The 72,089-nt window shown below is 37.4% G+C and overlaps 2 protein-coding genes across 3 annotated transcripts; one reads left to right on the forward strand and one right to left on the reverse strand.

Moving 5' to 3' along the window:
* Window positions 1–2,437: 2,437 nt before the first annotated feature.
* Window positions 2,438–19,822, reverse strand: SLC4A1AP (solute carrier family 4 member 1 adaptor protein). Its single transcript, XM_014057827.2, has 14 exons — window positions 19,235–19,822; window positions 17,227–17,413; window positions 14,966–15,088; window positions 13,689–13,749; window positions 13,120–13,259; window positions 11,764–11,924; window positions 11,608–11,677; window positions 9,421–9,610; window positions 8,827–8,938; window positions 8,344–8,542; window positions 6,787–6,876; window positions 5,748–5,803; window positions 3,704–3,773; window positions 2,438–2,745 (listed from the first exon to the last, which is right to left on the reverse strand). Exons 1-14 carry the CDS (start codon window positions 19,796–19,798, stop codon window positions 2,696–2,698), a joined length of 2,073 nt encoding a protein of 690 aa, XP_013913302.2. The 5' UTR covers window positions 19,799–19,822; the 3' UTR covers window positions 2,438–2,695.
* Window positions 19,823–19,863: 41 nt separating this feature from the next.
* SUPT7L (SPT7 like, STAGA complex subunit gamma) lies at window positions 19,864–34,804 on the forward strand. Of its 2 annotated transcripts, none has more exons than XM_014057828.2 (5): window positions 19,864–20,332; window positions 24,250–24,917; window positions 27,745–28,069; window positions 30,171–30,408; window positions 33,415–34,804. In XM_014057828.2, exons 2-5 carry the CDS (start codon window positions 24,505–24,507, stop codon window positions 33,678–33,680), a joined length of 1,242 nt encoding a protein of 413 aa, XP_013913303.1. In that variant the 5' UTR covers window positions 19,864–20,332; window positions 24,250–24,504; the 3' UTR covers window positions 33,681–34,804. The 2 variants fall into 2 exon arrangements, with proteins under 2 accessions (XP_013913303.1, XP_013913305.1); XM_014057830.2 differs by having other exon boundaries at window positions 19,864–20,105.
* The last annotated feature ends 37,285 nt before the right edge of the window (window positions 34,805–72,089 follow it).

Consider the following 72,089-nt stretch of genomic DNA (forward strand, 5'->3'; position numbering starts at 1 on the left):
CTTTGGAAGGCGCGGATTTGGCCTCCGCGCTTATGTTGGCGCGGATAAGGGCTTCGCGGTTTTGTTGGTGAACCGTCTGGATGAATCTGAGGCTTGGCCCTAGTGCCCCATTCAGCTGGCTTGTATTTCCATCTTAATGTATGAAGCTGCTGTGTAAAATTGTACAGAGTCAAACTATAAGCAATCAGGAATTTCCTCTTTTCATTTAATTCTTGTGGTAACACAGAAAGTCTGGCCACAATTACGGTTTGTGGAGGCAAGTTTATGTCACACAAGACTAAAGGAGAACATAGAGTAGTTTTCTGTAATGTGGAACAAAGAACAGGAGACAGAATTATCTAGAATAACCTCACAGCTTCCACCCATGTGCAGGCCTTAATAAATCTTTCTGTGCCTTTGGCATGAGAAAAAAACAGAGGGGAAGAATAGAGTGCTCACTTGGATTAAAAAAAAAGGATTTCCTATCATTTGTATTTAATATATAGGAACAATTCTGGAAGGATATATTTGGCATGTTTTTAGGTTGTAAAAATCTAGATGGTCACTAGATGGCAACAGATGGACTTCAGTATCTCTAAGTCATTTTGCTGCCACCTATGGCAGCATAAATGCCATATTTTGCAGCTTAGACGTAGTATGGCGGATAGTTTTTTTTTAAAGCCAATTTTGAGAGTACTCACAGCTTAATAACCCTCCCCCCCCAAAAGTAGTCACAAACATGAGGCAGAAGTAAAATTAACTGTTGGAGAAATTTAAATTACAGCAATGGCTTAAAAAATCCTATAATTATATAATATACTATTTCTGTTCTGGAATTAGTAATCCTTGCTCATACAAATTAATGAACCCAAAATAGATGACTTAGAGGAATGAAAAGCTGTTGCTGAAGATGGTAGCTTATCTCCAAACAAGGCAAAATATTTGATAAACCAGGGATCACAAACTATTTTGGACATTTGAAATTTCAGGAGCCCTAATAAATGCCAGATTTCATGAGGCTTATTTATTTTCAAACTGCTACTATAGTGGACAAAAATGGTCCTAAACTTCCCACTTAGTAGAGGGAAAACTTTTATTTATTTTGCTTTCAGATGAAGACACACTTTTGAAATAGCTGCTTGTTTTATTTCCTCCAAGATATTTCCTATATCCGAAGTTTCACTTTGTAGGAAATGGGCAGAGCTCCTCAAAGCATGAGCTACCACTAGCCACATTTCTTTTCTGGTAATTTGAGAGGAATGAAGCATTTCTCAAATAATATTACTTTATCTGTACTTTATTTTGTTGCATGCTTATTTCCATTTTTAAAAAAATTAAAATTATTGGGACTCTGATTCCAATATGAAGACCTTAGAAACACTGGAGATCTTAGAAATAAACCTCAGTCTGGGCTATATATTTCAAAAAACTGGGTTTTTGCCTAAATGTAAAATAAATATCTCTTAAAATCTTTCAGTTATAAGAGAAATGGTTATTAGTATGTGAATATTACAGATATCCGAAGATATCTGGACCAAAATGGAAGTAGATTCTTATGCCTTAGATAAAGAACCCAAAATATGGAGGTTTACCGTACTTCATAAAGTCTGTCTCAGGCCCATACTTATGAACTCAGAACTCCTTTCAGTCTATGAATTAGGCAATTGTCATATTCCTACTTGCCAGTAAATCCATTAAAGTAGAGCTTCAAAACTACAGGCTTTATTTTACCATCAAAAGAAAGTTGAAACTAGTAAACATTTTCCAATGCTTCCCCCTCTCCTCTCCTGAATTGGTTCCATTCTCATAATTAATGTTTACATAGTAGATAAGACTACTGTATGCCTCTGGATTGTTTTTTTCCCTTTTAAATGCAATTTCTATTCTTTTCTCATATGGAATATGATGCAACCTAAGTGTAGAAATTGTGAAGTAAAACCTGGTCTAGACCAAAGATAATTGCCTTTTTCCTGGCTTATCCAAAAAGTTTCAGATATACTATTCAGTACTAATTCATAGTACTTCCATATCTTAGCCATGACTCTCTCAACTATCCAGTGTTAGATATTTAACATTATTTCAGGAACTGCCAAAGATTAACACACTTTCCCACCCACATTAATACTAATTTACAACTGACCAAGATATGAATGTGTTAGTATTTCACCTTGTAGAGGGAAAAACAACAACAAAGAACCTTCACAGAAAAGACTGCAACAGAAAGGAAGGATAAAAATTAGCTTAAGTTTCAGCAGCTCCACCTGGAGAGGGCCATCGGCAATTATATTTTGTGGAAATATATACTTGTACATGGACAGGCAGAAAACATTTTGGTAATCAACCCAAGCCTTAAAGTATTGAAGTAGCCCTTAGCACACATATTGACTAAACAAAAATCTAAAACTAATTCCTTTACCCCTTTTACATCAAGAAATAATGTTAAAGAAATAAAAACAAGTATTTTAAAAAAGTTTTTATAAAACCAACATTGCTATATCTATGTTACCTGTAAATTCTTAATTATCACCACTATATATACATTATGATGCACATTATACACACATTCACTTCTAGGGGAAAAACATCCTTAAATAAGGATCAGGAATCATTAAACAGTGTTTAAAGAAAATGAACAAAAATTGTTGCTTGTCATTTCAATGGCATATTGTACCAGTTATCAGTTGCTGTGCCATACGTCTTTACTTTTCAGCGTAATTTAGTAGCCGTATTTAGCATTCAGATGAGTTCTGCCGTCACCACTTTGACCTGCTCAACAGAGAAAATAATATTTTAACATTTAACATATTTTTTTTGCTATAATGCTTTTAAAATAATTTGCATTACTGTTGTTTCAATGATTTTACCTCAATGGTTTTTTTAAATGTGTTCAATTTTTTTAAATTTTTATATAGTTTTAACTTTAAATCCTGTAAATATTTTCTTAATGAGTAGGATAAAATGTTTTAAACATATTAGCAAATTCGTTGATTAGAAATTGATAGGTTAGAAACACAAAAGGTATATGCAGAATTTGCAGGCTATTTGCCATTTGAGAAATGGAGCTAGGAAACCTAATAAATATGTGTATGTATGTATACTTCTTACAACACTGTGTGATTTTATTACTGAAAAAACAAATTACTCAGAAATTTTGGATGTTGCCCACTAAAGGACTATTCTATCTCCTACAAAGATAGGCAAGGCTGTTGCCATTATTTCAACTCTAGCTTTCAATACAGCTAGAACCAGAAGCACATTGGGAAGATAATTAATACTGTCAAAGATACTTTCGAATCTGAACAGCATCATTCCTGCAAAAACTTCACATAGAGGGAAGCAGTTTCGATTCTCTACCAAAATCCACTTCTGGCTATTATATTTAGAGATGGAACACTGATTTTGTCTGTACTTGCTTAGCATTTATATAACTCCATTTTGAAGGACAAATAGGAATCTATAGCATATCCCCACCCCCAGCACCATTCTGATTGTATCTTGTTTACTCTGTACTTCAAATAAGTTAGGTTTTTTTTATAATGTATATATGTGTGTCTTTGAGTCTACAGTTTTCTTGCCAAGATTTCAGAATTGGTTTGCCATTGCCTGATTGGCACAAGGTTAGCCATTAAAATGGGACTAGAACACCTGTCCCTAAGTTTTCTTTGTTCATATATAAACTATATTTTGTCAGCAACTCATGTTCCACAATTACTCTGTCCTTTACCTTCAGGTGGTACCCATACACAGTAATCTGGATCATCTTCTGGATAGTTTGAGGATAATGACTGTTGAATCTGTAGGACAGAAAGTAATTTGCTTTTTGTAAACGTATTCCAGTATGTTCAACTTTCTTTGCATTGTGGGCACGCTAGTCCAGAATCACATAAATACATTTTAAAAAATGAATGGGAGGCAAAATTTAAATTTAGCACTTATTAAACAAATCAATAGAACAAATCTGTCAAATGTTAAATTTTGCTAATTATTAGTTTTGCATAATTTAAATTCTTGTTACAGAATAACACACCAACGTATAATGATTCCCATCTCTTTGCAAAGCAGTTGATCCCAAGATTTAAAATAAACAAAAACAAAGCCACCTCAAAGCACTCTGTCCTGTGTATAGAGATGTATTCAAGTCTTAAATATTTGGCAGTGGCAAAATAAAACAGAGGTAGTGGAATGTTGCTGGCAGGCTGTGCAAACAGTTGGATGGGGTGGGGGGAGAACAATAGAACACAACTTTTATATTTTCTGTTATCTACAGCAGTGTTTCTCAACCTCAAAAATTTTAAGAGGTTGGACTTCAACTCCCAGAATTCCCTAGCCAGCTGTGAGAGTTGAAGTCTACATATTTTAAATGCTGAGATTGAGAATGAGTGAGCCCAAAGCAAAAATGTAAACTGGAGTATCAAAGTCATATATCTGGCCAACCATCACATACCTAGAATTCATTTCCAATTATGATTTGTGGGCAAAGTACTGTTTTGTCAGACTGTACTCTGAGGCTTGCTTTATACTGTATGAGATGGATTTTTGTACCAAATGAAGAAAGAACTAAACAACATATAGGGGTTTTTTTTTAGTTGGACTTAAATTGAGGAAAATGCTAACAATTGTTTAAATAATTGTTTCTACTGGAAGATTCCAGGAAAAGAATACAAAAATTTTCTCAAGACATTTTAAATAAGGTAATTTGCAGACAGGCCCCCAAACATTGCATTGTTATATCTGATGCTATGCTAGAGAATAGTTTTATTTTTAAGTCTATTTTTGCTTTGTGAAGGAGAAAAAAAGTGCAGTATCTCCTGACTTATGCAGTACCGGCTAACATTCAGTTAAGTACTATGGCAGATTGGTAGAGCAAGATTGACAGCAGGTGGTAAAACAGCTGCACATAATTTCTCATCGTTAGCTCTACTGCACTACCAAGAATGATTAGATATTTTAATCATTGCTGGTTTAATGGAAACCAAGTATTTGAATTATAATCCTTTAATGTAAACTGTTGTAATGTTTGAGAGGATAGCTACTATTCCCAAAATATCAAGAAGTATCTCCTTCTGATAAATATAAAAGTTGTCCCTCCAAAAGCAATATGCAATAGGATCAGGCTGAGACAAAGAGACAATTGTGCTCTAGTTCCCTTAACAAGCAATTCTTCTAATTCATAAGGGAGTCTCTCCCTTCCATTCAAAATCTCTTCCCCCAAACATGGAAAGAGTATTCAGCATCTGATATCCATAACTATAATCATGATTATCTGGATTGCACTGCCTCAGACCAAACTAGTGTGCGATCTGGGACTCACAGATCTTGCTCAAGGAGCAGTGACAACTGAGAGTTTATGAGAGCTTTTACCCAGCCTTGGATTATGCACTGGTTGTGCACTGGATTGAAGTTATACCTAGTGACTTCTAGACTGGGCTACTACCATGTGTTCTACAAGAACCTCCATTTGAAGAGCTTTCAGCAGCTGCAGCTGATGTAGAATGAGTAGTGGTTAGTGGTGTCTATTTTGTGGTACATGGAATACCACTGCTCCGTGATTTGCACTGGCTACCATTGTGCTTCCAGTTCCAATTCAAAATGCTGGGAGCCTTCTGGTTACGTTGATTGCTGTTGTTTTTTGTGATTTTCAACTACTGTGATTTTTATATTTTGTATTTTTTTTAATGCTGTAAGTTGTCCATGGTAATTTATTCAAGATAGACCACTATATAAATCTATGTAACAAACAAACAAAAAGTTTTGTCCTTCCAACTCACCTTAGGTTTACTGCTATCTTTCTGATTCTTTGGTTTTTCTGCTGGCATCTCAGATGCTAGTAAAGTAAACAGTTGGAAAAATGAAGTTTATGATAGCAGTTCTTAATTCTTTGGTTAGTTTCAAAATAAACAAATCCTTTCTTTAAGAACAACACATAGGGAGTTGTGAAAATAAAGCACTGTGTCTCATCTGACAAAACAGTGCAGATATCTCAGAAATGTTTATATCAGTAGGACTGTCATACTTCCTTTGTAATATATCTAAGGTGAAGTATTATTAACATTTCTAATTTCTAATATTTTGTCTGAAATATATTTTCCTTAGTTTCTTCTTTCTTAAATTTATTTTGTTTCAATTACTGTTATACAAGTATTTTTAAAAATTGAATTATCACTGATAATTATTTTTCTGTTACGTTCCATCAATCTACTTAAAAAAAAAAAAAAAGATAAAAGTAGTTCTTCACCTGTTTGTGTATTCCACTCCTACTGGAAATAATCCAACACTAAAGCACCATTTACGATTGTTTTTTCTCTTCATTCTTCTGAAAAGTCTCGAGTTTCTAAATTAATTCTTTTACAAGAACTGAGCTTTTATAGAGATAAGCTGAGCATTCAAAGTCCAAGATCTCTCTGGATTTGCAGGGGGAATAAAAAAGTTTCAGCAAGGCTCAGCATGACTGGTTTGAGGCTCCTGAATTTTTCTCACAGCCCCTCAGGTGACAGGTTCGAGTGGCTGAGATTGATATGCATCAGAGATCTGGAGAGGTTGAAAGTTCAGCCCGGGCCCAGTGGCTGGAAGCTATCCACTTTATTTTCATTCTAAATTTTGCAGTGCAATATTGAATGCAAAATATTGTTTAAAACACTTTTCTTCATTTTGAACTAGAAAAAAAGTGGTCTTCCTAAGAGCCAAGAACTATTTTCGTCACAGGTAGTGAAATATAATCTGTTTCAGTATTAAAGAAATTGTCATTTTGTCCTAGCATTCATAACCCACAGATTATTCAGAAACAAAGAGCTGGATAAAACAGCTTACCTTCTAGTTTTACCTGCAATTCATTCACTGGGGAATTATGAGCTAATGAGCTTGTATGCTTGCTTGAAGACTCAGACTGAGACTTAAGTCCTATAAAAACAGAAATGGACCCCAGAAATTTAATTAATTAGGAATAGAAATAGTAACTTCTACACTTTTTCATTCTTTAAAAATAGAGTTTTATCAAACTAGAGCAGTTTTTCCATTACACACAGCAATGATATTGCAAAATAAAGCAAGAGATAAGAGCAATTCATTAATATCCAGACAAATAAAAACAGGAAGCCTTAAAATATGAAAAAGAAATCAGATTGTATAAAGATAAAATATGATTTTTTTTTTAAAAAAAAATGGGAATATCAAATAAGAATGAACATTGCCTTATTGTGTATGTGTGCACAATATATGTACTGCATGTTTTGATTATGATGAAGTAACCACCATGTTGCTTCTTCTGATATCCCCTCTCTCTGAATACTGCCAAACAAAGTGCATAAAAAAGCTAATGCATAACTCAGGCTGTTGCAGACGCTGCATCCTAGACTGTCTGGTCAAAGCTGTGCTAGTTTTGAAAAAGATACTTTGCAACTGAGACCAACTCATAATATCAGTTCTTTCCTTTCAGGCTCCAAAAATTGTGTGGCCTCAAATAATGTAGATACAATAGTCTTCTTATACCAATCTGCCTGGTTATTAATTGGAACAGACATTGTTCCTGGTTCTGTATGAGAAAATTAATCATTAAACTTCCTCAAGAGCAAGGATGGTTTCTTTTTAATTGCCTTATAACAGAAAGCTTGCCTAAGACCAGTGTTACAACCTTTTTGGTGATAGGTTGAACTTCTAATTTTGCAGGCCTTTTCTTGATTTTTTATATTAGTTGTTTTTACTACTGACTGTTTTAAGATTTCCCCCTATACCACTATTGGGTAATGCTTTTGTATTACATTTATAATCATGCTATTTTGTAACCACATTGGGTTGATGATACAGAATATAAAGTTTAAAATTAAAAATTTAAAAATATTCTGGGCAATATGAAAATTATGCACATTTCACATAGCCCACTGCATTGTAGTGGTCAATAAGGATTCCGGACTTTGCTGAAAAGGGGCTTAGATAATGGAAATGTTGGCTAATGCATAAGGAAGATAGCAGCCCGGTGAGATGTGCCCCTATTGCCTCAATGGGGCCAGGCAGGCTGCACTCACTTCACAATGTAGTCGCTCTCAACAATAGTTTCAGTGCTGCCACCTGTGCAATGGGTGTCACTAACTTTGTCTTTATGCCTCCCTCCGACTGTTTCCACAGAAGAGAGAAGCAGATGGACCTCATGTGTTTTGGTGCTCAACCTCTCCTCCCATTTGCCTGGACATCCTTTCTACTCTATTAGTACATTAAACTGAACATTTACTGTGTTAAGTAAATACAATTGCTAGTAAAATGACTAAATCTTCACATTCACTTTATTAAGTTCCAACTAATTAAAATATGTGCAAGTTGAATGAATTTAAAAAAAAAACCAGTACAATTAATCATCATTTAGGAATTCCATACTTTGGTTGCTGGGTGAATAAGAACTGGAGAGGGGATTCCCTTCTTCAACCATTTCCATCTTTGTGTTCTGTGAGCTTTGATTTACACTGCTGTTCACATCATCTTCCTCCTCTTCCTCTTCTTCTTCCTCTTCTTCTGGCCTCTCATCTTTCATCTTTAACAGGTTTACCGGTATATCTGGACGTTTCATGGGCAGCTTCTATATTGTAAACAGAAATTACAGTAAAGATTGTTTTTCACTGACATTGAAAAATAAGGAAAATTGGAAAAGGTACTTTAAAAGCTGATCTTATACATATGTCTAGGAATAAGAAGTTAATGATCTAATGTTTATTTCAGAAAATATATAGTTCCTATGATAAACATGTGAGATACAAATTCTGAAATCCTATGGCAGCTTTTCCTAATACTGTATACTTGGAAAAGTTCTACAATGTAAAATTAAAACCCACTGCCTTTTATTCTTCTCACTTACTTACTTACCCCTACAGTCCCTGTTTTTAGTCTGAATTTGCTTCCGCCTTTCATGGCACCAAATAGGGGTAATGTTAGCTTTTTGGGCTTATTTTGAGATTCCAGTTCTTGATTCTGAAACCTAAAATGAAATATATCAAAAAAATTAACAACAGATATTGAAGAACAAAGTTTACTCATACAGATAACCTACAAACAGAGTCCTACGCAACTCTACTTGGGCTGGTTTCATGCAGTACAGATTTATATGACTGATGGGAACCCGATGCAGCCAATCAAGGCCAGTTCACACAACAGTGCATTTCTTATCTCAAGCATGAACTTGTGTCTCTTGCAATTGCTCAGAGGTTATTATACATTACAGTGGTGCCCACACATTCTACAATTAATTCAAACCATAATTTAAATTGAAGTCAGAATATTTTAAGTTCGAATATAACCTGTATTCCATTACAATTGCACTTAATAGTTAAAGTACAGTATATTATATATTTCACTTTATTTTATTTTATTGATTAGCCCTTGGGCCATATCAAAGATTTATATATTTATTTAAAATAAAAGGATAAGTCAAAGTGATTAGTGCTGTGCAATCAAACTCACTGGGACTTCAGTTGTGGCATGGATGCAGGGGTAACTATCTTAATTAATCCTTTCAATCGCTGCTGTTCCTTCCTCAGTTCAAAGGTTCTCAAATGAAGTTTTTTACGTGTCACACTGTCTACGGAACACCCTGACTTGATTTCTGTCATGAATTCATCCAGTGAATCCTGAGTTGCTGAATGGGACTGTGCTATGGGAAATTATATATTAAAACACGTACGTGAAATACAGATTCAAATATAGTTGTAAATACATAAATAATACAGAGAATATCTGCAAAAAGCATACAGTGTTTCAATGTATTTTGGTATCCAATTATTCTTATAACAGTTTTAGTGGCAATATTCTCCCTTCTCCTTCCCATTTAAAGATTAAAACAATATTGATTAATTTAATGAAATTACTATTTTTTAAACAAAGGAAATTCTAAAACCAACCTGTCCTGTGTAAAAGCAAATGTTTTATGCTTTGTAAAGTCACAGTTTCATGTTAAACTTTAAATCTAATGCAAGTAAGCATCTTAGTTTGTACTTGCTAAGATAATGGCTAGATATATCTCCATTTTAATTCACATAAAAACAAGACATATTTGATTCCCAGGAACTGATTTCTCAATCTCACTGTCATATTATTGTATCTTCTTTCAAAAGAAATATACTGTAATTCTATTTCTAATACCCTGTTTCCCTGAAAATAAGCCCTCCTCCGAAAATAAGCCCTCCCCAAAATATTGCAACACAGTAGCAGCCATGAAGTGATCACACTTGCTGCCTCCTGCAACTCAAAAATAATAAGATCTCCCCGAAAATAAGGCCAAATGCTTATTTTGGGGAATCAAAAGAAAATAAGACCCTGTCTTATTTTCAGGGAAACCCAGTATGGATTTTAAAATATAACTTGAATCTGTAAAATATGAATACATAGTTATATATAAAAGCAAACAATGTTACCTTCAATAATGTTGATATTGTCCCCTATATACTATTCTACTTAAATTTTTAGAAAACTGTTACAAAAATCTAAGAATTCGCACACCAGTAAGAGAACCTTCCTCTCAGAAAGTAAGAGAATATTTGCCCTGATTCAGAGATTGTAATTTCCTTTGAAAACAAGATTATTCCAAATATTCAATGCTCATACTATCTACAGGCTGTGGAAGTCTGGATGAGGACAAACAGCCTTCAGGTCAATCCAAGTAGCAGTGAAAGAATGTAGATTTAGTCAGGGAAATCTATCATCATTAGTTTTGCTAATTTGTGCTAATTCAGACAGAAGCAATGGGAAATTTGTGAACTGTCTTAAACTCCAGTTGCTGTTGAAAGAATAGATGGCAGCTATGGCTAAGGCAGCCTTTACACAAATTTATTTTATGCTACAACTGTACCTCTTCTGGATCAGAGGATCCTTTTATAATTACTTATGCTATAGTTACCCCTATTGACTGGACTATTCTGGGGTTGCCTTTGAAGACTGCATGGCAGGGCGAGTATGCGTTGTATTTCCTCTTCCTTCTTATACATATTTCAGTCAATTAAAAAGGTGTCAGCCTGAGTCACAAAGTTATCTGATATTTTAACCTTAAAAAGTGCCTCAGCCTTTTTGCTTAGATGATGGATCCTAGATAATGATCAGCTTCCTTATTCTCTACAATCTAGCTCTATTTATCTTCATTAATGAAACAATCTCACCATGTGAGATCCATGAAGCATGCTTTGTCAAAACACTTGACACATGCAACATGTCTCCCTTTATCTTGTGAGCCTTTAGAAAAGTCCCAGAGATAAAAAAAATGACATTATGAAATCAATCATCTTTTTTATCTGGTTAATTATCTTTTTCTCTGGTCACTGCTGAGTCAGTTAAGTCCACGAAAATAAACTTATACTATTAAAAGCTGGTGGCAATAAAAAAATATTTCAATGTTTGTATGTTAATTAATCATATTCTACAATTTGACCCTGCCTGATGCATAAATATATTATTGAAGGAATGATTTCAAAACAATTTTATTTTTATTTATTTAGAAAGTTATTTGTTGCCCATCTCGTTTCAAACTGACTCAGGGCAGCTTACAATGTAAAAGTAATACTTTTAATGATCCATTTGTGTAAGACAGCCTGCAATCATATATACAATGATATGTTCCTATGAGATTTTCCCAATTTTAATGGAAACTTATAGCCTTACTTGTCCTTGAAGATTTTAGCTTCTCTGCTATCTCAGAGAGCTCTCTTTCACCTGCATGTAGTTTTGCAACCTATAAATAGATAAGATACCCATGGTAAGTCAGACGTCAGTACTGATTTGTTTTATCTTTCTTTTCAAAACTTAATTTGCTCTTACCAATGAATCATATGTTTCTGGCTTTTCATCTATCTTTCCAGCTTTCTTCATTCTGTTGAGTCGTTTCTGTTCAATAACTCCTGTCCGATCAAGGAATATGTCATCATCACTATCGTAGAAGTCTTCTTCTTCCCAATTCTTTGCTTTTCTTTTCCGGGACACTAAGGGAAAAGTGTTTATATTTTTATTTACTTATAAAATTTCTATATTGCCTATCTCACCTGCATGACTCTGGATTGTTTACAAATAACCCACAGATAAATTTGCAAATAAAATACTGACAAAAGAAATAAAATACAAGCAAAGGGAGGCCAATAATCCACAAATATGATTTCACACATTTTTTTAAAAACGTGTCTCATATAAGATCACATATTTGTGATGAAAATAATAAATATAAGCAGTATATTATGATTGAACGACTGTAATGTTGTAACATGCCAAAAGATGGCAGAACAGATATACTTGAAGCTCTAACATAGTGATTCCTGAACTTTTTGTCATCACACCTTTTAGTGTAAACTTAATGTACATACCTCCCCTAAATATCCAAGCAAAATGTATAGAAATGAACTATGAAAACAATACAATAAAACTTTGGAGTTAGGAAGATTGTAACATTGTACAACTAAAAAGTTTTTCACACCTTCCCTGAACTCTGTCTATAAATTATCAAGGGACCTACACCTCAGTTTGGGAAACAACGTTCCAACATGTTGTTTGCAATCTGTTCTCCCACTTCAGTGGGCTGTAAGTTGGTATGAGAAAAGGCTGTATTGCTATTGTTTGTGAAATGGAAGCTTGCAGTCAGTACTTGCCACTATGCATTGATTACTTTCTGGCTGCAGAAGGAATCCTTCCAACTGAAATTCACTACAGAACATATGTTTAGGGCTAAGATTGTGTTAATAATATGAGTCACCAAGAGGAAAACACCTGTCAGGACCTGGCTGAAGAAACAAAGCTTTAAGAAGCTTGTCCTTTGCCGGCAAATGTGGTTAATATATGAAGAAGTAAAATATTTACAGGTAATATTTAAGGATTATTTTCCTTTATTACAATATACATATTTAAACTGCAGTTATTTATGCAGAAGGCTTATTTTTCGATCAACCCTTGTTTAGAGCTCCTTATCAAATGGTGAGGTAAAAAAACCTTTTAAAGAGTAACTACATTCAGACTGATGATTTTATGTCTGCAAGAAAACAATAAAGCTCAAAGAACACCAAGGACTCCACATTAAACTACATTTAGCCAAAGCACAAGTAAAATAGGCATACATTTACAAAAGTTCTTGATAACAATATTGCTTCATTAAGATTTCTGCTGAGAAAAAAATCTGGCCACATAACTTACCTGCCTCTTGTCGCAACACACCCCTAGCATCCAATATTCTGCAGGCTTCCAATGCACACTGGATCATTGCTTCTTTTTTCTTCCCTGAATGAATAGCTTCTGCTACGAGCTGTTTCCCTGAGGCATCATCTATAGGCAGCCTATCCAAATTAATGGGGTGAAATTATAAAGCAAAATCAACAGTTCAGTCAATTCCTCTGATTTGTTTTTTTAAATCAAACATTTTAAAATTGGCTTAAGCAAAGTGTTTTCCTGTTATTTTAAAGGCAAGGTATTTAGTTATTTCAAATTAGTTTTCCATTCCAGGTATAATAGTAAAAATCACAATGTCATAGATGTAATAGGTAAATGAGGAAGAAAAAAAGACAATGCCTCCCAACAACTAACCAACACCAGCCAGAAAACAAACAGACAAACAAAATAAATGATTAACCCCCATACCTGCAAAAGGTATAAATAAATCCATTTTAGATATCAATCCATATCTGGAAATAAGTGACATAAAATATTTTGCAGCCTGTCTAATTGAATGAATATACACAAAATTGTTGCATAACATACATACATACTTCACCCTACAAAGCCAGGTGCCTGTTCCGTGAGAATCAAATTCATATTCCAATTCTTCACCTAGATAAAGAGGGAAAGGGGAATCAAATTATTGGTTTTAAAGGATAGCTTTTTAATATTTATATTAATCAATATTTTATTACTGTTGTAAACTTGTTAATTTAGTTACATGGATTAAACCAAATTGGAACTTCCAAATTGACTGATCCAAATCATTTGAAGTCTTTTAATAGTTAGCTGCTTGTTAGATGTCACTAGCTCTGCATACAATTTCATCTGAAATTAATTGCTATGTTTAATTTGGATTCATTTATCAATTACTACATCCAACACTATATGTGTGTCAAGTAGTGCTGGATGTGACATTATTTGGCAAATGACCCAAAACATGATCTACCATAAGTAGCAATGATATATTTTTAGTAAGTAGAAATGCAGCTTTGGGGAGCTCCATGTGCTTTCACAAAAAGTGTTCCTTGTTTCAATCTTGCTCTTAGATGTTAGTGTATCTTCATACAACTTGTTAGTCAATCAGCTGCATCATTTCTTGAAAACCACAAACTTGGTTACTATTAAATGTCCTAACAACAATCTAATTATAAAACTGCAATATATTTCATAATTACTTCTAAAAAGAAGTTAATAATAGCAAGAACACATAGGTGTGACCAAGCTGTTGTTTAACTCCATTGTTAAACACTGGAAACAATCTATTTGTCAGGTTAGTTTAAAAAACAAGACAATTTATAAGTATAATCTTTATTGTCATTGTACTTAAATACAACGAAATTGGTTGTATTTGGGGATTAAAAACTCAGAAGCCTTGTTTGCCTTCAAGTGGGAGGAGGGAAGGCTTCCAACAGAGGCTGGATAGTGAGTTGTATGAAATGCTTTAGCAGATCTTGCACTAAGCAATAGGGCTGGATCACATGATGATTCTACTAACCTGGAGATTCAACATATGATACTGGTTTTGTAGTTATTGTGTTTCAATGGCCTAAAATGATACTTAAATATACTGCAAATTAAATAGGCAAACTCAAAATGGCAAAAATAAGTCATTCTTTTGAACACTAGAAAGAAACAAATGCACTGGATATTTTTGGCTAGCACCTTGTCAACTATCCCATTTGTAACATTCAACAACAACAACAAAAAACCTCTGGCTCTTTAGGATGACCAAGAGTAGCTTTATTGAAAGATTCATCTAGACAAAGCAGAAGCAAAGTCAGTTCTGGGATTTTCCCGCTATGGAGTTGAGTCAAATTTGACACACCTTCTCTATCAAAAAACCCTTGCAATGCCTTTTTGGGATCTTTCAAATAAAAGGCTTCTTGATCCTCTTGGAACTCAACAGCAATTGGATTTTCTTCACCCTCTTCTTCCTCTGCATCTTCCCCTGAAAAATAAATTCAGGTAGAATTAGGCATCAGAGATGACTCACAATGTAATAAGAACATTAAACTTTAACCTAACCTAGCATGGCTAGCATTCTATTCTCAGGGTTCCCAGTCAGATATTTATGAGAAATCAAAGATGAGACATGTTCTACTAGATCTCTTCATGCTCTTCAGAAATTTTTAGAAACATGTTGCTTTCAATACAGAAGAAATTATAGCCATGATTAGTAACTACTGCAATCTTTCATTTCATACATTTATCTAGTGCCATGTTGATATCAGTCATATTCTCCAGAAACAAATTCCAAATGTTAAATATGTGTGTTGTAAAGTAGTAATTTTATTCCCATCATATAGCTTCATTTAGGGATGTTGTGTTCGAGGAAAAGAAAGGTGGAGAAAACCTTTTTCCAGGTTAACTTTTCTTTGACCATGTGTAATTCATATTACTTGATATTTTTCATGGGCTGAATGTTGTAACGTATTAGTCATAGAAAATTTAACTGGCTGCTCTTTTCAGCATCTAAGAGGTTTTCATTCTAAAAAGTTTTCATCCTAAAAGCTTTTCTTCTTAAGATGTTGATCAGTAATACTTTTGCACAATATTATGCCGAGACTGCATTATAATATTGACAGTTTTGTTATAGATTCACTTTCTTAATAATTCTTTACATAGAACCTGATTTATTATGCAGTGTTTTTTCCCAACTATGGAAAAATAATATTTTCATCCAGCTGCTTTGCATAAGCCTGGGAACATGTTGTTACATGTCATCAGCTGTAGGGATTTTTGCTTTAATGTGTGAAAGCAACAGCATTCACAGAACCATATTTGCCACTTTATTGTCCAACTTTAATTCTTTTAATTTGGAGAGATTGCCTTCTCTTCTTCTTGCTGTAGCCATCTAAATTATTTATTGCTATTTATGCATTTCACCACTCACTTAAAATATAACTCACTTACATAATTAAAAAGTATTAATTCTATTACAAGGGTTTGAATGATCACACTGTTGAAATTTCTCCACAGTGAGATCATCTTTTATTCCTTTAGTTAATTAATGAGGCGTTTATAAAGAACCTTTTTCTCTTAGCACATTACTGGTTACTTTGTTTATGAGTACCTGGGCTCCTACAGCACTTTTTAATACTGTAAAACCTCTCCAGAAGAACATAGAAAAACAGTATTTTTATTATGAGTTTAAAAAAACAACACTTTTCACTCTTATACTGGATTTAATGGACAGGCACTAGATCAGTTTTAAATTCCCCAAAATTTTGCCATTACAAATTGAATGATCCATCACTATGGGGCTCTAGAGAAGAGAATTTATTTCAAGGATAAATGACTCAAGTATTTGACACAGTAAAGTTTTAGAAAAACATTTCAAAAAAATTCAGTCAAATAAAATTTTAAATATTTGAACATAATGAATTTATCAAAGTAAATCTATTTTAGGAAAAATACATCTCTTTAGGGTATTTTTGTTACAATAATGATTTATATTTGGGAGATAAGATGGTATGATCTTGCTTATATATACATCAAGCCTGAAATATGAGTAACTAAGCAAATATATCTGTCTCAAATAGATAATTTTCTTTTTGCATGGTTTCTACAACTGATCCAGTAAAATCCATTACAAGTCTTGATAAAGAAACTTGTTACTTAGTTGGCTGCATATAATCTAGGCTATGCTCAGTTTACATCTGATATGATTTTGATACTTTTTAATGTTAAATAGATATAATTTTAACTAAAAAAAAAGTTTTTGCTTCAGAGGATGATTTAGAATATTGTGAAATAAGCGGATTGTGGATTCTCTGAATCCACTTGCACTTGCTCATACATACCTGGATCTATTTCCCTAAAACTAAATATAATGCATGTATATAGACATTTTCTCTTAGCACATTACTGATTAACACAGGGTATATTATATTATTTCAATCACAACATTTCATATGAAGAATTTGTAAAAAAAAACTTTAAGTAGAAAATGGCTGAGGGAAGTGGCAAATAGGGCTCAAGTCAGAAGCAAATTGCATCTGCAAACTGACATAGCAAATCAATGCAAAATAAGCTCCATGAAAACATATCATTGAAGATTCTGGCAACAAAATATTATAATCTTACCTATTCCCCAGGAACAGCTTAGATCACTCCGACTAGTTTCACTTTTCTTTATTTCAATTTCCTTTTGTTCCTCATCAGAATCATCACCCAGCATAGTTTTTTCTAACTTGGCCTTTTGCTGCTTACGCAGTTCTTTCAGTTGTGTTACAGTCAGTTCTGATTCTGGCTCTTGATCCTCCTCTGGACCCTGGGGATTAAAGTTATAAACTTAAAAACTATATGCCAAGAATTAAGTCCTATTAAATTAATTGTGTATTACTTTTCAGTGATTATATAAAAAATCTGGACAGGATAACACCAGAAAAATCAGCATCTTATTTATTCTAATCACATTCATGCTAAAGCTACCAGACATTTTCTTAAGGCAATGAAGACAAATATGGTTGCAATACTGGAAAAAGTCTGATGCAAGTTGCAAATGAGAATAATGAAAACTATCAAAAGAGCTTTGTAATATGCAAATATTCAATCAGCATATTTACTTTAACATTAAAAATATAATCTTTCCATATTTTTATCTTCTTTTTGACATTGTTCACATGACAATTTTGTATTGTCTAAACTGTATATTTATGTATAATAGCACAAGACTCAGATCTCCCCCCCAAATAAAAAATAAGTGAAATATAAAATAATTGAAAATAAAGTAATAAATTAAAAAGAAAACAAAAAACTCAAAGGGCCACTAGGTTTTTTTCTGCCATCAGTTTTCCATGTTTCTATTTTCTTTAAAAAACATGCAATGATGAAAAAAAACCTATTTAGCCCTTTCTCATGTTCAATACAAATCTTCAAGGAAAATAGGCACTCTTCAAAATATAAAATCTATTGTAATATACTGTAACCTCTGCACCTCTATAACTGTCTGGTTTGGTTCTGCAATCCAACAAGACAGATACAGACTTCAAAGGATAATTAGAACTGCAGAAAAAAAACAATTACTACCAACCTGCCTTCCATTGAGGACCTGTACATTGCACGAGTCTAAAAGAGGGCTATGAAAATATTTACAGACTCCTCGCATCCTGGACATAAATTGTATCAACTCCTACCCTCAAAACGATGCTGCACAGCACTGCATACCAAGACACCTAGACACAAGAACAGTTTCCCCCCCGAATGCCATCACTCTGTTAAACAAATAATTTCCTCAGCACTGTCAAACTATTCACTACGGCTGCATTACTATTACTATTAGTCTTCTCATCATTCTATCACCCATTTCCTCCCACTTATGACTGCATGACTGTAACTCTGTTGTTCGTATCCTTACGATTGATATTGTTTCCTGATTGCTTATTTGTACCCTATCACTATCATTAAGTGTTGTGCCTTATGATTCTTGACAAATGTGGGTCCAATCACATTTGGCCAATAAAGAATTCTATTCTATTCTAATGTACTGAATATACTGTACTATATACTGTGTTGTATATAATATACTCTACTGTATGTACAACAGCTGACAACACATACAAACACTTTCGTATTTCTTATTTTGCTGTGAAATATAGTTCTTCCTATTGTCTCAAATACTGTAAAAAGTCAGTCTGGTATAACGGTGAAGGCACCAGTCTAGAAAGCAGGAGACTCTGAATTCTTGTCCTCCCCTAAGTACAAAGCCAACTGGGTGATTTGGGCCAGTCATTCTCTCTCAGTCCTAGCAAGCAGGCATTGGCAAACCAAAATATTTTGCCAAGAAAACTGCAGGAGCTTGTCCAGGGAGTTGCAAAGTCAATACTGACCTGAAGGCACCAAAACAAAACAAAAGCCAAAACCATGACATTTAAAAATAATGTACAACATAACACATGGAAACCTGCTTCTGAACTGTCTCTAAAAAGAACTAAAAAGACTAGTTTACAGGGATAAACTTAAGAGACAGCTATCAAATCCTGGGCAACATTTCCACGGGATACATCCCCCCTTTAATAAGGAACAATATTTGAGTCACCTGCATACGGGCTACTGTTGCCCAGACGTTTTGCGGATGCTGCGCTTAACTCACCTGCAAGATGAAGAGGCGGCTGCTGCCTCCGAAACGCAAGACATGACCCACCCGGACGCGACAGTAGGTGCGGGGAGGGACCCTCGCTTTGTTGAGGAAGGTGCCGTGGGCGCTGTCCAGATCGTAGATATACAGGCCGGGTTCGGGACTCTCCGACGCCAGGGGTTCTTTTTCCCCTTCCGCGGAGCTCCGTGGCGGCCGGCACTGAAGCACGGCGTGATGCCGCGACACGCACGGATGAACCAAGGAGAGGTCGCAGCCCGGCGCGCGGCCTACCAGGAGCCGGCTCCGACCGGCTAGGCTAACGCGGTCAACCACCGTGCCGCCTTTTACCGTCTCCAGGCTGTAGCCGGAGGAATCCTCTTCGGAGGGGCAACCTCCCCACGGCGGCTCCTGATAGTCGGGAAGGACAGGGGGACAAGGGCCCACCTCAGGGCCGCGGGGGCGCTTAGGAGCCTCCCCCTCAGCTGCCTTTCCTCGGGCGAGGGAAAGAGGCAACGGCGGGGGCAAATTCGGCTTCTTAAAATCCTCCGACGGAATACTCTCTTCTGTGGGAGCCGCCATCTTAGCAGGTCTGCTTCTCTAACGGGTCCCCCCAGGAAACTGCTTCCCCGGTGCTTCAGTTCCGGGAAAAGCGGCCCTTCTTTGAAGGGGTGGTGCCCCTTTCAGGCTGCCGCGGAGGGAAAGCGGGCGAGCGGAAAGAAAAAGGGATGCGGCCGTGATTTTCAGGGCAAACCTCTGGACGGTATTTGGTATCCCCTCCCCCCCAAAAAGTATCATCAAGCTAGGCCTTGGGGGGGGATTCCTGAGGCTGGGGACTTCCTGAATCCGGTTTGGTCGAGCCTTGCGGGTACTGAAAGTCTTTGGGACGGTAAGGCCGCGCGAGGACACATTGTTGCTACGATTAAGTTGGGATGCCGGGGAGATGCGTTGAAATCTCAAACCCATACAATCGCACTCAATGGGTATACAACCCTCCCTGTGGTGACTCAACAAAGGAAAGGGGGAGAATTTGGATATGAGGCGGCTGTGCGAGCTTCTTTTTTTCGGGATGAAATCCTGTGCACCAACTTTTCTCCAATCTGATGCGCCCATCGGGTATGTGCTGATATTGACATTTACAGAAACCATGGCTGCTAAAGGCACCAGGTTGTAGGCAAAACTAGTTCTGCATTATAAATTTGACCGCACGTATTCAATCCTATGGTGTTCAGTGGCCTTTACCTCCAGAGGAGTGTGGATAGGATTTTAGTCAAATCCCCGTCAGCCCTAAAATGACCCCAAGATCAACTTGATCTAAGATCAGACCAAGACATTCATATTGAGACTAAGACTACTTTTATTAAGTTTGACTATAGTAACAGAAACTTCTGGTTTTCCTTTTGATTTACCATCTCTCTTAGATTATGCCAATTAAAACGTCTGTGTTATTTCTGCATTCCTCCTTCCTTGTTTGGACCTATACAGTGTTTTACTTCTCATTGCTTTGGTAATGGATCTTAGGCAACTTTAAGAGCTAGAGCTGTCTGGAATAGAAATGCTTTCATCTACAATATGTGGAGAGTTAATCAAGGCTAAAAGCAATCATATGCTAGTTAGAACCCAGTCATAAATGTGAACAAGAAGAACAAAATATGTCCACTGTTGATAAGTTGTTTTGTCTATTTGCAGGCCATGGAACCTATATGATACTGCCCATCTCACTTTTAGAGTGACTCTGGATGGTGTACAGTTAAAAGGATAAAAACATGAAATATAAAAACATTTAAGGAGTATAGATCTCATGTAATAAAAATAAGCATAATAACTATTTGACTATATATCATAAGCACCAATACTTTACTAGTTAGAAATAGATTTATATTACAGATAGTTCTTGACTTAACAACCATTCATTTAGCAATTGTTCAATGTTACAATGACACTGAAAAAAAAAATTTACCAAGCCTTACTTGTCCGTCTTCATAGCATTCTTTGGATCATGTGATCAATTTTTGGATGCTTGGCAATCGACATGTATTTATGATAATTGCAGCATCCTGGAGTCATGCGATGACCATTTGTGATCTTCCCAGCCAGCTTTCATCACTTAATGACTGCAGTGATTCCTTAACAACCATGGCAAAAAAGATTATAAAATTGGTCACAACTTACTTTATTAACCACAATGCTTAGCAACAGAAAGACTGGTCCCAATTGTGGTTGTAATTCGAGGATTACCTGCTCTTGCTGTTCTAATATAAATGACAATGTGAATAAGTTCAAAATAAACATGAAATATTTTGTTGTGGGTCTGTATTAAAAGGTCAAGTTTATTTAGCTGGTGGCTTCATGGAGATATCCCTGCAATTTTCTTGACAGTAGTACAGAAATAGTATGTTATAACAGGGTCTTCTACTACTACCTGAGCAATTGATATTTGTATAAAGCAGCATTTGCTTGATTGGCACCAAAAAAAGTCCTATCCCTATACCGACATTTAAAAAATCCTTATACAGATCTTTACTTCATGAATAAGCCTAATCTAGAAAGCTAGAGATGTTTTCTTCTTTCTGAAGCTTATAATTCATTCCTCAGAATTGTATCCTGTTCAATTAATAATAGCACTGTAGGACAAACAAAGGCTTCTGATTGGCTTTTTGAAATTCCTCTAGCATTTTTAGGTTATAAATTATAAATCCTAAAGGGAGCCAGTTTCATCTAGTAGTTAAGGCACCAAGCTAGAAATCATGTGTTCCAGTCCTACCTTTGGTATGAAAGCTAGCTGGGTGACATTGAGCCAATCATTCACTCTCAGCCCAATCCACTTCATAAGGTTGTTATTGTGAAGAAAATAGGAGGACGAAGGTCTGTTGGGTATGTTTGCCACCTTATTTGTAGAACTAATAAAGATAGGATACAAATAAATAAAAAATAAATGATTTGCATAAAAAAGGGAAAGTAAGGATTGTTAGGTGCAGATTCACTTTCTTTCACTGTTATTCCTTCATCTTACAAAAGTTAAAGATGATTTTGCAGCAAGAAGCTCCATGAACGGAGACTACAAGCTATTGAAAGTTACATAATAATTATGGAAAAAACAGAGACTGATTCATGTGCTTTTTAAACATCTGATAGATGTTAATTTTGACCTTATTTGCTTTGGTTAATGTTGAGAGTTAACTTTCTCCTCAAATCTAATCTACAGGACTTAGTTCTCTTAGAAATATTTTCTGCTTCCATGTCTTAATAAAGAACATGCAAAGTATGCTGTTTGGGAACAATCTTTCCTGTGTTCATAGAATATTTTGTATTTAATATTAGTTAAAATTCATAATAAGGTGGTTCTTTTGCTTTCAGAAGGGCAGACATCACTATATTTGTGTCAGATTTCATGCTTTTAAAACAAGATGTACAATTTTAGACCTACCAAGGCTATTAATTGGGGAAAATACAATCTAATTTATAAAGCCCCCCACACACACTTTATTGTCATTGTACAAAATAAATACAACAAAATTGGAAACATGAAGATTAGCATAATAAAAATAAAGCACATTTCAAATTAAACATTTAACAATGGAATAAATAAATAATTTATGTCTTGGGATCTAAAATTAGTAACATTGTTCAGTAGTTCACTTACTTGTGAATCTTTGGGACTAGGATATCAGTTTGCTTAGATTGTCTCTTGGTAGCTACTTCTTTACATTCTTATAAGTTCTTGCTTTTATAATTAGTCATAGTATACCTGGTTTTCTGTCAGTCTTTTTAAGGCTACATTTGATTTTTTTTCAATCATCAGGGTTTTCACCATTGATTCCTGCCTTCATATTATTTATGCAAAATATTTCAGATTTATCTTATAGTTTGCACTATGAAGAATGAGATTAAAAACAACTTTATATTTAATTTTTTAAATTTTCTTAGAGAAGGTAAGAAAATACCCACCTCCTTCAAAGTAATGACATGGGGAAAACTATTTTCCTATTATCTAAATGTGGCAATTATTCCTAATAGCACCATCTTCATTCCATTTAAGATTTCACAATGCCTTTTCCTCTGATCTTTCTACTCCCTGCTGTTATGTTTATGGATACATTTGCAATCTTGGAGTCTCTTCATCCATTTTCTAAGAATAGAAGATATTCTATGAATGCCAAAGGGACACATTTCTGTTAGAATATTTGTTAAAAAGTGTGGTAACTTTGAAGATTAGTTGTTGCTTGGAAGGCATTTTTTTGCCTAGTGAATATCACTCTTTTGTAATATCTGAATAAAGCTTCTCTCTCTTTACTTTTCTGGTAAATTAGTTTTCCTCCTTGCAATACAGTTGCCCTTTAACTTTGCCCAGTTTCCATCTGTTTCATTTCTTCTTTGTTGCTGTTTTTGCTGGAAGGAGGGAGATTCTCATTCTCTCTCTCCTCTCTCTCTCTCACTCTCTCTCCCTCCCTCCCTCCCTCCTTCCCTCTACTTGCATGAGTATTTGCATAACTGGATTTTCTATGTGAGAAAAAGTAGTTATATCCAAAGCTAAAATACTTAATTACATTATATAATTTTGGGACATGGCTTCTTTCAAGTATACATACAGACACAAATATAGCCACATATGCTACATGTTTGCATTTGTAGGATAGACATAAAGGGCAATCTCCAGATTAGTTTTAGTTGTGGCAATTTTAGGATTGACAAAGTGGACAAATGTATTATGACATATAACCTTTGCCATGTTTATATTTTTATCATCTCTTTTGTATTAGAATTAAAATTGGATCATCTTGAAATCTTCAACAAGAACATTTAAGAACAAAATTTCCCTCCCCCCCTTGCTAAATATAGTAGTGAGATGTTTCTTTTTCTTTTGCACCAAAGATTATTCAGATTAAAAACCCCTACAGCAATCGTTCCTTCAAAAATATAAAAGGCTACAGTTACTTTGTTTTGTCTCTAGGTTTGATATAAACTCATGGATTTTTTGTGAGACAGAAACTATAACTTTTTTGCCAATTTCTTTTTTTTTAATTCCCTTCTAGGGTTACTATGAAAGTTACTTCTTAAAGAAGATGTTGCTAAGTTAATTTAAATTGACTGTATTACTCAATGAACCCTTCAGCTGCAATGAGAACACAATAGTACATTTTTAGATTCCCTGCTCCTCACAATTTGCCAAATCCAAAAAAAGTAACTTTTCACAAGGATACTACAGAGTCAGTGCTCTTCAAAGGGCAATTACTTTGTTATCTGAAATATTATCTGAATATATTCTATTTGGTCAACCAGTTAAAAAGATGCTCCGCTACTGGGGTGAGATCCCTGTTTCCTCCAGTCAGACCAACCGCAGCTCTTTTGACTTGCTTCAGCGGGAGTTCCGCACTGTAGAGGTCCAGGATCCTCCATTGCATCAACCTTCGGCTAACAAGTCTAAGCCCACAACCACGCTTGATAGTCCTTCAGAGCCCTGTAGCCTCACCATTCATACGGTCCAGCTAATCCAACATAACAGGAGGTTGCGTAGTCTCATTGCCACGGCCCAGACTCAGAACCAACAACAACTGGAGGGTATCAAGATGGAAGGAAGTGAGTCTTTGCCAACTTGTCCTGGGTCTCCACCTCTCCCTGATGACTTGCTTACTTTGGATAGTAAAACACCCAATATGCCATTCCAGTTGAGGCACAGTGATCCAGAAAGTGACTTTTACAGGTATGTTGTGAGATCTTTGGTATGGTGACCATTGGATTAGGCTGTACAAATCTGAAGTTTACATTTCACTGTGCTCAATACCATTTCCTCTTACATTTCCATTATCTTAATTTTAAACAAGTCTTTTCTTGTGAAATGATCCGCTGCTGGATTCTGGTCCCTTAAGTAAATCTACAAAGATACAGAATTGACCTATTTGTTCATTATAGGTGTGAAAGGCTTTTGCTGTATGGATATAGTCTATTTTTGAAATCACTCAAAATACCATATTTACCTTTCATATCACAGGTGTCAAACTCGCCATATCACATTGCCATCATGTGATGTTTCATGACATTTTTCCCATTTGTGGAGTTTGGGTGGGTGTGACTTGCATGTGACGCATCCAGCTTGTGGGCTGCCAATTTGACATCTCTATTTCATATGATTAATTTTAATCTATGGCAGTCATTCAGAAATAACTAACCTTTATAAGATGGAATATCAAGAACTAAGCATGGCAGGTTTGGGACACCTCACCACTTCAAATCTCTGCCCAGAATCCCATTTCTGTTTAATATCCTGGGGTCTTAGGCTGTAATGGATTAATCATATCATGTGTTGTTTTATTCTGTCCCATATTCTATAGCAATCTGCCAATGAACTGCTGCCTCTTATTTTTTTGAACCAGCACAGTAAATTGTCTATGTATTCTGAGATTGCTAGAGTCTCAGAATACTGTATTAGAACTAGTGAAAAATGCCTGGCTGTCACTGATGACAATATTTAAGGGTGGCACCTGCTGCAAATTTCAAAGCAAAAGCAAAAGGTAATTAGGAAAGGAATTGGTATTGCTAGATCAAAATCAGAAAAGGTAGAGAACAAGCTTTTCTATTTTTGAATACTGGATGCTAGGCAATCTTTTTTATAATTTACTAGCATCATTCTTTGTTTTATCTGGAAGGAATTTTGTATCAGGAAATGGATTTTTGTTACACTTCACTGCCTCGAAAATACAACCCAGCAGGTGTAATGTTTTATAAAATAGAAGCAATTGTAAGAAAGCCATCTTTGCTTTCCTGGACCTGTTTTCAAACTATCATTTATCTTTGAAGTGGCCAATAGGTTCAGCCTATGATTTTATTTGAATGGACCTCAGCTTTTTCTTCATTGTCAAATCAGCCCAAATTCCTTCATCATCATGCACTTATTAAATGGGGAATAGACCATTGGAATCTGCTACTTAAAGTTGCTTTGTGATAGGGTTTCATATCACTTCCTCTGAGAATGTTTAATGGATAGTGATGAAAAAAAATGACCCATTATGTAATGTCTGAAATTTCACTAATACTAAGCCATGTTTGGTTTATTTAGCTTATCAGATGTGTGGTTGTTTTGGAAGTATATAATCTCTCAGTCAGGAAAGAATAGGGAGATGCTAATATTCTACTGTTCAGAGCTGTCTGCAGCATGAGGAATACCAACTTAATAGAACATGAATTACACAGAAAAGGCATCAAGTGCAGGTTTGGTAGGATTGCAAAAAAAAACCAAACCCATTTAAATCTCAAGAGATATTCCTCAATTTGCTTGAATCTGATGCCTTCCAGATGTCTTGGAGGATACTAACCAAGGATGAAGGATGCTCTAAGGGAGACACTAAGTTAAGCAAGGCAGATTTATGCTATATTGAGCTTGAGGGATTTATGTTGCAACTTTGTATTTTACCATTATAATTCTATATTGTAGTTTGGTTAATCAGGTTTTGGGGATCTGAACAGAAAAATTAGATTTATCAGTTCTCTGTATGTTATTAGACTGTCAAAAATTTTAAAAATATAAAATGTTCACAGAATTGAAGTTTTTCTTACTGTTTGCTTGATCTATAGTTAAGGTTAAACAGAAGCTGATTTTATTTTCCAGAATATGATCTGTAAAAACTACAAGATCTTAGTCTTTAGTAGAATGGAGATTCTTTATAAGGTTCTGTAGTTATTTTCATGAATGTCAATTTTAGGGAATCTTAATCTAATAGCTTTGACATATTTAAGAAGTAAACTTGGAGTAAATACTACAAATATTCATTATTTAACTTTAGCCATACTGACTCTTATAGCACGGATAATTAATATCTTGTAATTAATATGAATATGTTGCTTTGAGCTAAAATATAAAAAGTTGCATATGATGTTTTAAAGTAAACACTGTTAACTCTGATTTTTTTTTTGCAACGGCATTCTTTTTATTGTATATTTTTATTTCAAAAAATGTAATTATGAAATCAGGGATATTTTTTGTGTATATAGCTAGGTATTCCAACTTTATATGCTTCAAATAATTGTTCTGAACACATCAGCATGATTTCTGTCTTTCATTTTCATTGTTATTGTACATTATCCATCCCTGAGGGAGATACACCTGGTGGGACCCAAAAGAAGGGCCTTCTCCATGGTGGCTCCCTCTCTCTGGAACATCATTCCGCAAGAGTTTAGAATGACCCCCGCACTCTAATTCTAATTCTCTAATTCACTCTAACTCCCCACAGTACCTCTAACTAGGCACTGAAAACCTAGTTCTGCCAGCGGGCCTGGGGAACCCAGAGCGGGATGGAGCCCATTAAATGGCTCTTGTGATCTGCTGTCACCAGGGTGGGGTGGGTGCGGGGTGATTTTATTATATTATACTATATTAATTTATTTGATTCTTTTTATTAGTTTTATTGTTTTAAATGTTTATATTTTGTATAAATGTTTAAATGTTTTATATTCTGTAAGCTGCCTTGAGTCACCATGGGCGAATAGGCGGCAATCTAAATTCAATAAATAAATAAATAATTATCTGATTTTAGAGGCAAAGGAGAGCCAGTAATAGAGTTGAGTTGGACCTCTTGCCGCCAGCTTCTGTATCAATCTATAGCTACCATTTTAGCTCATGCTGGCTTTGAATGTGCCCACGAAAGTGTTCTGGAGACTCTGACAGATATCGCTCATGAATACTGCTTGAAGTTCGCCAAACTTCTGCGTTGTGCTGTGGATAGAGAAGCTCGGCTTGGACAGACCCCTTTCCCAGATGTTATGGAACAGGTCTTCCATGAAGTGGGCATTGGCAGCGTGCTCTCTCTGCAGAGGTTTTGGCAACATCGAATTAAAGACTATCATAGCTATGTGCTACAGGTGAGGAAAGACAAGTGAACTGATACTCATCAGAGTAAATGTCTTTGAATATGTCAGCAATAACACCTCATCTTGTTCACATGAATTTTATTTGACTCTTTTATAGTATACTCCTATATACTGTTTAGATAACTAAAGTGCCTCATCCATTATATATGGAATGGAAAAAGAGAGTTTGTATACTACTGTCCCCTTGCTCCCACAGTCCATCTTCCTCAAGTGGCTTGATGTAGATATTGATAAACATGAGATATGGATTTCTTTGTTGTTCTGGGGTGAGCATATATCCTTATGCTACTGTCTGGAAACAATCTTGAAGAAGGAATAGAACCATGTAGTCATTGTGCCACTTCTGACAGCAGTTCTCAGAACAGACATTTTCTATTCCTGAAGATTAAGTTATGCACTTCCAATTTTGACTTGATTAGGGAATGATTCAGCTATAACACGAAGTAATAACAATGTTTTCCAGAATGGTTGTTTTTGTGCCTTCAAGTCAGTTTTTGACCGTTTTCTTGGCAAGATTTTTCAGATGTGGCTTACCCTGGCCTCCTTCCCAGGACTCAGAGAGAGTGACTGCCCCAGGCTCATTCTGGATTCTGGTGGGGGAGTGACAATGAATGTAAACAGGTCTGTTAAATTTGGAGAACCCCATATTTTCTAACTAAAATATAGTGGGCGAGCATGAAGTTGAGAATTGGTTCTCCCAAAACAGCCCTGGTACAGACATTGAAATTCTTTGATATTACCCAAGACAACTTATTGGAAACTTAAAATGATGCATTTCTCAGGACAAGCATAAGTATTTGATGCCTTTATGGGGCTTTTCCTCATTTCAAATTGGGATTTTTGTTAGAGGCGGTAACATGTCTGCTTTCAGGATTTCCTATTATTTAGCATTTATTTTCTAGATTGCTAAATCAAGTCAATACGTGAAAGAAGTGAGTTGGCCAGAGTTTGGTGTAAGATGGGAGACTATATACATGTTTTAATGTATGAGTTCAGTCTGCACCTTATAAGCCATTTATAATCAAAGGACTGTTTATGAAATATTGCATTTGTGTTCTTTCCTGATTTATTTGCTCCTCTCTGCAAGAATCTCCATTATAAGGGTAAAATGTAGATGCCTGATGACTTATCATCCCAAGACTTGAGATTTCTGTTTTGGGATCTTAGCATATTTATCCGTGTTTGGAATTGAGGAGAAGAAAAAGAACCATTTTGAAGACCAACACCCCCCCCCCCCCAATGCTGCTTAGGTAACATCAGATCAAATCAAAAGCATCTGACTTGAATCTCAAATATGATTCCAATAATGGAATTGTAACATACTGTCTAAATGTTACAAAAGAAACAAAATCATCAGCCAAGTTAGGCAACCTTTTCAAAGCCAGGATATGCACTTTTAAAAATGAATTGCTTGGCCTTAAAGGCTGGCAATTGTATGGCAATGGCATTGTGACATCAATGGAAAAGCAAGGCTGAATTTGGGGGACTTTTGTTGTCTTCTTTGGAATCAGAAGACTTTTAAAAAGTAAATTATACATGCATAATTCAGTAGAATAAACATATTTTTTGTGAGCTCTTGGGACTATTTAGTTACTTTTTGGAAAATAATACATTTGAAAAATAATTATCCATCTTATGTAGTTTGTTCTGACAATGAATTCAGTGAAAAGGTGAAATATATATCACGCCTATCTGAACTGTGCATTTGTGCAATCCAGGAGCCAGGGATTAATTGCATCAAGACACAAATGATGTGGTTTGTTCGCTGTGCTAAACCTGGTTTCCTTAATCAAGAATGGATAAACTTGAATTGGCTGGTCATGAACCATAGCATATACATCACAAGAGCCAAGTTCCCATGAATACATATAGCCTCAGAGAAAGAAGCAATGTTATGGCTTAGTGTGCTGGGTGAATGAAGCCTCTGCTTCTCTGTTTATAAGATCCAAGCAAGTCTGACAGAAAAAAAGTTGGGGGCTTGGTGATGAAAATGACATCTTCATGAGGGTTGATTTGTCACAGAGGCAGTAGCTGTGTTATACTTCGTGTATCTAACAATTGATTGCAATCAGGCTGTTCTTTCTTACTCCAGGTTAGCAAGCAACTCTCTGAGGAGTATGAAAAGCTTGTAAACCCTGAGAAGGCAGCAGAAGATTTGAAACCTTTGAAAATCAAGGAAGAACCTGTTAGTGACATCACATTTCCTATGAGTGAGGAGCTGGAGGGGGATCTTGCATCTGGAGACCAGTCCTTGCCTGTTGGAGTCCTTGGAGCTCAGAGTGAACGCTTTTCATCCAACATGGAAACTGAGGCCTCGCCGCAAACTTCTGGTACATATTATTTTATTTTTATTTATTTTTCGCAGACTTATACCTTGCATCAATCACAACTATTTCTAAGTACTCTATGCTCCTAATTTATAGTAAAAAAAGGAAAACAATAAACACAATGGGAAAAATTCCTCACCTATCATACCATATTAAGGAACAAAAATCTACAATGCTATACAAAACTGAATAACTTTTTACCGTAGGAGGGGCTCAGTCTTCATTCTCAAAGGCCTTGTGAAACAGCCATGTTTTAGTAGATTTGTTAAACCACAACAGGTTTGTGCCAGTTTAATATCAAAGAAGATGCTATTCTAGAGGAATGGGTGGGCTACGGTGGAGAAGACCTGACAGCTCTGTTACTTTATGGATAAGTATTTCCAGTGTATGGAAATAGGGTTGATTTTTATTACAAAAATATACTTTATTTGTTTAAGTTGGGATCATCTATCACAGTGATGGCGAACCTTTTTCTTACGGTGTGGCAAAATTGTGCGCCTGCGTGCCCACTCAATATCCCTGCCCATCTGCACATGCTCGTACGACCCCCGATGCACATGCATGCGTGACCCCTCCCCAGACTCCGAAGGCTTTCCTGAAGACTGGGGAGGGTGAAAACAGCCTCCCCGGCTCCCCGGAGAACCTCCAGAAGCGGATCGTTTCTGAACTTCCGATTTCCCAGTTGGGGCTGTTTTTCATCCTCCCCAGCCTCTGGAGGCTTTTCTGAAGCTCGGAGAGGGAGAAAATGGCCTCCCCTTCCCCTCCGTAAATGTGAAAAATTAGCTGGAGCTGACACCTGGCGTGCCACCAAATATGGCTCCACCATAGGTTCGCCATCACGGATCTATCAGAATGATACCCAAATTCAAAGCCTGAAGTTTTTGGGGTACTTTCACAAAATGGCTGCTATAGTAACACCACTAGTTATAAAGACTATCAGTTGTCTTGTCCTTCCTATTGCCATCTCTACTGGGCCATCTAGCCAGATCATCTTATTCCATCTTATTTTTGCACTTGGCATGAACAAATGGCGAAACTTCAAAGGTCCAGGCTGCAGGCACTCCTTAATTTTATCTTTTAAGAAAGTTCATGGGTCCAATATGAAGCCTAGATGCATTTTGAAAAATATATATAATAGAAGTTGTGCTTTGCTCTCTGGCATTTCAGCGTTTAATTTTTTGAGTAAAACAAATTGACATACTTTTGTATTATATTAAAAAATGAGATGTCCATGGGCATTTTGGTACATTTTGGGACTTTGATAACTCTGGGTTCTCCAGTTCTAGCTGAAGGTTGTGACTATATTGTGGTGCTGTTAGAAAGGAGATACTGGGATATCAATGTAGCAGTTTTATCATTTGTCACACTAGCTTGTCTATTAAGCCTTGAAATGTTATTTATTTTTGGAAGGTAAAGGCAAGGTTAGAGGACAAAGTCAATAATCACTTTTCTAATTAAAACAGCTAGGAAAAACAACCCTACAGCTCAACTGAAGGAAATTGCTAATGGTATCTTTTGTGAACTGGCCCTTAAAATGTTAAATTCGCTTCTAGCCGAATTAAATTTCTAGTGTTAGATAAACTTAGCTTGGAAATTGGATGTTAACAAATGCTATGTCTTTATAATTTTTTAAGCCCTAAGGAGTTGTGATTTGGATTTTAATGCTTGCTGGCTCAGAATACTTGCCATCTGTCCATTTCTTGTACTTATAAGCAACACACTTTAAAATAACTGCTTAGGCTGCCTTAACACAGAAACTAAGCTGTAATATGATTTACAGACAGTCCTTGACTTAAAATCACAATTGAGCCCAAAATTTCTGTTCCTAAGAAGAGTTCTTAAATGAATTTTACCCTATTTTAAGACATTTCTTGCCATAGCCGTTAAGGGAATCACTGCAGTTGTTAAGTTAGTAACAAATTTTAAGTTAGGGCCCAAATTTTGATCATGTGACCATGGGAATGCTGCAATGGTTGTAAGTGTGAAAAATGATCAGAAGTATTTGTACTTTCAGTCTTAAGCGTTCAAATACACATTCAAGCATGCATGCAAATATGGGGAAGACGTTATGGTTTACACTGTATGATGCAGAAATAATGTCATCTTCTGTTTTCTTAGAAATGCATTGAAAATTTTAATTTAACCAGGGATGTCTAAACTAGAGGTCCCCAACCCTCAGGCCATGGCCCACTACTGGGCCATAGACTGTTCCAAACCAGGCCGTGGGAAAAATGGGCAAGCACATGCACGCAAAGCTCACTTGTGCAAGCGGAGGGCGCTTGCATCCATGTGTGAAACACTATTTGTGCAAATGGAGCTCACTTTGTGTGTGAGTGCAAGCTCCTTCCATTTGCTTGCGAAGCACCATTTGTGTAAGACGAGGGTGCACACGATAGTCTCAGAAATGGAGCTGCCTGTGCCTGCCACTCACCCCTCCTATCACGCTGGGCTGGGCCACCAAACTGGAAAGGTTGGTGACTGCTGGTCTAAATATTTTTTTGGAGAGAATCCAGCTGTAGGGTTGCTAAAGTTGACACTGAGTTTTCTATAATGCCTTAAAAATGTACTCTGAGGGAAATGGTGCAGCCAAGTATTCCTGGATCATTTGGGAGCTATTCACAGATTGCTTGATGTGAGTGTTTGATGTTAATATGTTGGCACTATATTAAATATAATTATCCAATAGTAGATTAATGATTATTAAACATGTAGAAGTTCTTTTTTTTTTCTTGATCCTTGTTTTCATTAGATGGCCCTTGTTATGGTTGCAACTAATCCTCTGCATTGTACTATTTGGATACATTTATTTAATATATTAAAGTGATACAACGTGGGCATGTTTTAGGACCATTCTGAAGATTTTCAGTTTTGCATCTTTTACTGATTGATAAGAAAGCCTTTCCTTCCTCCTTCCCTCCATTTCTCCCTCTCCCTCCCTCCCTCCCTCCCTCCCTCCCTCCCTCCCTCCCTCCCTCCCTCCCTCTCTCCTTCACTCCCTCCCTCTTCCAGGTGGTGAGGTGAACACTTCTCCTCTTTGGAACTTGGCCCCAGTAAAAATGGAACCACAAGAGAATGAAGAAGGTAACGTTCACGGACACCATGGAGTCCTAGGTGGTGATGTATTTGAGGAGCCAATGTCAGGTATGAGTGAAGCTGGGATGCCACAGAGCCCAAATGGTTCTGAAAGCAGTTACGGTTCTCATTCCGCTGATAGTTTGATGGGCTCTTCACCGGTTTTCAACCAACGCAGCAAAAAGAAGATGAAGAAGATGTGAATTATAGCTGGGAAGTTCTGAGAATGTGAACTAATTCAGAAAAAATTGGACTGTTATCAAGAAAATAATGTTTGAGTTGATGGATTTGGCAGGTTGTGATTACCGTTCTACCTGAGAGACTTTCCACCAGCTGAAGGTCTAGATGGCTTTCAGTGGAGCAAACACCCTACAGTGACAGTTTTGGCAAAAAAGAGGTGTGGCTTTTGGTGAAAAAAGATCAATTCTGATTACCCATGGAATCTTGTAAACCAGTGTAGTTTCTGGTCAGTCGGATTTTAAGTAGTTTAAGCAATGGTGCAAATTGAATTAATGGTAATAATTTAATAAGTGTTGACACTATCTTTAACTTGAAGAGTGGAAACTATGGAAGAGGCATGAGGTATTACGTCGTAATGGAAATCCGTAAATTCCATTTCACTTTTGTTACATATTATACTTTTCATTTTTGACTATGAATTTATACTTTGAAGAACAGGTTTTTAATACAGAATTTTTGTTCCAATATAATTACTATTACCATTGGTTTTTGCTCAAAATCATGGCTGATACCTGCTTTTCCTTTTAATGAACTAACTCACCATATTTAAAACTAATACAAACTAGTGAATTTTATGTATTTATGGTTTCTATGTTGTTTTATGTTTTTAATATTTTTATATTTTGTTATATAGTACATATATTACTTTGGTCTATGATTGCTGCAGTAAAAAGAACTTTATGAACTATATGAAGCACTTTTTTAAAAAAAAAATGTGCATAATTTTATTTTCTTTATGCTAGTCCAGAAGGCCAATTTACTCAGAACATTCATCCAGCTCTGCATACAAATCTCCTATGACTTATTTCTTAATTCTTTTTTACTTGCACTCTGAATATATAATTGAACCTAAATTGAATGCAGCTGGGAGTAAACTTTGAAAGATATGACATCTTCAAAACCACTTTTAGTGAAGTTATATTATAATGTACTATTCCTTTATAAGTTTTTGTTTGTACCGTTGATGCGCAATGCTAAATATATTTGATCTGTGGAGGATTTGTATGATACATGCTTTTAATTATTGCTTTTTTTAAACCTACTCTTGGACATCATTTTTTAAAATAAAATTTCCCATTTTTGATCACATTTTGCTTGATTTCCTATGATTTGAGGTTTCGAGAATCTTTTTTTTATTGTACCAGATAAAAATTAATCTTTAAGGCTTAAATATTTTGTGTAGGCTATTGTTCAGCTACTGACATTTTAAGAAGTGCTTAATTAAAAATGGACTTGAAATGAATGCTTCCTAATTATGTAAGAGGTTTCATTTAATAAAAATAATAAATATTTAATGGAAATCCTGGAAGGAAAAACTTTTAAAATTGTTATCTTAAAATACATTTTGAAATTATATTTTTATAATTTCTATAAGATCTTTTTTTGAGTGCTGGAACTTTTAATAAAGCAAGTTTTCAGAGCAAGCAAGGACAAGGTGAATGTATACTGCAAGAATAGGCTGAGGGAGGTCATGAAAATTTCATGCTGAAATTACCTTCTTGGAAGTTTCTAAAACTCTTAATCTGCAATAAATCCGCCTTTCTGCTTCCAAGTTGATGATAATGACTGGATTAAACTCTTATCTATTACTTCCTTCACAACTCTGCAAGAATAGACAGTCAATATGGTGCTTATTGAATTGTATCAAAACTCACAATTGTCTGAGGTTCGAAATATAACCTGGCAGGTACTCTTATCTGGGATTTTTGTTATCTACTTTAGAAGGATGGATAGGATTTATACTGCCTTAAACACAATAAATATCTTTAAAAATTGCTGAAGCTGTAGGTTACAGAAATGCTGAGGATTCTTTTAATTCTTGTTAGACTTTACTCATAGAACTACAATTGTTCTTTCTGTAAGGGAAGGAATGATGGTGCAAGTAACTTAAATCTGTAAGATAGAAATACCACTGTCTGGTATCATTTTGTGAGACCACACATTAAGCCACAATATTGTTTACTTTCATTGTAAAGAACTATTTCATTGAACGATGCACAACTGTCTAGAATCTTGCAATAGGCTAAATCCATTTTTTGCTGCTTCTGGAACTTTTCAGACCCTGCAAAATTCCAGAGGCAAAATGGTGATCTTCAATGGGAACATTTGATGGTAAAACAATTTAACCAGTAAAAATAACTCCACCAAGCTTCTGGGATTTCAAGATCCCTATTTTGTTTAAACTCCCAAATTCCTAAAAATGGAAGAGCGGAAAATGTCCGCTGTACCAACTTTGAAGACATGCAGTTTATTGCCATGCTTCTCTCTCCTCTCGTGACCCTCAGAGTCTGAAAATAAGGAATAAGCAGTCTCTGACTGAAAAGGTCGTCCCCAACAACAGCACAAATAATGGCTAACAAGCATTGATTGGTGGTTTTATGGGCCAGAAAAAAAACTATGCTGTGCATTAGTACAATTTGATGTGCCTTGTTTTCTTATACCAAAAAATGGTTTGCAACCCTAACCATAATCTGTTCCACAGGTTCAACATGTGTGCCAATCTCTAGATCATTCTCCTAATGGGATTCTTGTAATGTGCTTTATATGGAGTGTGCCCTTGACATGTTTTTGGAGCTGCAGCTGGTCCGGAATTCAAAAGCACAAGCAGTTCTGAGCATTTCACAATGCATCCATGTAACACCTCTGCTCCATAAGGTGCACTGGATCCCAAAGACTTTCTAGATGAAATTCAAGGCATTGGTTATTGCTCATAGAGACATATTAGGTGCAAGGCCAGGTTATTTGCAGGTCTACTTATCTCTGCTGCCAGAACTGACAGATTTAGCATGGTCTGTCGTGTCCTATCAGATAAAATAATCTTAAGTAATTAATGCCTTCTCTGTTGGTATGCTGCCTGAGGAACAGCATTCTCCCAGAGATCCAGATGGCCCTGACTTGGTGGGTCTTCCATAAGGTTTAAAGATCTGAATGTTCTCACAGGCAATTGGGCCAAGAGTACATGAACTCGCTAGATGAGCACTTTGTAATGATCATAGTAATTGAAATGGTATGGCTCTTTGGATCCCAAGTGCATGATACAATATACCGTATTTTTTGGAGTATAAGACACACTTTTTTCTCCCAAAAACCAGGGAGAAAATCTGGGTGCGTCTTATACACTGAATACAGCATTTTTGGTTTCCCGAAACCCTGCCCCCACGCATCCTGTTTTTCGCAAAAATGGACATGCAGAGAGTTTGGGAGGCCTGCAAAGTACTTCTAGGGGCTGGGGAAGGCAAAAACAAGCTGCTTTTTTGCTCATTTTTGCCCTTCTCAGCCCCCAGAAACACTCTACAAGCCCCCCAAAGCCTCTGCACGCCCTGTTTTTTGCAAAAAAATGGGCCATTTTTTGCTCATTTTTGCCCTCCCCAGCCCCCAGGAACACGTTGCAGGACTCTCAAGCTCTCTGCATGCCCCATTTTTCATAATAAACGAGTGCAGATGGTTTGAGAGGCCTGCAGAGTGCTCCTGGGGGCTGGAAGGGAAAAACCTTTTTTTTAAAAATTACCTCTTCAAAATCTTGGTCCGTCTTTTACTCCAGTGCGTCTTATAGTCCAAAAAATACAGTATGTATTTTTAAATGATTTTTGGAGTGAAGTTAGGCTTTTTTGTTTTCAATCTTGTAGCTGGCTATTTAAATAAATATTAAATAAGATATTAAATAAAATGAAAACTTAAATATTTCACATTTTTACATACAGTAGAAATTTAAATCTCCATTTCTTCTGTAGTGTAGCTAAATGGGAGATGTAGAATTGATTTTCTTTCCCACAAGACTATTTATGCATAGATGTTAGAAATACATCAACCTACACAGGTATTGTTTTTGAATAATAATAGAATAAAATCTCCTTCCCTCCCTGCTAAGTGCTTCTTCTGACATTTGTATGCTTTGTGTTGTTTTTGTTTGTATAAGGAAGCTTTTAAATTTCTTGAGATGTTCCATAAATTTTCACTGACATTTATAAGCAAAATTGACATTTTCAATCCTGACTTAACAAGTCATGGGGATTCTGTTAAGAACCAAACTTGTTATTCTTATAGCTGTCATATAAACAAAAGGATTTAATCATTAGGACTGAGAAAAGTAGCTAGCTTTAGATAGTTTGTGCAGGCACTAATCTATATTTTCTGTATTCGGACCAGACCCAAGATAGAAATGGAGATGTGTGATCTGTAAGATCTGTTTGTCTTTTTAAATTTCTAGGTAATTGTTTTTAATGTCAAACTGGAAATATTTCCTCACGTTCAGTTGGAATTCACTGTCCTGATCCATTATTTCATTCCTTTTCAACCACAAGATTTTAAAATAAAGGATAGAGGAGATAACTACGTCACATCACTTGCTGAATTTGATATGGCGGCAGGGGAAGGGCGAACAGATTGATCTTACAATTCTTCACTTGTGGGATGCCTCAGGGCGGAGTAGCTTTCACCCCTTCTGCTTAACAACTATTTCAAACTGTTTGGGCCCCTGTAGAAGGTGTGGGATGACTGTGCAAGCTGGAGCGAGCGAGAAGGGTACTATAAGCAGGAGAGGTGGTGTGGACAGATGGACAGATTGGGGTAGCCACGACCTCCAAACTGCACCCAATCTTAGCTAGAGGCTCTCCCAGAACCTTGTGAACCCCCAGCAGCCCTCCCCTGCCTCTAAGATAAAAAATTGTGAAAGTCTCATCTAGAAGTTTTCATTTTTGTTTCATTTTCATGCATTTTCAAAAACATACCGCCAAAAAGTATGTTTTGTTTTAGTAGCCATTGTCTCCTGGACAGTTTCAAAAGAAACAGTGTTCGGAGGCAGACTCGATTTTCTTGTATTAAAAGAAACTCTGATCTCACTTCTAGGTAACTCCGAGTCGTATTATAGGAAACAGTTATTTACCTTTCTTGTAATAACTGAATAAAATGCATGTTTGATTATATGATTATCTAAGTAGAAATGTGTGAGAAAAAACCCTAACCATCTCTCAAATTCTAGAAGCTGGTGGAATTATTCACTTTGGCCACATGGGGGTGCTGATTGCACATATTTGAACAAACAGACATTCCTAACAGGGTTTGTGTCTTCCTGTCTGTATGTGCATTTGCGTGCCTATTTTTAATTACCAAAAAAAGTCATTTTCAATACGGGGCTTAAATGGAAGATTAGAAACGGTGCCATTTGTTGCTATGGAGACAAACACCCTATAGAGTGAGAAAGCTGCCTTAGTATACATATTTATGAAGTCTCTTCAATAGTTACTCAGCACTGGATTACTATCATTACTATTGATGATGAGAAGGTGCATTATGCTAGAGGAATTATTTTAGGTTAGTTCATAGTTTAGACATATAGTTAATCAAAAAGCTTTCTGGCACGCTCACAAACAACCTTACCAAAGTGAATCTGTCTGGCTACTCTCCAATATTTGTTTAAAGTCTCTCCTCTCCCCCTCCCTCCTTCCCTCGCTCCCTCCCTCTCTTCCTCCCTCTTCCTCTCTCTCCCCCCCCTGTGTCTGTGTGTCTCTGTGTGTCAAGGAATGGGGGATGGAGAGGATGTTAATATTTCTAAGCCCTTGAGGAACTCATCTGGGGCAGTGATGATTGGGAAGGGGTATCTGCTTTAAAATTGACCAATCCTATTTTAGGTTTTTCATACATTTCCACTAGTGGTGGGATTCAAATAATTTAACAACCAGTTCTATCCCTAATGACCAGCTGGGTAGGCAGGGCTGGGCGGTCATGTGGCTTGAAATCACTTATATCGAGGGGCGTTTTGCCTTGCCCAACCTCTTGTGACCATGGGGATGCTGCAAGGCTTGAAAGTGTGAAAAATGGTCATAAGTCACATTTTTCAGTTCTATTGTAACTTTGAATGATTGTAAGTCAAGGATTACCTGTACAAAAATACCAAAAGCTTCTTTGCTTGCAAAAAGCTGCCCTAAATACCAATCACTATATTAGAAATACCTGCAAGCCGGAGTTGCAAATCAGGCAGAGTGCCAGAGCACCTTGAGGAATTAAAATAGTTAAAATGTAATGATAACTATCAGCAGCCAAGTCTTTCTCATAAAGTGAAACCATTTAGCAGAGAAGTCATTTAAGCTCTCCAGAAAGTGGATGGGCATAAAGGGACAAATTATATAGGGGACCCAGGTTCAGCTTCCCAACCATGTCAGGATCACAATAAAATTAGTACATGCCACAGATATCTAAATAAACTTTCAGCCTGGTGCCATGTTACTAAGCCTTATTATGAGAGAAAACTAAAATGAATTGGAGGAGCCACACCCCTACCTCCTTTTTTTTTTAATCTTAGTATTGGTGAGAAATTATGTGCCTTGCCCACTCCAAAGCAATTGAAAAGCACCAAAGGTGCTTTTTCAAGCGGCAACTGGACTTTCTGGAAGCCAAGAAAGTCTAGTTGCCTCTTGCAAAAACACCTTTTGGACAGCCGTGACCTGAATGACTGAAGAATCCCCATAGACAAGAGACTCCTGTGCTCAGTGAACTGACAAGCACCTTTCACATCCAGGAGAAACAATCCTTAGATCCATTTGCACCACTTAGAGATACCAGCCAGTCTCACTCACCTTACAAGATATCCCAAAGAAACCATCTAGATTTAAGCAAAGATCACATGCTCCCAGAAAGGCAATAGAAAAAAATCAGTGCCAAGGTTACATCCTGCCTCTTGGAAGTACACCCCAAAAGGACAGTGCCAGGAACCACTAAAGCTGTGAAGGAAGACCTCTCTCCAGATAAAAAAAAGAAACCACGAGGCAGGGGGAAATTCAAACATAATACAAATAATTAAATCACAACAGTTTAAATCCTTTTAAAACTAAAACATAAGTCTTGTCTGGCTCATTGCCAGAGCTTATACCCCAGGCAAGCCTAACTACAAAGAATGCAATTAGCACTAGAATGTAGCAAAATAGCAAACACAGTAGATATTGTTTGTTAAACCAATTACCAGAACAAATAGACACAGGAACTAGCCAGATTTCTCAACCCTGCTTCTTTTCAGGATCAGAGATTAACCTTTTTCCTTCCAAACACAGCTGAATAGGGAAAATTATCCCATCAATAAACACAGGATTAAATGTCACCAAGCACAGAATTAAACTTCACCAAAAACCAGTTTTAGACCAAAACTCGAAAGGGTATATAAACTCACAAGTGAATGTTAATCTTTCTTTCTAGTCAAGAAGCCTTGATGAATGTTACCCATCTTGGTTCCTTGTCATTAAAAGCTTATTTCTGGCAGCTCTGCTTTGTTATTCAATTATTTCTTCAAAGTGCTGATCATTGCATCCAGGCCAGAGGTGGGTTGCTCCTGTTTCGGGAAAACCAGTAGTGGTAATTGGGCCTGGGTTGCTGAACCAGTAGTGATGGCTGACTGGTCACGCCCCCAAACAGGCCTGCTCTGATGCTTGCCCAGCCTCGCCTTCGCCACATGCATCCACAGAACTGCCTCCTCCTGCCTACACACAGGTAAGCATTTGTGCTAGCCTAGCCCCACTTCCCCACTGGCCACTGCCTCCTGAAGCTGCCGGCACCTTGGAGCTCCAAGCGGCAGGTGGGATGGCAGGGGTTAGCTCTCAGCACTTTTTCCATTGGTGGGAAAAAATCTTGAGGGGGATCCTTACCCATCTTTCGCCTGCCGCCTGGAGGTCCAAACGGTAGGGGTGTGTGGCAGCATGAGTTCCAAGCAGTGGGTTTGCAAACAAGGTGCAAAGCGGCTCTCAAAGAGAACAAAGCAGGTGTGGTGCACCCAAAACCGCCGGTTCTTCTGTCCTCAGCTGTTGCGAAGAAGTAGCAGCTCTGAGTGCACCATGCTCGCTTCGTTCTCCACCAGGGTGCCACCAGGGCAAGCGGTGTGTGTGTGTGTGTGTGTGTGTGTGTGTGTAGGGGGGGCACAGACCATTTGGTGCTGAGGTAGAAACGGATTCTACTGCAGCTGGCAGGGGGGGGCACTGCTAAGGATCAGCACCCAGGGATTCTCTGCCTGGTGCATGCCAGACTGACCAACTGCATTACCTTATCACCCTCAGAAAACTTTCAGTGTCGGCTGGAGCTGACGGGGGAGCACACCCTGAGACAGGGGGAGAGAGAGCTCTCCCCTCACTCAGCGGGCTCCTCGTGACTCAATGGACTGATGACCCAGGATGACAGGAAGGAAGCCAGTCTTGGGAGAGACCTTCCCTCTCCCTCCAGGGAGCCTGTGCGGGGAGAGAGGAGGCGGGCTGGTTTGAACGTGGGTGGGTGATTTGTGGCCGGCGCCTCCTTTGCTCATTGGTACAGGTGCAGCAAGACGCATGTCGTAGTAGCACCGACGCTGCCTGCCTGGGTAATGACCCTCCTCTCTCACTCTCTCTTCGCCCGCCCGCCTCCTGCTGCTTTTCCTCCCACTCCTCCCCTGTGTTGCCTGGTCACAAGGGCCAACGAAATGATGGTGGGGAGTTAAGCAGAGACAAGAGGACACCCAGAGTGGCACTCCCTTTTGCCCTTGGCAGCAGGGGCTGCTTTATCATGCACCTTCTTTTTTTCTCCGGCCCCTCTCCTTCCCTCAGTTGCCCTGGCAGCACCCCGGTCAGTCCGTAGATGGAGGCCATGTTCAGTGCTGAGGTAGAAGCAGCCGTGGTAGGGAAAGCAAGGCTTCTTTGCCAGCCACTCAGCTGGCAAAACAGAAATTTAACCAGTTTGGTGGGCATGGCTAGGTAGGGGGCATGTGACTGAATGGGCGTGTGCATGAGTGACATCAGGTTCATGCCCACTCAGTCACATGACCCCCCACTTAGTTACACCCACAAAACTGGTAGTAAACATTTTTAGAACCCACCACTGATTCAGGCTAGAAGAACTCTAACAGCGGAATGTTTCCTCCCAACAGCAGTGTAAAAAGCTTAAAACAACCCTTCCCCTATAAGAAAGTGAAGCCCCTAATAAAGCAAAGCAAAGTACCAGCAAAAAAAGAAGAAAAAACCTCCAGAGAAGCTCAGGCGACAGTAAGTCTGGACGTACTGCCAAGAATGTTATAAAGGTGAACGGAGAGGCAGTTTTTGTAAGCAGGACAATAGAGATTAGGCTAGAAACAATACCAGAATGTTTCCTTCCTGCCTCCCTTATAGTATTGGCCCTATAAAGTAGAAAAATACAAAAGAAGATTTCTTCCAACAATTAGTCCTCCAAACTACTCAGAAAGTTAACAAACAGTTCTTGTGAATAGTTGCGAACCAGCTGAATCCCACCACTGGTTTCCACCCTGAATCCAGTTTTGGTGCCCACATTACAAAAAGGGCGTTGAGACTTTGGAAAAAGTGCAAAAAAGAGGAACTAAGATTATTAAAGACCTGGAGACTAAAACATATGAAGAAGTCAGTGGTAGGTTTCAAAAATTTTTGGAACCTACTCTGTGGGTGTGGCCTCCTTTGTGGGAGGGGCTTGCCAGTCATGTGACCTGGTGGGAGGGGCTTGCCGGCCATGTGTTCTCTCTCTCTCTCTCTCTCTCTCTCTCTCTCTCTCTCTCTCTCTCTCTCTCTCTCTCTCTCTCTCTCTCTCCTTCCTTTTGTTTCTCTGTCCTTTTTTTCTTTCATCTCTCACTCTTTTTCTTTCTTTCTTTTTTCTTTATTTATTTCTTCCTTTCTTTCTCTTTCTCTCTCTCTCTGTGCCAGTTTGTCTGTCTCTCTGTGTGTATGTTTGTGTGTGTGGCAGTGGTGGGTTTCAAAAAATTTTGGAACCTCTTCTGTAGATGTGGCCTGCTTTCCGGGTCCACTGGTGGAACTTCTTCTAACCGGTTCGGTAGATTTGATGAACCGTTTCTACCGAATAGGTGCGAACTGGTAGGAACCCACCTCTGGAAGAAGTGTTGCAGGATTTGGGTTTGGCTAGTCTAGAGAAAAGTAGGACTAGGGGGCATATGATAACAGTATTCCAGTATTTGAGAGCCACATAGACGAGGGAGTCAATTTATTTTTCAAGTGCCAGAAGGCAGGACAAGAAACAATGGATGGAAGCTAATCAAGGATAGAAGCAACCTGGAATTAAGAAGAAACTTCCTAACAGTGAGAACTATTTACCAGTGGAACAGCTTGCCACCAGAAGTTTTGGGTGCTTTGTCACTAGAAATTTTAAAGAAGAGACTGGAGAATCACTTATCTGAAATGGCATAGAGCTGTGATGGTGAAGCTATGGCACGCATGCCACAAGTGGCCTCTCTGCCGGCATACAAGCCCCAACTGAGCTCCACCAAGCATGTGCTGCCGGCCAGCTGATGTTCAGGTCTCTGCAAAACACTATACAAGCCATCAATATACAGGAAGTGCGTCACAGGAGCAGATAAGGTAAATCTAGAGAGGCAGGAAATGCATCACTGAACAATGGCGATGAATGTTAGAGAGGAATAAAGCTGTATACAAGGCTAACATAACTCCTGTCACAGTGTAGGCATGCACAGGGGGGGACCATGGGGGTGGCGTGAGGCCCCCATGCCCCTTTTTTGGTCCTAGGAACACATTGTATTATGGATGTGGGCACGCGTGCACATGTCATGCATGTGGGCGCGCTTTTGGCACACAAGGACAAAAAGGTTAGCCATCACTGGTATAGGGCCTTCTGCTTGAGCAGAATGTTGGATGAGAAGACCTCAAAGGTTCCTTCCAGCTCAATTCTGATTGATTGATTGATTGAAAATGACAGTAACAAAACTACAAAGGAAAACACGGAAGCTTCTGCTAAATCATAAGTTATCTCATGTCTTCCATTAGTATGAGCAACAAATCCCACAATTTCATAAAATAATAGAATACGGGTGTCAAACTTGATCATGTGATGTCATATGACATATTGCCTTTGCAGAGCAGGGGTGGGCGTGACCTGTATGTGATATATCTGGCCTGCATGGCCCCAGTTTAACACACCTATATTAACATGTAAAGCTTTGGAGATATCTTGCAGATAATTTAGTCCAACCTTCTGCCCAGTGCAGGAATCCACAACTAAAAACATTCCTGATGGATTGACATGATTTCTACTTGATAAATTCATGTTGGCTCCTCCCAAACTATGCATTCTTTTCTAATGCTCTCAAAATAACTACCCAATAATGAGATCCAGGGAAATATCAAATCTGATCTATAATTATCTGGGTCAACTTTCTTCTCATTCTTGAAGACAGAAACTACATTTGCCTCTCCCCGCCAATATTCTGATGTGATGCCTGTCTATGAAAGGGACCCCAAGGTGACACTCACACATTCTTCAAGACTCTGAGAAATCCATCTGGTCCTAAAGACAAACTCATTCATGACAATATCACTTTATAATGCCTTGGTAAGGCCACACTTGAAATACTGCATTCAGTTTTGGTCGCCATGATGTAAAAAAGATGTTGAGACTCTAGAAAGAGTGCAGAGAAGAGCAACAAAGATGATTAGAGGACTGGAGACTAAAACATATGAAGAACAGTTGCAGGAACTGGGTATGTCTAGTTTAATGAAAAGAAGGACTAGGGATGACATGATAGCAGTGCTCCGATATCTCAGGGGTTGCTCAATAACATGATCTTCTACTTGGAGAAAGAGCAATTTAGAAATAAACAAACTAGTACACCATACCTTCTCATCTGCTATTAACTAAATCCATGTTGTCTGAGAATTACAGATTTTGTAGCCAAAAACATCTGGAGTGCACCCTACAAAGGAAGCTATGGTAACTTATTTTAACTGTCTCTGGTTTGGAAGAGAAATCTTTTTCTGCTCCAACTGGAGATACTACACATATCTGGAAACTTTTGCATATAGTTCTGCTGCACTATGACCTGTCTACGGTTTGAGATCAGAGTGCTTGATCCACATCAAAGAATCCTGAGGCAGAATGAAAAATTCACAGTTTAGCGTGCCAATGCATTTTGCATTTTGAACTTTTCTTCAGCTGCTGCAATTTTATTTTGGCAATTGTAGATATATTTTAAAGTTTTATCTTGGCAGATTTAAGAAGCCCTTTTCCAGATTATTGTTAGATAGACTACCTCTATTTAAATGCAGTGTTTATATGATAGAAATAATAAAAACCCTTCACCGATATCTGGTTAACAAATATGATGAACAATTGGAATAGAGCAACTCAACCCTGTTCATGATAGAAGATTCTTAATGTCTAATTCTTTTTAATACTGAAGTCTGAAGCCTATGAACTGGGAAGTAAAATAGGTCTATCCAACAATATGGTATTAATTCCAATCACATTTTCTATTGATATTTACATGCTGTTTTGAACTCACCTGCCCTGCACAGCATTTTTTAATTTCATTTTGTTAAACAATCTTGACTACCATGTTGGAGCCATGTTGGATACATATACATACAGAGAGAGAGAGGGAGGGAGGGAGGGTGAGAGAGAGAGAGAGATACCATTAGGAGTGAAGATCAATAGGAATTCTGAATGATCAGTGGAGCTGATGAATTTACACATAATGAGTGATGTAGCAAGAAGCAATTTTAGAAGAGAAATATTTGAAAACGACAGCACAGAAATGAAAAGAAAATGCCTAAGATGCTCAGTTGTGGTTGCTGCAGTGAAAGGGTTATTCTTGTTTTCCTTTTTTCTTTGTATTAGGTTCCCCAAATTCCAGCTGGGCACACAGCATGGAACCCATCAGTAGCTGTTAGGAAAACAGAGTTCATGGCTGTAGCATTTGAAATTTCATTGCCTAGGCCTAAGGACATTGCTCATACTATAATAAAAGCAAGCAAACAAACTGTCTTCTCAATTGGGTAAGCAGAATGACAGATAGCATATCTGATCTGATGGCTAGTCAGAATTCTAGAGGTAGTGAGAAGAAGAAGCTGAGAAGGTGTTTATTTGCTGATGCTCTGATTATTAAATGTTTCTTTCAAGGGAGTCTTGCTGAGAAGAAAATGATCCTTGTTTACTTTGGCTTCCTTTAACAACAGCTATGGAAACCAGCCTTCTGTCGATAAACCAAGTTCTTGGATTTTCCTTTCTTCCAATTCTTTGAAACACAATGGCCTAGACTTGCATGGACATTATAGAATCTGTGGGACTGGAATACATCTCTACTTTTAAGAGTACAAGAATGGGCAGAATATATAGTTAATAAAGCAAAGAATTTTAGGGTTCTTCAGAGCAGGAAGTGGTGTTTATCCACAATGGTACTTTGAGCAAAATAGACTATGGATGCAGATCAAGGTGCCAAGTCTTCCTGCCCTCCTGCTTTGCTTTGCAATGTTTTGTAAGGCCTCCTCAGATGCTTGCAGTAATTAGTGAATCTCTCTCGCTACCTCTCATAATATCATCACTTTCTAAAAAGCAGTAACTCAGGCAAAATGTTCAAAATTAATCAGAAAGTTAATCTGATTTGGCTCTTCCCATCAAAATGCTTGCTCATAAGGCAGGACCCAAACTACTATTTTAAAAATTCCCCATCTGTTTGATGCAGAGCACAGCTTGTCCCTCCTTCTGGATTCCGAAATTATGATCCAGAAGCTGTTTTGTGGACTTCTTTGAATCAGAGATAGGATGAGGTATATGAGATTTTCATTCTGACTCAACTGAGTTTTAAATTTCATTTGGAGTTTTCAGAACCACCTTCTCTCTTTGTTTACTCATATTCAGAATGCGAGAAATCATCCCAGATTTTTTTAGTCAGTATCTCTGATTTACTACAGCTCTGGCCATGCTCACATATCTTGACATCTTATTTCTCTCTGAATTAAAGATTTCCATGATCGTGGGATGAAATTCACGGTGACTACAATCCAAATATATATTGTGAAAACTGAATCAATTGTGAAATTAATTTTCCCATGACATGTTTTGGCTTCCAATATTAATCTTAAAAGTGATGTGAATATAAAGGAATCTAATGTCGTTCCCTGAGAGAATGTTTTCAACACCAGGATAAATGGAAGGGCAAAATAAGCAAATCACCATTTCAGAGATGCAGTATTAAGCTTTCAGAAGTGTCCCAGTGTTTAAATAAAATAACAAACGAACAAAAAAGAGTGGTTTTTATTCCGACAGTAAAACCATCCTAGGTAGTTTTGTCATTATCCTATAAATGCACCTCCTCAATGCTGAGGGAGTGGAAATGTGTTGATGGAAAGAGCCTCTTCTTTTCTAAAGACATTGTGCTCTGTCTGTGTGTGTGTGTGTTTTTGTTTACCCCCACAGCTTTTCCATTGAAAATGAATTCTGGGGCTCAACACCAATGAAATTAAGACCAGCTTGTTACAAAAAGTGACAAAAGTAGATCTGTGATCAAGACTAAATATGTATGTAAGATGAAAGGACTGAATAGTTGTGCTTATTATACTTATCTATCTTTTCCTTTCTTCTTGGTTAATATTCTTGTGCAGTTGTGTGTGTGTGTGTGTGTGTGTGTGTGTATGTGTGCGTGTGTGAGAGAGAGAGAGAGGGAGAGAGAGTGGGGGGAGGAGGGAGGGAGGGAAGGAAAGATCTCTTTTTAACTATTGCCATTCTAAAAACATAAACCCTAAACTCTGTCTGACAGAGACTTTATTTTTATGTTTTCAGTGAACAGAACTTCCAATTTTTTCAATGAAACATTCCTATCCTCCTCTTGCTTTAGTGCTGCTTCTATGAATTCTCTACAATGATGATGATGATATTATTATACAATTGTATCACAGCGGCCAGTTGTTTCGCCGGATTTGGCATTGGTTACTAGTCGGGCCCCACCCAGGGGCCTAGGACGTCGTAACGTATTTTCGTAATATGCGTGCAGATCCAAGCAGTGCGACTTTTTGCATTTGACTGATGGTGATTTTGTCAATTTTTAACTGTTTTAAATGTAATTCCAGTGCTTTTGGAATAGCACCCAGTGTGCCAATTACCACTGGAATTACCACTGCTGGTTTGTGCCATAGTCGTTGAATTTCGATTTTTAAGTCCTGGTATCTTGCGATTTTTTCATGTTCCTTCTCGGCGACCCTGCTATCACCTGGTATTGCGATGTCTATGATTGTGACCTTATTTTTCTCAACCAGTGTGATGTCTGGTGTATTATGCGCCAGTATTTTGTCGGTTTGTATACGGAAATCCCACAAGATCTTGACCATCTGATTTTCTGTGACTTTTTCAGGCTGATGTTCCCACCAGTTTGTTGCTGTTTTAATATTATAATTTTTGCACAAATTCCAATGGATCATTTGTGCTACTGAATTGTGCCGCAATTTATAATCAGTCTGCGCGATTTTTTTACAGCAGCTGAGTATGTGATCAACAGTTTCGTCAGCTTCTTTGCAAAGTCTGCATTTGGCATCATCAGAGGATTTTTCGATTTTGGCCTTAATGGCATTTGTGCGGATAGCTTGTTCTTGCGCAGCCAGGATTAGTGACTCTGTTTCTTTCTTTAATGTACCTGTTTTTAACCATAACCAAGTTTGTTCCCTGTCCACTTTATCTTTTATTTTTTCTAGAAATTGACCATGCAGTGCTTTGTTCTGCCAACTCTCCATTCTTGATTTTATCACATCTTTTCTGTATTCTTGTTTTGTCTGTTGGGCCTTCAGTAGATTTTTGTTCTTTACTTCGATTAATAGATGTTCTTGACTTTCTTTTAAATAATCAGCCAGTGCATGTTTTTCTTCTTCAACTGTTTGCTTCACTTGTAATAATCCTCTGCCACCTGATTTTCGGGGCAGATATAGTCTATCAGTATCACCACGTGGATGTAAACTGTAGTGCATTGTCATTAGTTTCCTGGTTTTTCGGTCCAAAAGGTCCAAATCAGCTTGTGTCCAGTTAACTATGCCAGCTGTGTATCTTATAACTGGTATTGCCCAGGTATTTATGGCCTTGATTGTATTTCCACCATTCAATTTAGATTTCAAAATTTTCCTAACTCTGTTGGTGTACTCTCGTCTGACAATAGTTTTTACTTCTCCATGCTTGATGTTATCCAACTGCAGAATGCCTAAGTATTTGTAGGCTTCATTTTCTTTGCATTTAATTAGTTGGCCATTGGGCATTTCAATTCCCTCAGATGCAGTGATTTTGCCTCTTTTTATGGATACAGTGGCGCATTTTTCCATGCCAAACTGCATTGAAATATCGGTGCTGAATACTCGGACTGTATTTGTCAATGATTGGATTTCTATTTCTGACTTTCCGTAGAGTTTCAAATCATCCATATATAGTAAATGCGAAATTTTTTCGGCTTTTTTGGCTGTTTGGTAGCCTAATTTCATTTTTTTTAAGATTACTGATAGTGGGATCATTGCGATGATGAAGAGAAGAGGTGAAAGTGAATCACCCTGGAAAATTCCTCGCTTGATATTAACCACTCCGTAGCTCTTTTTCCCTACTGCCAACTCAGTTCTCCATTGTTTCATTGCCTTTTCAGTAAAGGATGTAATATTTTTGCTAATGCCAGTTGTTTCTAAGCATTTTATGATCCAACTATGTGGCAGTGAGTCAAATGCCTTTTTGTAATCAATCCAGACCATATTCAAGTTCGTTTTTCTGTTCTTACAATTTTCTAATATCATTTTATCAATTAGAAGCTGATCTTTTGTGCCCCTGCTCCTTCTTTTGTTGCCTTTTTGCTCTACTGGCAAGATGTTGTTTGTTTCCAAATAATCCATCATGTTATCTGCAATAATGCCTGTGAGTAATTTGAAGGTTGTTGGCAAGCATGTTATTGGTCTGTAGTTTTCAGGTGTTGTTCCTTTAGTTGGATCTTTCTGAATCAAGTATGTTTTTCCAGTTGTCAACCATTCATCAATTTGGCCCTTTTGTAAAATTTCATTCAGTTGCCTGGCCAATATTGCATGTAAACTGGTCAGATATTTGAGCCAGAAACCATGTAATTGGTCCTTTCCAGGTGATGTCCAATTCTTTACCTTTTTAACTCGATTTTTGACCATCTCAGTTGTTATTTCTAATACTTGCATTTGTTTGTTGCCAATGCTTTTCTCAAAGTCATGTATCCACTTTGCTTCCTTGTTGTAGTCCTTTGCATTTTCCCACAATTCTTTCCAGAATTCAACTGTGGCCTGTTTTTCTGGTTTTTCACTTTTGGTGTCACCATTCACGTTAAGACTTTGATAAAAACGCCGTTGGTCTGATCGAAATTGCTGATTTTGTTTATATTGGATGATTCGTGCCTCATATCTTTCAATTTTTCTAGCTGTTGCTGTTATCTGCTGTTTTACAATCTGTACAGCTTCATTGATGTTTCTTGTATCCAATCTATATCTCCTGATTAGCCGATCTATGTTTTTGTTGTTTTTAAGCCGTTGCTCATGCATGTTCTTTAAGTTACTAGCATCTGCCCTTAATTTTTTTATTTTTTGTTCTAAACGGATTTTCCACTTTGGCTTTGATGCTTTTTCTGTTGTATGACTAGGTACTTTAATTTTAATGCCTAGTTCATTAGTGACTATTACAGCTGAGCTGTACATTAACTGGTTTGTTTCCAAGATGGATCCCGGTTCAATTGTTGAAAACACTGCATTAACCATTTTCATGATAGGGGCCAAAATTTTCTTCGGCACAGTTTTTAGTGATGGTAAACGTTGCCTTTCCTCATTAAGCAGAAAATGCTGCATGATCTTATCCTTCAATTCTTTTTGTTTTTGAGTTAGTTCATCAGTTGGTTCAGTGATAACTGGTTCTAGTGGTGGTGATGTTATTTCCTCCCCAAGAGCTTCTTCTGGGAGTTCTACTATAATGTCTTTAGTTGTGTCTTGAATATCAGTTATTTCCGCTTGTGATATTGTTTTTTGGGTTTTGCAATTTGCCTGAATTTCCTCATGTTCAACTTCACTAAACACTTTATTCCGTATTATAAATCGCCTTTGATCTGCTAGTCGTTGTTCACTAACATTTGAATCTGGATATTGTTGTTTCCATAATTCATACATTCGCTTTAAATATCCTCTTTTTTCTGGCTCTGAGTTGTAGTAACAGGCCATTATGGCACGGTTTTCATCTGCACTATATTTTTGTCGTTTTGTTGGCTGGTCCACTTGTAGCCCACTTGTCGACGGATGTCCAGGGACCCCAACATCCGCCGCGGCCCTTGTTAACCCGCGCGACGACCGATGCGGTATGGAATTCTTATTTGTTTTTTTCACCATATTGTATGGGTTGGCGGGGTTTTTTTTACGGGACCAGATGCCAACCTGATCCCAACCTTCCTCCTTTCTCATCCGGGCTTGGGACCGGCAATGGCAGAGTTGTTGTTGTTGTTGTTGTTGTTGTTGTTGTTGTTATTATTATTATTATTATTATTATTATTATTATTATTATTATTATTATACAATTGTATCACAGCGGCCAGTTGTTTCGCCGGATTTGGCATTGGTTACTAGTCGGGCCCCACCCAGGGGCCTAGGACGTCGTAACGTATTTTCGTAATATGCGTGCAGATCCAAGCAGTGCGGCTTTTTGCATTTGACTGATGGTGATTTTGTCAATTTTTAACTGTTTTAAATGTAATTCCAGTGCTTTTGGAATAGCACCCAGTGTGCCAATTACCACTGGAATTATCACTGCTGGTTTGTGCCATAGTCGCTGAATTTCGATTTTTAAGTCCTGGTATCTTGCGATTTTTTCATGTTCCTTCTCAGCGACCCTGCTATCACCTGGTATTGCGATGTCTATGATTGTGACCTTATTTTTCTCAACCAGTGTGATGTCTGGTGTATTATGCGCCAGTATTTTGTCGGTTTGTATACGGAAATCCCACAAGATCTTGACCATCTGATTTTCGGTGACTTTTTCAGGCTGATGTTCCCACCAGTTTGTTGCTGTTTTAATATTATAATTTTTGCACAAATTCCAATGGATCATTTGTGCTACTGAATTGTGCCGCAATTTATAATCAGTCTGTGAGATTTTTTTACAGCAGCTGAGTATGTGATCAACAGTTTCATCAGCTTCTTTGCAAAGTCTGCATTTGGCATCATCAGAGGATTTTTCGATTTTGGCCTTAATGGCATTTGTGCGGATAGCTTGTTCTTGCGCAGCCAGGATTAGTGACTCTGTTTCTTTCTTTAATGTACCTGTTTTTAACCATAACCAAGTTTGTTCCCTGTCCACTTTATCTTTTATTTTTTCCAGAAATTGGCCATGCAGTGCTTTGTTCTGCCAACTCTCCATTCTTGATTTTATCACATCTTTTCTGTATTCTTGTTTCGTCTGTTGGGCCTTCAGTAGTTCCTCTTGCTTTAGTGCTGCTTCTATGAATTCTCTACAATGATGACGATGATGATGATATTATTATTATTATTATTATTATTATTATTATTTGAAGCAATTTATTAATTCTGGATGTGCAACCTGTGGCTTTCATGCTGTATCAGCCCCTCCCCCTTTCTGTAGTGTCTAAACCGCCACCCCCTATCATGATGCCAAAATTCAATGTCAAACATGGACATTTAGTGGCACAATTTCCCACCTTAAAATAGCAAGAAAAATAAGTTTGATAAACCTGCACTAGATTGGGTGCAACTATTTTATTTAAAAATGTTCACCATACTCCCACTACCAGGCCAAAGCATTGGCTCCCTACTTCTGTTAACAGCATTGTTATCTCTCCTGCAGCCTCCAAACATGCATATATAAATTGGCCCTGGCTGCAGAAAGGAAGCCTGCCTCTGATTTTACTGAAATAATTCAATGCAGGTTGGCATCCCAGTATACCTGAAGGTTGGGGAAGATAACATTAAATCATAAGGCTACTCACAAAACAATATGGAGGATGTTTATTAAGGGGTTGTTTGTTGTAGTCTGGTCCACCATACTCCATTTGTCTGAAGTGGTGTAGGGCAGTAGTGAGATTCATTTTTTTTTACTACTGGTTCTGTGGGCGTGGCTTGGTGGACGTGGCAGGGGAAGGATACTGTAAAATCTCCATTCCCTCCCACTCCAGGGGAAGGTTACTGCAAAATCTCCATTTCCTCCCGATCAGCTGGGACTCGGGAGGCAGAGAATAGATGGAGGCGGGGAGAGTCAGAGCTGGTATTTAATAGTTCTCTAAACTACTCAAAATTTTTGCTGCCGGTTCTTCAGAACTCGTCAGAACCTACTGGATATCACCTCTGGTGTAGGGTTTACTGCCTAAGCAGGGGGTTGGACTATAACACCTCCAAGGTCCCTTCCAACTCTGTTGTTCCATTCTATTCTATTCCCACTACAAGGCCAAAGTATTGGCTCCACATCCCATGTACTGACCATAAGGGAAGCTTGTTGAAAGCAGGAATTGTAGCACAGCTCAGTTCAAAATACATGTATGATAGCTTGTAAATGCTTGCATATACCGGTAATACTTGCAACTTTATTGTAGGAAATTCTGCTTTGTTTCTGGCTACAAAAGAAATGCCATAAATGGGCAGAGCAATATAGGAAATGTAGGCAATTTCCATGAAACAGAAGCTACATTTAAAAAAAAAATTTATTCATGAAATGTTGATCTTGTTTTTTCTGTAGGATCTCAAGATAGCATGCCAAGGGAACCCGATCTTTAATCCCTAAGTAGATGGATGGACAGATCACACCTGGCCACTCAATACATGTTCATGGCTCAGAAAAATGAGATTTAGTGCTTCCCATTAAGGTTACAACCTGGAATAGAAATATTAGAGGACGCATCCCCCAGCAACACAAGAAAAACTCTGTATTGCTCAGAGGTTCCAAACTAAGCTGCAATGTAACTTGAGAATGATCTCTTTCACTTAGGCTCATTCAGTGTTCTGCCATACTTTAATGGTTTTCATATTTCCAAAGAGAGATCCACTTCTTTAAAACGCTGATTCTTTTCAATAAATACTAAATTTTTGAAAGTGTGTTTTAATCAGACCCTCAAGGGAAATATGTTGTGGTGATGGTTTGAATCATTGTTTGCCTCCCAGAATCTTTTAAATAAATAAATGAATAAACTGTAGGGAGAGGTGAAATAATATCATGATCACTAAAAGTGCAAATTCAGTAAAGGAAATATATATATAACCAACTGCAATATAAAGTGACACTAATTTCAACTGACTTGACTCCAGCTATTTTTATTTGCTTGGTTTAGTTTATAGATTTCGCACTTTTTTCATTTCAGTATAAACCAATGTTCTAAAACATTTAGGAGATGGTAATCTATTCCAATATAATCCCCTTGACTCTCTGTTAAGCAACCTGCAATTTGTTTAAATTCTCCAGGCCCTTTGAGTCTTTCTCTGAATGCAACCTAAATTTAAAAAATGCTTTTCTGCAATTACCTTTCTCTTTACTAATATTTTTGTCAATAGAGGCCTGATTCTCTCAGAATTTAAAGCTACCCATTAAGCTGATCTGAAGGTAAGTGAGCTTACCAATCAAATTCCCAAAAAGGTATAAAAGGCTGTGGAGATGCCAACATTGACAAAATGCGGAGCATAGATTTTGTGTTTTTATTAACCTTCTCATCACCTTTTCTTCAATCTTCCAGTTTCTACTTGGACTAACCAGCCAGCAAGAACTTACATTATCTGGCTAAGGATCTTAGTGAACAGGAAGATTCGAACTATTTTGGCTCTGTAAAAATAAACATGGATTTTTGTCTAGTAATACTTTCTTGGCTTTTCCTGTTTTACATTAAATTCTGAAACTTAATTTTGAATTTTAGGTCTTGCGCACCACCACAAAGAATACACAATAAAAACAGAACTGCTTTAAAATAAATAAGTTGAAGAATTAGAAAAGTAACTCAAGTGTTTTCCACCAATAAGGCTATTACTTATTAAAATATTGATTAGCCCAGAAAAAACCTTGTTCTGCTTAGAAGCATGCTGTAATGCTCTAAGTTCAAGAACAAAGAGAAAGGAAATTTTCATGAGGCTCTCTCAGTACTTTAACTAAGATTAATTTCTGATAGCAAAACATCACATGTTGGCATTTCCATCTGAAATTTGTGGTGTATAAATTCAAAGCAGAAGTCAGTTGACATGTGACAGATGTCCAATCTCAGAAATACTATTTATACCTAAGGTGACCAGACGTCCCGATTTCAGCGGGACAGTCCCGATTTTTAACAATTTGTCCCGTGTCCCGGGGCGTTTTAAAAAAGTCCTGATTTTCTGGCTTCATGTTGAAAGCCCAGTGGATTTGCTTAAGAAATCCTAACCAGGGCAAAACAAAAGACACCCTGTCTAATCCCTCTCTCTGTCACAGTACTTTCATTGAAGATATTAAAAAGTTAAAGCAACAAAACGGACCCCCCCTCCACCCCTTTTACTTCTGTTTATAAGAAAAGATGACCCAGTACCATAGAGCTGCAGGAAATACTTGGCTAGAGAAGTAAGGACTGTTTCTTCCTGGATTTCCCGGAGGGGTGGGGCACGGAGGTTGGAGGTTGGCTCGTGTGGAAAAAATGGTGGCAAAGTTTCTTTGAAAAATATTTCCCTGACTAATTTCACCATTTTAATTTGCTCAGTTCTTTGTATTAACATCTATATCATTCTGGATTGACTTGGAGTGCTCACTTGTGTCTGCTGGTAAGTGAGCTGGGTTTTTTTCTTTTATTTTTTAATGTATTTTAAAATAATATTTTATTTATTGTGCATAGGATTTTTTAAAATAGTTTTATTCTGTGTGGATTCTTTTTTAAATTGTCATAGACTATTTAAAAAAAGATTCTATCCAAAATAAATTGAAGTGAAACCATTTTTAAAAATTCTATGCACAATACTTTGAAATATATTGTGCATAGAATTTTTAAAAATAATTTTACTTCAATTTATTCTGTGTGGAATAGTTTGAAATGTTTTACTTCAATTTATTCTGTGTGGATTCTTTTTTTAAATTGTCTTAGACTATTTTAAAAAAGATTCTATCCAAAATACAAAATACCAGCTGCTGTTATTCACTTAAGAACTGTGGCAAGAAAGGTGGTATAATGACCAAAGTTACAATGGCATTGAAAAAAGTGACTGATGACCATTTTTCACACCTAGCGACCATTTTCACACTTAGCGACCATTGCAGCATCCTCATGGTCACGGGATCAAAATTTTGATGTTTGGCAACAGTTACAATTTATATTTGTAAATTGTAGTTATGTTAAATAAAAAAAATTACACTACTATTTTTGCGTTGTATGAAAATTTTTGTTGCTCCGTATAAAATTTTTAATCAAGCCTCCCCCCCACCCCGGTCAAAGGTGTCCCTCTTTACCAATCTGAAAATCTGGTCACCTTATTTATACCCTATTTCTGTTTGCCAGACCATCCGTTTAGAAAAAAAAGGAAATGTCTATGCATTTCCAGGCTACCTGGAAATTATAACTGGTGTACAATGCAGCAGCCTGCTTGGTTGCAAGTCAAAATTATTTCAATGGCTTAACACTGGTTTTATAGGTGCTTCATTGTCCTCCACTAGATTTCTGAGTATAATTGAAAGTGCTGGTTTTAAACAATAAAGCCTTAAAGCCTTGTATCCCTAGGACCTTCAGGGGTACCTCTTTCAACTATAAGTGACCATCATGTAACATTCACTCATATCACTTAGGAGTATTTAGTGTTTTTCTCTAATTTTTGAAGTTTGGGCCTGGGGTGGGAAGGAAGCAGAGTGTTTTTCCTTAATTGTTATATCTCTCCAGAAAGACCTTTCCTGTAAATTTGGATGGTGCCTTCTCTACAGGAACTTAGGAAGGTAGTTAACAAAAAAGCTGTTCCATAAAATTGTTTTCATATGTGAGGGTTTTTAACCATTCATATAAACTACCACTTTAGTTCTGATTATATATATCTGTGGTCATTGTGCTTTTAAATAGTTGAGAACCACTCTAGAATGAGTAGCTTATAAAAGTAGCATATAAAATAGAGAGAAAGAGGCATGAATCATAACTATCAGCAGAATGCTTTCATATAGCACAACCAAGCAAGAATAACGTGGTGGAAACAGCAGATGTTTTACATATGGCAGAAAAGTTCTGGATTTATTTAAATCCCTGTTTTTATTTTGCACAGCTATCATTTTAAGTAATGCCTCTAGCCAAAGGGAAAGTTTTGTTTAAGGGTGAGAAGGAAAGATCGGCTCACCAAAGATTTTAGCCTTCAGCTTAGGCTCTAATTTACTGTGACTCTCTTCAAGATGAAGCTACAGGAGCTGAATCATACTGAAGAACATGAATCAATTTATATTTTATACTTGTAAGAGTCCAACTCATGTAAAAAAGATCCTTGTCAGCCTTCCATCCTTCTGAGGTGGGTAAAATGAGGACCCAGATACAATATCTTCATTTATGTTAATGTTATGCTAGGAATAGATAGTTGTCAGGTTTGCAGGATCTATGTCCTGTTTAATTAGAACCTGATTGGAATGTAATATGAAAAGCTGATGCTTAGATATAAACCATTTTAAGACCAGGATTGTGCTTTGAGTATTAAAGCTAAATGGAGCTCATTCTCTCCTACCAAAAACAAACAAACAAACAAACAAACAAACAAACAAACAAACAAATAAATAAAAAATCCAGTCTTGGCCATTTTAAGTTAGATGATTGATTTAAGTAATGTAAGTTGAAAACAGGGAGTTGTTTTATTTTTGCTATTTTTATAATTTTGGCCAACTATAAATCATCCAGCAATCTAGCAAAAATTCATTTTTTGTTCATCTTTGCTTTCACAATTCACCTAAACAAGAACTGTATGTATTAGATTAAAGATGATGTTAGAATATGTTAGGTTGTACAAGGAAGACTGTTTTAGACCATCACATGTTTTTATTTACCGTAGTTCAAAAGTGTTGCCAACTTTATAGACCCTGAATAACTTGTAGAATTTGGGTTATTGATTGCATTTGCACAACATTGGATGTTTTTAAGAAGATGTTGGATATCCATTTGTCTGACGTGGTGTAGGTTTTCCTGCCTAAGCAGGGGGTTGGACTAGAAGACTTTCAAGGTCCCTTCCATGTTATTCTATATTCTAAATTCTAATATGTCCAGTTTAGACACCATTGAAATTATCAATTATATTGGGTGGGTTTGGTGCTACAATTGTCCTTACAGAGTTTCATTCAATAAAACAGTATGTGTAAATCCAGCCATCAGATTATTAAGCTAAACATTGGGAGTTGGAAGTATCCTCGTCTGAAAACATCCCAGCTCCAGAGGCATCTGAACGATATTGATTACTTGGACCTACTTCAATCGGGCTTCCAACTGGTTCATGGTAGAGACTATGTTGGTTTCTTGGTGGGAGACCAATACTGCAAAGCAGATGGGAGGAAGTTGACCCTCTTGGATCTTTTGACAGTTTTCAGTATCACTGATTGTGATGTTCCTTGGACCATTTAATAGGCACTGTTTTTCAGTGGCTATCAGGAGCCAGCATGAGTCTGTAGAGAAAAAGTCATGTCAGGATAACCTTGTCTCTTTTTATGGCAGAAAAGTGCTTGAAAGTGTTGAAAAAAGTTGCAGTGGGAACAAAATGCAGCAGCTTCACTGCTAATTAGTGCAAGCTATAGATATCACATGATGCTTATACTGAAAAATCTCCACTAGATGCCAATTATTTATTAGGCACAAGGTAATGTGTTGGTACATTAAAGTCCTAAATAGCTTAGAGCTTATCTAAGGAATTATTTATCTGGTTTAAAATCCTGTCTGGGTGTTAAGATCTTCAGGAGGAGACCTTATGAAAATAGCTTCCATATCAGAGGCTTTTTCTTATATTGCTCCCAGGCAACCGTTTATTCTCCATTGGGAGTTGCATGTAGCTTACACTTCCTCAGAATTTAGGGGAAAAAAATCTAAATCTGAAAATCTAAATATCTCTTTCACAAGGGTTTTTGGCTGTTACATAATGGTAGCATTAATTTTAGTGCTTATATTTCAATTATGTTCTTTGGTGTGGTTAGGTTTCCTTTTGAAGATTTTCCTAGTTGCCTTAAGTATTTTCTGGAGAAGAAAATTGGAATATAAATCAAAGAAAAAAATTCATTGATGAGCTTTTTCTTCACTCTTCTGGGGTTTAATGGAACCTTTTCTTGTGAGAAAAAGAACAGCTCTAGTATTGGATTATTCACCAGCCCCTCAAATGTGAGAACTTGTTGAAGATCAAGAAATACTAGCAGGAACTCCTAGATATGAATTCTAATGCTTTCAGAAGGAACTGTGTGAGTTATTTAAAAGTGGTTATCAACTCAACAGGTCCTGTCTAAAAAGGATAAGGCTGAGGGGAAATAATAAAAAAGGACTTGCTTCTGTGAAAATATAGGAAATTTGTTCCATATAGGGATGACAACAGAAAAAGGTGTTGAAAGGTGCAAGTGCTTGGAACTTCCAGAGGAAGAGAGATGGAGCTGATGAATATAGTAAAGAAATAAGAACTGGTGAGTGGGCTGACTTTTTGAACCTCTTTGAACAAAGAAAGGATAGTAGATTACCCTCAAGTGCTCCAAACATTGCCTTCTCATGAGGAGGCTGCAAAACAGCAGTCTCTGGCAGTTTTTTTAGCCCTGGGATAGGAGGGTATAGTCATATTGCTCAAACCAAGGTTGGGGCTTTTCCTAATCACATTGGGAAATTGACAATTAACTACTTTTAAGATATTAGAAGCCTTTGGCTCCACAAATCTAAAAATACCAGATCACGTAGCCACAAATGCCACCTGTTTCTCAAGGCTATATACAAGAGGCTTTTTAAAGCTTTAAATGATAAAGCTTTCAATAATTTAAATAGTTAGTGAGATGGGACAAAGAAAAAAAATGAAAAGATCATTTGAAAGGACTAAAGATCAAGATTGTTTCCCTATGAGCATTGTCTGTGTAAAATTCAGGGTCCATTCTAGTTAGACTGTTGCAGTAGGCAGTAAAATATTCTTGGACAGTTCTGGGTCTACATTTCCTTATCACATTATAACCCACTGGGTTTTACAGCTCAGTGATCTCCAATATGAACTGAATTATAGACAAATGAAATAAAACAAATATCCCTCTATAATACTTAGTAGCTCTGTCAGGGGAAAAATTAGCTTGTTGTACAAGCAGGAAAACCCAGTTAAATGACTCAGCCAATTATCTTAGAGGGGTGTAATATTAACCTCTGAAGAGATCTAGTTGTGTTGGAATTAAAATATAATCAAGTGTCTTTCCCTGGGTTATCTGAAATACTTTGCTGAAAAATTATCTACCCTTCCAATATCAGACAAAATCTTATTTTGGTAGTATATCTTTGTTATCATTCATTTTGTAGCTACATAGAATAAGGGGAAGGTGGAAAATGGACAGGAGAAATGGCTGAGCATTAAAGGAATTAAAGAAAAGAAAGTGATAGCTTTCCAGCACTACTGCAACTATGGGATAGTCTAGAAATTGGTTGCTGGGACAACCAACTGAAATATCCCAGTTTGTGTGCTGCAGGAGCAGAGAGATGGAGTAATTTATCTAGAGTAGAGCTGTTTGATCAAGCATGTCATATGAACATTGTCACTGAAAAATCAGAGATTTGTGAATGCCTCTAAAGTACTTAAATTCTGGTTTGCTCGTTTGTGTCCGATGGATGTAAATTGGATCAGTTTGGGGGGATTTTATAAAATCAGTGTTGGTGGAAGGCAAAGGGAATAAACCTACTCAAGAATATATGTTGTTTTGGAGGGGATAAGGGCACAATTGGAATATATTGTATATCTTTTAGTTGCTTTGGACAAAGAAATATAAGGGTGGGGGTGCACTATAATATTTGTGGAATTTTTTTCCTTTTTCTTTTTTTCTTTCTTTTTTTGTGTTTACTATGTGTGCATTATTTGTATTTAAAAATAAATTTAAAAAAATTGGTCGCATTTTTAATTTTAATTTCTATGAAATATTTCTTTTAACACTGAGTTGTGATTTTAATTTAAATATACTCATCAATTGGGTGGTAAAATTGAATGAAGTTCTCAGAGGCTGGCACAGTGGGTTGCTGCTTCACTTCACTTAAATGCATCTGTCAGTTCCCACTGTAAACAGACGTCCTTGCTAAAGCAAGGACCTTCAAATCCCTTACCCCAAATTAGTTTCCTTTTGTTGAGTTTAAATGAAAAGGGACATCTCATTTGTGAGTGAAAAGATTAATCATTTCTTAGGGGGGCAGGTATGCAAAATGCAATTAACATCTCCCAAAGAGGTTTTCTAGAGGTGTAGCAGCTGAAAAGAAAAAATGAAGTTAAAGTAAATAAAAATGGATTGGCTTAACATTGTTGCTGAAGTGGCAGGTGTAATCTTTATTTGGAGCTTAAATTTCTTTCATGCAAAAGCTTTGAAAATATGGAACTTTCCCACACCAATATACTAAGGAAACTGGTATCCACCAGGGATTGCATGATGATATTGAAGAACAAACAATGCCAAATGAGACTTATTTCTATGCATTTCCCCTAAGCTATCTGATTATGCAACAAGGAGACACTTGTAGTGAAAGAATTACACACTCTTTCCATTTGTAATTGGGATGCAATTTTATGTATCTTTTTTCTTCTATTGGAGGGATACAGCTTGCTCACAGTGGCTTTCAGAAGCCAATGAATAGCAGTTAAGGCGCTGGGATGGGAGACCAAGATCCTAGCTCACCTCTGCCATGGAAGCTAGTCACTTCCTTTCAGCTCAAGTCCTGCTTTGCTGTCTTGAATTCCTGGATTAATGGCAGAATATAAACTAAATAGAGGTGGTCCTTGATTTATGACCACAGTTGAGACATTTGTTAAGTGAGTTTCGCCCCCATTTTACAGCCTTTCTTATCACAGTTGTTAAGTGAATCACTACAATTGTTCAGTTAGTAAGTCGGCTGTTAAGTGAATCTGGCTTCTCCATGGCCTTTGCTTGTCAGAAGATTGGAAAGGTGATCACATGACCCTGAGACAATGCAACAGTCATAAATACAAATCGGTTGCCAAGGGTCTGAATTTTGATTATACGACCGTGGAGATGTCGCAAAAGTCATAAGTGTGAAAAATGGTCATAAATCACTTTTTTCACTGTAACTTCAAACGATCACTAAATGAACTGTTGTATGTTGAGGCTTACTTGTATAAAGAAGTAAGTAAAGAAGTGGAACAATCTTAGAGTTTCATTGTCCCCAGTTTTGTCTGTGTCATGACAAGCTCAGATGAGGAGCCCGACAATGAGCAACCTGCTTTCAGAGCTGCTGGATAAATGATGGATGGATGGGAATCTGCAGGCAATTGAGGGAAAGGCTGTTCAGTAATCAATTGTAAAGGGCTGAGAGAATAACCCTGAGCGAGAGAGGAGGAGAAGCTGCAGTCTAGACAATGGTCTGATAAGAGAAATGTGAGTCCCAAGTAGGAGTGGAGCTGGAAAAGGCATCTCAAGGGTCAATCCTCCAAAGGCAGAGGAAGGAAGAAGGGCTTTCAGACTTGCAAGAGTCTGGATTGTAGCAATAGCACTTAGTGTCAGTAATAGATCCGTTTCAAGCAAGAACTCCAAGACAGGTGAATTCCTCGAAGAATAGCTTTATTGGAAACATCAAATTGGCACGTATCTGTTGAAAACCAACTCTGAAGGGCCCCTTGGTTTTCACCTAATTAAAAGTAGAAGGGTTGACACTTAGGGCTGTAAAGCAGTATATAAGTCTATCTAAGTGGTTTAGTATAATCAGTATATTTCCCCCAACAATCTGGGTCCTCATTTTATCCACCTTGGAAGGATGGAAGGCTGAAACCTCGAGCCAGTGAGATACGAACTGCCAAACTGCAGTCAGCCAGCAACCAGCAGAAGTAGCCTGCAGTACTGCATTCTAACCACTCCGCCACCACTTTATTGTGACCTTACAATCAAGATAGCATTAGTATTCTTTCTTTTGGTTTGTTGTCCTGGCTTACAGGATTGGGATAACATTAACAGGAACAACTGCCATGAGTCACTGAAGATGGGAAAGCTGGCCTGCTGCCTCCCCACCAACCCCATGCAGCGCCAGCTTGCCATGCAGAGAAGAAAGCAGAGCAAAGGTGTTCAGACTAACACCATTCTAATGAGCAACACCAGATTCTCTTTAAGTTGTTCAGCAAATCCAACAACCAATTGCTAAGCCAGATTCTTTTTGCCTTGAATTCTGTCTTTGATTCCTGTGACTTTTGCTTTGGACTCCAGATTGGCTGATGAACCTTCTATGACATTTTGATCTTTGGCCTTTGCTTCGACAAAGTATTCTTATTTCCGTCACTTTGAACTTCAAACTGTAATAAGGCAAGCTTGCGTGACTTTAGGGATTTATTCCTTCTTTATGCGTGCATGTGCATTGCTTACACATTCTGTCACTTGTTAAACAAGTGCCTGAGTGTTGGTTTCTTTAAAACAAGTAGCATATCCATAGAGCCCAGAGGTGGGTTGCTCCCAGTTTGGCCCAGATCAGGTGAACCAATAGTAGTGGTGGCGGGAGGCTTCGCCCATCTACCCGTACACTTCTGCGAATACATATATATATATGTGCGTGTGTGTGTGTGTGTGTGAGAGAGAGAGAGAGAGAGAAAGAGAGAGAGAGAGAGAGAGAGGGAGAGAGAAAGAGAGACAGACAGACAGACAGACAGATAGACAGAAATAAAATATTCGCATCATGTGAAATGTATAGTAAGTATAGAAAACTTTTAAGTGGCTGGGAAGATACACTATATATGGTATATAAAATAATTCAAATAATGGGGTGACAATGAATGCAGCAGGGGTGGGGGCTTGCTCCTCCCCTCTTTTTTTGGAGAGAAAAGTTTGAACTAAAATGAATGAAATATTACGACACCAATTTTAGCCGCAGCAACCAGGGTTGCAAGAAAGAAAGAAAGAAAGAAAGAAAGAAAGAAAGAAAGAAAGAAAGAAAGAAAGAAAGAAAGAGGAAAAAAAGAGTGGCTTTGATGCTGCATGCTGTCTGTACATAATGGGTTGCTGCAGCTCTGATATAGAAGCTGGTTTTCTAATGTATATAGATCATTCATCTTTTAAGGTCAACAAGTTTATTAATAACAGTTTGGGAAAATGCAATCCACATTTGATTTCTATCCTGCCTTTCAGTCCAGCACAAGATCTCCATGGCAACCGCATAAAATATTGTATTATATTGTGAGCTGCCCAGAGTCACCGACATTAGATGGGTGGCTGTACAATTCATCAAACGAACAAACACAATCTTTAGGGCCCACTTTTCTCCCTTGGAAATAAGCACTGGAAGGTCACAAGGGCAATGCAGTGCAGGGCTGCCAAAAGGACAGAGATGGGGAGGGGAGATAGGCAGGTGGGGAGAGTTGAAGCAGAGGCGGGTGCAGCAGGACAGAAGAACCACAAGTTCCTTGCCTAATGAGGCTCTGGCCCTGGCCTAACAGTTGCAATCACAGCAATCAAAGCTGCCCTTGCGGTCACAAGATGCAGTAAATTACTAATATAATATTATCAAATATGAGAATAAATAAATAGAAATAGATTAGGAAAAGGTGGCATGGTAACCTTCCAAAAATTATTAGTCACTTGAAATATGCAACAGTATTTTCTGTCCAAAATGTTTGCGTAAACTGAACAGCCCTGGTGGCACAGTGGTTAGAATGCAGTATTGCAGGCTAACTATGTCCATAGTTTGGAATTCAATCCTAAAGGGCTCCAGCATTCCATTCCATCCTTCCATCCTTGACTCAGCCTTCCATCCTTCTGAGGTCAGTAAAATGAGGACCCAGATTGTTGGGGGCAATATGCTGACTCTGTAAACCGCTTAGAGAGGGCGGTAAAGGGCTATGGAGAGGTATATAAATTTAAGTGCTGTTACTAGGGCTATTTTGTGTTCCATCTCATATATTGGCTGAATTAATAGCTAGTATGTAATGATTAGGTTCATGCAACGTGTTAATCTGCATTGTGGTAACTTCAGATTTGCATTAGCATTTCATTGTGGCTAAAAAAACCGCATGGTTTATGGCTTAGTATAATGTACTAATTATTCCTTATTCCACAATCCATGGTTTAACACAATGTGTGAATGCAATCTCTTGGAAGCATGGGTATCTCATTTTGCGGGGCTGAAATTTTAACTGTGTGACACAGATCCCCAGTTCCCTACAAATTAGCCATTTGACCAAATATATTCCATGCATATAGAAGAGGCTCTCCTGGATTAGCTGGAACTATATTTATATCTGTGGTTACAGAATACTGGAGTATGTTAGAGCAAGGGCAGCCTTGAGCTTCTTTTTGTTACTGTTGCATTCGGTTCCAAGGAAGTCAGGAAGCAGATGCAGTGACCATGGAATCATAGAATGTAAGACTTTGAAGATCATTTGGGTGCGCTTCATTTCAGGGAAGGCGTCTAGCACTATATTATTCTTGACAGATAGTTATCAAGGTTTTGCTTGCCTATGTGATTCTAAATTTTTTAGGTACAGACCAGTGGTGGGTTGTAGGTGGTATGCCTGGGTACGGGCGTACCGGAGCCTGTCCGGAGCACTGGATAGCGTTCCGGTACGGTGCTCCAGAGGGTCCACCCACCTGCCCAAGCTCCTTACCTATCTTTTAAGGCTTCTGCGCATGGCGCGTACAGCACCTGTGTGATGCTCTGCGGAGCAGCTGGAGTGTTGCGGAGGTGCTAAGATGCATGTGCGCACTGCGTGCATCCATGTGGACACCGCTGGGCTCGTTCCAACCGTACCAGTAGGAACGGGATCCGGAACCCACCCACTGGTGGGTTATCCCAGCATCTTATCCCAGCATCATGAATACTTTTTCAAAGATTTAATGGCTGCTCTAGCAAGTGCTTGTCTGTGTTGCATTTTTGACAGCTAGTTGATTTACTACTAACAGTTGATCTTAAAAGACAGCAGCACTCTCACCACTACAATATCATCTTTGTTAATTCTAAAGCTGGTTGCAGTATCTGTGATTAATTTGATTTTCTTTATATTTAATCTCAGTGTCATTTTTCATGGCGCTCCTTAGCTTTCATTAGTAGAGCTTGCAGACAAAAATTGTAATATTTCTTCTTCCTGGTCACATCCTTTCATAGGACAAATGAAGACATCATCAGCACCATCTGATGCTGCAGCTCTTTTACTCTCCTGCCCCAAACATCATAGCCCCTTATATCATCACATTTTTCTTGACAGATTGTCCAGTCAACAGATTGTTGCTTTGCTCTATTCAGTAACAAGCTCTTACCACCACTACCACTGCCTATCAGTTCCCCTTCTTCATGACAGAGACAAGAATCCTTCCCTTTGCACAGCCTGTACAGTCCTCTTCTGAAGTTCCTGAAGTTTGTGCCAGCAATTCATCATTTATGAGGATGCCCCGAAATCTGTTCTGAAGTTGGAGAAAAGAAAAGCTGCTCTTTGTATCATATTCTTCCACTTCTCTATTCCCTTGGTCTAGCTTTCTTCTGCCTTCTGAATGGCATCTGCAAATACTTCCTGTGTCCATTCCAGGGGTTCTTTATCTTCTATTTTAGCTGGCTGTTCAACAACTTTGTTTTTAGACCTTTTGCCTGGTCTTGCAGGACAGTAATCACAGCATGTGTAATTTTGGTTTTCAGGGAGGAAAGCAACCTTTTCTTTCCTCAAATTCTTAACAGGATCCTCCAGAATTAGGAACAATAAAGCTTAGCAGATCCATCACTGGGAATTTCTTACAGAACCCCAGCAACATGATCTTTCAGACCACCAGGGCAGCAAAAATGGACATGGGGTAACATAGAGGCACCAGGTGTCTACACCTGTTTTATATATAATAGAAAAGCCAGTGTAACAGGAGGGGGAAAAGAAAAAAAATTCCTATGGACATTTTGCATTTAATTATATATCATAGCCTTTAATGTATTTTGCTTATTATTGTTTGATTGTTATCTCAAAAAAAATAACAGAAACCCAAATTTGAGAAAACACAATTATTTTCAAGGTTGGGTGTAGTTTTCAGTATTTTTAATGGGCTATTTGTCTTTGCAGCAGCTACTTTTTTCTATTTTAAAAGGTTATAGCATTAAAACAGCCAGCCGCCACCACAAGAGAAAATACCCTATTTTGCTTAGTTACATAACATTCTGCTTAGGAGCCTTAACTTCCAGGCCATCTAATTCAATAATTATACTCTGCATTGCAAATTATTTTAAAGATTTAAATACAAGGAGAGAGTAACTAAAGAAAGGTAGTGTGGGAAAAAATTCACCCCTCCCCGAAGTTTAACTTATTTACTGAAGTTTGAACTTGACACTGAAGTTTCTGTTGTTCATTGCATTTGGTGGGGATGGCAGGAAAAAAAACATGGAGAGGTTTCCATTACAATATAATGACCTCCATAGAACAGAAAGTAATTTCTGCCTGTAATGCAGAGATAAAAAAAGAGAAGATGTAGAAGAGGAATAATAGGAAAGAGAGGATGACACACACAGACACAGAATCATCTGACATCTATCCCCAAAAGATGCTCTGTCATTATTTGGTGGAAAACTCAATTTATATTTTTGGGAGGAAAAAAAGGAAGAAAAGAAAAGAGAAATATCACCGGAGGGAGAGTGGAAGGAAAATATTGTACCTCTGTGCTATTTCTCAAAGGCATTGATCACTTTAGACAAAGCACCTTCTGAAGTTTAAGATGAAGAAAATTCAGTTGGGAAAAATCACAATGTGTACGAAGTATTCGGATTTCAGCTTTGTGGACTAATAAGTAAAAAATGAAGATCGGATTCACAACTGAGATCACAAGAGTGCAAAGGTGTCCATGTTTACTTTTGAATGTATTATATTTACATAAAGGAGTCGCTGCATTGCTCGTCTATGTAATCAGTTATGGCTTCCCTCTTTGATTGAAGTAAAGATAATTAAACCCCAATGGACCATCAGGAACATTTTCTGTATAATCTGAAATTTAGATTATAAACTCAATTTATACTATGCATACACATATGCATGCACACTCTGTTATCCACACAGTATTATCTTTTAGAAAGTGTCAATTCCTCTTTAAGCAGGTATTTTGAATTAGTTTAATAACTAATTTAGATGTTCTTAATTATTTCATGTTTTGTTTTATTATTACTATTAGCTTCTTTGGATTTCTAACAAGAAGAGACACAAGGACTTATATGAAAAACATAATCCTTTTTTCAAGGGATAATATGCATGACATTGTCCATGGAAATACCCATGAGTTTAAAAATCCCATAATCAGGTAAATGGTTAAGTATTACAATTTTTAAAAATCAATATACCATGGCATTTTATTTTCAACAGTGATAAAGTTCACATAAAATTGCTTGGTTCCCTCTAAGATTAATGTACAATAGAATGTTTTCCAATTGGCTCTTTCATTAAGCAGACACAAGAAGCAGTGTTAAAAAACACACAGAGAAGTCAACATAAAAAAACACAACAGCATACACAAATCCCACCATCCCAAAGCAAGGACATCTACGAATCATATAAGAAAGGCTTGTGGCTTCATTTCTGCAGTTGTGGTTGCCATCTTGACATTTATTATCTCCTGCACAGACCTCTCCTCTCTCAAAAGGTCAACCAACCCTTTAAAAATATATTGTACTCCAAAACTCTTTATCAGCAGAAACAAGAGCATACAGAGTGTGTCTATGCACACACCAACATTCAACAAACTAACTTAACAATATTGTACTAGCATTTTTTGCAGTCACGCTACCTCAATAGCATCAGCACCAGTGGTGCAATTCAGCCGGTTTTATCCAGTTGAACCAGTAATAGTGGCAGCAAATAGCTTCGTCCACCCGCCCAGATGTCATCATGTCCTATTTTTGATTCTCTGAGCATGTGCGGAAGGTCCTGTGCATGCGCAGAGGCGGACCTATGACATTTGCGAACCAGTAGCAAAGGTAAGTTGATTTCACCCCTGATCAGCACAATAATGCATATCCAGTTGCACCTGTGTATAATAAAGCAAAATGCACAAGGAACTCAACTTGTCACATGAACTATGTGAAGGACTGTTTTCCTCCTCACATTTTTGTTGAGTAAACATCAACACATTATTTTGTTCATCTGTTTATATATATATGTTACTTTTCTCTCCATTTTTTTTAAAAAAATCCCCATTCTCACTTCTCTTGTGACCAAAAATAAAAGCACCCATAGTATGGAAAAAAGTTTGAAAAAAGCTACGCTACACATATATCTGAGAATCAGAGATGGTTTCTCCTGGTTTGGCCCGGCTCGGCCAAGTAGGTATTAACTCGGCCTGCCGAACTGGCAGTAGCAGCCAGAACCCACCCCTGCTGAGGGTGTCAGCAATATGGCACCCTTAAGGAGGAGCTATAACACCTGCAATACTCATAAAGAGCACCCCAATAAATAAACAAAATGTGGAAACGGTTGACAAGATTACCAAATCTCATGATTTCAGTATTCTCAATTAAGAGATTTCAAATACAAATGCAGAAATTTCTCTACATGTCAGCTGTGCAAAATTGGGCTATTGTACCCAGTTCCTGAAAAAGTGCTAACCTCTAATATAAACTGATTTTCTTTTATTGAACCAACCACATTCCTCTCTGGTTCACTATTTAATTGGTTTGCAGCAGAATTCTGCTCAGAAGATGCTTTATTCATTCTTAGTTGCAAACTGTCACACCATAGGTATACTGGGCTTTGAACCCTCCTTCAGGGTTACCAGGCAAATACCAGCTCAAACTTGCAGAAGAAATATAGAATTAAAAAAGAAAGTTAAAGCTGCAAGTCATAAACTGTGTCCATAGATAACCGTTGGCAGAATGGAAAGACTCACTTAGGGGCAGATTATCATGGAGAAAATTTATGCAGTTTGTTAAGAGTTAAGAACAACTTGATGGCACATAATAAATCAATAGACAAAAGTAAATCAGGAGGGCTTTTTAAATTTAAAATAATTGTTAAACAAATCATATCATACTTTAGGGCAAACATAAAGCAAATTCTGACTTAGCATTAGGTGTGGACCAGGTCATAACACAGAGTTTTATGTTAACTGAAACCTATCCAAATATTTGAAATTACTACAAGTTTATACTAACTGCTTAAGCGCTACAACCAAATAATCCCAAATAATATTTAATGAAGTCAGTAGAAGTTACTTCTGATTAACATGTTCAAAATTATATTATATCTTGTTCTGAGGTTCCAAGAGTAACATACTGTAGGAAACTGGATATACTTAAGAGCTAAAAACCACAAAATCTACAGCAGAAGACACAAAACAGATTTTTTAAGAACAATGGTAAAATATATCACCTGTTACTCTAGGATAAAAAAAAAACCCACCCCAACATATATGGCTAAAAAGGAACTGTGGACATGTCTTGTGCAAGACTGGTCCCTATTGGATTGGAAATTTTCTGCACACCCTAAAGATCAATACATGTAATTATTTGGCTTTAAACCTCATGAAGTCTGAAGAGGGTTTGAGATTACATAGAAAATAAATGCCATTTAATTCCAGTTTAAAGCTGTTTGGAATAACAATATTCACTTTAAGATCATTTCACCAAAATGGAAATATTTCACAATCACTCCAGAGTTTTTCTTTGTTAAAGGTTGGCACAAAAATGGAGTAAGGGAAAAGTCTTTTGTCAAAAACTGCAGCCACAGCTAGAAGTTTTATATATAACAGCACTGGTTGAAATTGAAATGTTTTCACAATGCATTCATTTATATTTCTTGCATGCACACCCCCACCCCCATACCCACCCGCACACTACTATTCCTGAGTTATAGAGATTCAGATAACCGCTATTTAGCAGCAAAAAGTCATAAAAACTCTAATCCGCCTATGAATTGTCCTAGTTTTAGATGCTCTGATATAGTAGCTCTACATCAAACTTGGCTAAGATGCTCTCTGAATAGGAAGGTTGTGAGTTGGATTGGCTGCTTCTCATTGGGAAAGATAATTATCTTTGGAGAAGGTAAGTGGAGTGAAGCTTAGGGGGCGGAGGTGCAGGAAGTAATGCAAGGGTGTCTCAGGAGGTGGGGGAGGCCTTGGGAGGCCTGGGGCAGGCCATGTATGAGCTGGAAAGGTGCTACAGCGCCAGCCTGAGCCTGTACCAGGCCTCCAAGGGCCTTCCCTACCCCTAAAGTACCCTGTGGTCTGCTTCTGCACAGTCACTTAATGACTGCCATAGGTAGAGATTTTTTTGAGAGGAATTGTGATCATTAAGTGAAGTGATCATGTGGGCGCCACAATACTATCATGACATATGGACATAGTTTTGGGTTCAATTGTGATCATAAGTCAAGGACTACCTGTATGAAAATATTGAGCCTGGTAACACTGATAACATAATGGTTAAACCCCTCTCCTATTTAAAGGGTCTTGATTTGTGTATTTATTTGTTTATTTTAGAAGAGTAGTAGGAAAATACTTTGATTTATGGATCTGATGTCAACATTTATTTCTTCAAGAATAAAAAACTAGTT

The sequence above is a fragment of the Thamnophis sirtalis genome, unplaced genomic scaffold (assembly GCF_051295495.1).
Source record: "Thamnophis sirtalis isolate CommonGarterSnake01/CBP01778 unplaced genomic scaffold, rThaSir2_p1.2 scaffold_6, whole genome shotgun sequence".
NCBI classification, from domain to species: Eukaryota; Metazoa; Chordata; class Lepidosauria; order Squamata; family Natricidae; genus Thamnophis; species Thamnophis sirtalis.

What these genes read in the sequence shown, in the direction of transcription:
- SUPT7L (XM_014057828.2), top strand. Translation starts at nt 24,505, where the DNA reads ATGCTCCGCTACTGGGGTGAGATCCCTGTTTCCTCCAGTCAGACCAAC. An exon ending in CCAGAAAGTGACTTTTACAG is followed by an intron (nt 24,918 to 27,744) that starts GTATGTTGTGAG and finishes ATCTGATTTTAG; the next exon opens with AGGCAAAGGAGAGCCAGTAA. An exon ending in GGCCTCGCCGCAAACTTCTG is followed by an intron (nt 30,409 to 33,414) that starts GTACATATTATT and finishes TCCCTCTTCCAG; the next exon opens with GTGGTGAGGTGAACACTTCT.
- SLC4A1AP (XM_014057827.2), bottom strand. Translation starts at nt 19,798, where the DNA reads ATGGCGGCTCCCACAGAAGAGAGTATTCCGTCGGAGGATTTTAAGAAG. An exon ending in ACCTGGCTTTGTAGGGTGAA is followed by an intron (nt 13,260 to 13,688) that starts GTATGTATGTAT and finishes TAATTTGGATAG; the next exon opens with GCTGCCTATAGATGATGCCT. An exon ending in AAGATAGCAGTAAACCTAAG is followed by an intron (nt 3,774 to 5,747) that starts GTGAGTTGGAAG and finishes TCTGTCCTACAG; the next exon opens with ATTCAACAGTCATTATCCTC.